This window comes from Notolepis coatsorum, assembly GCF_963971535.1.
Source record: "Notolepis coatsorum genome assembly, chromosome: 13".
In the NCBI taxonomy this organism is placed as follows: Eukaryota; Metazoa; Chordata; class Actinopteri; order Aulopiformes; family Paralepididae; genus Notolepis; species Notolepis coatsorum.
The window spans coordinates 74,911,953-74,984,041 of NC_140177.1; the positions used below are offsets into that span (position 1 = coordinate 74,911,953).

Here is a 72,089-nt window from a genome sequence, read left to right on the forward strand (position 1 = left end):
TTCATCCAGCTAACTGAACTTAACCCTGCCCTCGACCAGGTTCAAACTTTTTGATCTGTTGTCATAGTGATTTAGACAATCGAGCGTCGGGGAATGGAAAGGTCTGGCTTAAGTCAAGCTATGCTGAAAATTATCCGGCTAACTCAGTTAGCCAGGTACGGGGAACGGGGCCCAGATTGCTGTAATTTCATGCACCTGTTATGGAGATTCATTTTTCCTACCTGTTTCACTGTTTGGAACTGATAGACAGAGCAACTGACAACTGCTCTAATTGAACCATTTCATTCACTATCATTCACCTTTGGACAATAAAACCCTGTAAACCGTACCAGCCGCAACTTGGGACATTCTTCTATATTTACATCACAAACTTTGTTACTGAGTAGAGAACTAATTATGGGTGCATCGTGACGCCTGTCAGCACATTCGGGGAGTGACAGTCGGCCACTACAAATATATTATAACAAATGTAAAACGAGGGCGGCTACGTGGCGTAGTGGGCAAGGCGCTCGCCACGAATGCGGAGACGCTGGGCTCGCCTGTTCGAGCCCAGCGCTCCACATTGCTTTCAGTTTAGCTGGTCGTTCATACTAATACACATTGGCCGTATTAGGGGGTGGGAAACTGATGGGTGGGGATCGGGCGTTGTGGACAGCGACTCCTACAGGTCGGTTGGTGCGCCTGCGCAGTAGAATCAGGAAGTGTCGGGGGCAGCGTGAGCCTCCCACGCGTTACTCCTCGCCACTGAGAGATCGAGCTGCGCAGGTGAAAAGATGCGACTGCTGTTACCTCAAGTACCAGAGGGGACTTGTGCTATGTATGACTTAGTCCACATTGCAGCCGGCTTGTGGGAGGCAAGAAACAGCGTTCGTGACAGGGGAGGGTTGAATTGGATGATACGAAATTGGGATGGGAGAAAATATAGAAAATGGGAGAAAAAGTGGATAAAAAGAAATTATTAAAACGAGCACACAGCCTCCTCCCAGCAAAACGCATACATGATTCACACGTACAAAACAAACACATCACCTGGTCTGCAATTCCTTCAGGCTTGTTGTGCCAGGGAATGAGGTTGACGAAGAACACTGCGTCAAAGGCAAGTCCAGAGAGACCCGTCACCAGGACATTCTCACCAGGTAGTGTGGCTCCCCCCACTACTTCAGGGAACGCTCCAGCCAGCTGGCTTTCCACCAAGCGGAATAACGTGTCGCCCACGCGGGTAGAGACAGGGTCATGGCTCACCATAGGAGAAACCAGAGCATCCACCTACATAGAGAGAGAGAGAGAGAGAGAGAGAGAGAGAGAGAGAGAGAGAGAGAGAGAGAGAGAGAGAGAGAGAGAGAGAGAGAGAGAGAGAGAGAGAGAGAGAGAGAGAGTCTATAAAACCAGCACCTCCACTAAAAATCACTATCTTACGAGTAAAACTATTGTTACAATCGGACTATGAAAAAAACCTTGCATCTAAAAAATGTAAAAGAGTAGCTTTTCAGGGACACCCATGTATTTATGAAGTTCTACAGTAGGTTTTGAATGGGTTTCATGATTTCTAGGATGGAACTTGTTTGCGCAACATAGAGGCTCATGTAAACTTTCAAGTAAAGAACATGAAAATTACCAGAATCGGAGACACAAGGTTTTCGCCAGACAGCAACAAAATACTTAACACATTCCCTGCCACGGTTATATCCATCAATGTAGCCTCACTGCCACCACTCTAAGCCTATGGAGATGTTCACCTTCTTTGCAGGGCTATAACTTTTTAAATTGTATTGCTAAATTGACATTACTATGGCCCATTCAACATCGGTTATCTATCGTTCAGGATGTAGGAACGTTATACTTTTTCATTCATAGATTCTTCCAAAAATACCTTCTAGAATATAAGTATGTTTTTATCGTTTTCTGCAGTAATTCATAGAACGTGAGTTATAGGCATAAACGCATACCGGTATATAGATTATCAACTGCCGTTTATTCCCGATACATGCTATATTAAAAAATTCAACTGTATATGATCCTATACGTTATGATTCATCATGCGTGGATGACAGGAGGGAGGGGGGTCGTTTATAATTCCGTGATCGTCAGTAAATGCTTTATGTAGTATGGGTGATATATTGATCAGATCGGTTTGCAGTGAAAAGAATAAACAATTGAGTTGAAAATAACATTAGCGTCCTCTTACCGTGCGTCAATGAGACTGGCGGTGAAAGATCACAGGTATAGGACGTCGATCGCCTAGGTCCATTTCCGGTTTGTATGTCGCAATAAACGCCGAAATCGATTATTAAGTTTATAAAGCGATCGATATGTACTATAGTATCTGTCGGGAGCCTTGCAACAATGTCTGACGGCCGGAGGACTTTCATCAATGCACTCATGGCACTTCCTGTTGTTCGAGTGTAACTCGCCCGACCATCCACCAGGCGGCGGTATTGAGCCGTCGTTTTTTTTAGCCGTAGGGTCCAGCTGCAGCGCCGGAGGTGTATGTGTTAACCCTTTCTCCGCCGATGACGTGTTTACACGTCATTCCTCGCCATGCGTAATCTGCCAATGACGGGTTACGGCGTCTTTGAGATCAATATTTCATATTTTCGTCATGGTATTCACATTTCACCCACGGAGTCTTTGCTGGTGTTGTAGGACTCCGCTCAACTCTGTAACGCTTCAATACCGCCACCTGGTGGCCGATCGGCGAGTTGCCAAAACCGGAAGTGGCCGGAAGTGCTTAGTCCGTCCCCTATTCTGTCCGGCCACTCGCTATCGCTCGCGGGACTCTATCCAGACACCGTGCATATCAATCCGTTGCCATAACTCAATAAACAACATGATTGGACGTGTATTAGTATTATACAAACCGGAACTGGATCACCTAGATCAACATCCCATAATAGCGATCTTTTTGCTCCACGCTCATCACCCAACGGTAAGAGGAGACTGGGGTGAGTTTCAGCGTTTTTATTTACCATTTTCGATACAAACTGCTCTGATCTATATATCACCCATACTACATAAATCATTTAACGTCGGTCATTGAATTATAAACGACCCCCCCCCCCCCCCGGTCAACCGCAGATGATCAGTCAACACGTCTAGGACCGTGTACAGTTGACATTTTTTATCTGCCGTCGATCGGTATCAAACTGCATTTGATGATCTAATATATGCATTTATGGCTATATCTCACGTTCTATGAAATACTGCAGAAAACGATAAAAACATATTTATACTCTAGACCGTATTATTGTATGAATGTGTGAATGAAAAAGTAAAACGTTCCTACATCCTGAACGATAGATAATTGATGTTGAATGGGCCATAGTAATGTCAATTTAGCAATACAATTTAAACAGTTATAGCCCTGCAAAGAAGGTGAACATCTCCATAGACAAATAGAGCTGGCAGAGAGGCTACAAGGATGGATATAAGCTCCGGCAATGAATGGGTTAAGAGTCGACACACAAAACACTCAGCAGACGAATAATCTGAAAGTTCTGGTTTTCAGATTATTATAAAGTTTTGTTTCTCACCTGCTGATTCTCAATGTGTCCCTGGATGATCTCCACCTGGACGCAGTCACCTGCAGGCCCAGCAGCGGCCACTCTGCCTGGGATAGCAGCGCTGGAGCCTCCCTGTAGAACTGTTTTACTCCCCTGTGTCCCTCCTGCCTTAGGTTCCCAGGCCTCCTCGCTTGGGAGATATTGAACCTGAATAAACTGAGCAATCTCATTCAGCTCCCCAACTTCTTTGGCATGGCCGATTAAGTAGATGAGACCGCCTGAACCAAACATGACCATGGCCCTATGTCCTCTCTGGTTAATCTCATCTGCCTTGGACTCTATCTTGGCCCTAAACTCAGGTGGGACAGCAGAGCAGTTTGGGACATCAATCTTTAACTCCTTGAACTCTCCTTGTAGTTCCATCTCTATTTCTTTCAGTTTATCAGCGGAGAGGGCAAACAGACATAGCTCTGTGTGTCCTAACTCAATTTCCACATTGCCATCGGCCCCTAATAAGGCTTCTAGCACTCCAGGAACTCCATATTCCTTCCTCAGGAAGGCCAGGAGGCGAGGGCTCACGTCAGGAACCATCTTCTCAACCACATAGTCCTCCATCTCGGAGATCCACTTTCTAGCCTTCAAAACCTCCCCCACATACCCTTCTAGAACCACCTGACCTACATCGCCCTGCATCACATTTACTCCAGGAGTAAACTCACCCAGACCATGCTTTATCTTATCCCAGAGGAGGCGGAGTTTGGCCTCACCCAGCCAGCGGGTGGTGGTTTGCTTCTGGCTGGTGAATAACCCTTGCTTCTGACTAGCCCCTGATCCTTGACCTTTAACCTGTGAGTCCTCATGGTCCCTCAGCTTGGCCCGGACCTGGGAACACTCCCTGATCCGGTAGTTCTGTAGTTCATATTCCACCCCACTGGATGGCAATGTTGAGACAGGAATTGACGGTTGACTCTGCAGTTGAAGGTAGTAAAAATTAATTGTTTTATTTTTCTGTACGAATGACAAAAGCCATGACGATGTTTTTTCCTGGTTGTACACACACAACAGTATTGAAAGCAAACAGAATCAGAGCAAAGTAATTCAACTGTATTTTCATTGTCTTATGATGTCTTTGTGGAAGACTGCATTTGTATCACTGTATAGATGTCACATGTGTGAATCATGCAGTAGTAGGGGCGGGAATCACCAGTTTCATCACGATACGATACGATATCGATTCTTTGGACAACGATACGATATTTGCCGATATCACAAAGTCTGCCACAATACGATACGATTCGATTCGATTCAGGTGCCTGCGATCGATATGAGACGATATTATGTGCCCATTTAACACAATCAGATCAACTAAAAAAAAGGCTACGGATATATCAATTGACGTTTTTATTTTTGAGCTCTTCCAGACATTTAAATGAAAAACAATCTATTGTTTTTAATACAAATAGACCTCCTGTTCACTGTAAAGTGCCACGTTTTTATATATTGAGCTTTAAACTTTAAGTAAAATGTTTTGGAACTCACAACACGCAAGCTAAAACCCCTTCCTCTCCCAAACCGTTCCTACAATTGTTTTATGTTGCATGATGATCATATCAACATTATCTGTCCATCCTCAGTAAATAATATCAATATAATAATACTCCTGACTTCATCTGGTACTTTCAAACGCACACACACAGAATGCCCCTCCCCCAGTCCCCACACACACACAGACAGAATGCCCCCGCCCCTCCTCCTCCTTCCCCTCTCATCTCTCCGTTTCTCTCTCTCTTTTAGCTTAGTTAGCTTAAGCAGCTAATTTAGGTCTGGCCACGCGACGTGGGCATAAAAGAATGGCGACGATGCAAAGCATGTTAGATACATTTGACCCGTTGCGGGGGAAAAACTGCACAGACTTATATCGGGTCACAAAATAGAGGCTCCCTAGCGCTGCTCTGCTGTACAGCTACGCGGAGTTTCACAACACTGGGGGGGGGTATGACGTCGCCGTCGCCGGATTTTCTAAATAAGAGTATCGCAATATGAATCGATCTTTTTACATTGCATCGATCCTATTTGATTATTGATAATGATAATAGATCGATATATCGATCTGGATCGATGTATCGTCCCACCCCTATGCAGTAGTAGCCAGTAATAATAATCATTTATAATTTAGGACCTGCTCAGAGGTCATCATTCGGCACGCATGCGATGCATGAATGCGATTCGTATCTGCGATTAACCCATCCCGTCGTCCTTCCCCCCCAAGGGCAGCCGGGAGCAGACAGGCGTCAACGTGAGCCGCGCCAGGGGACCAATCCAAGTGCTCCTGTCCGTCTTCGTCAAGGACACCACAGCGTTAGCGATCTATTGTTGTTGTGCATGTTTTTCCATTGGGTTTATCTTATCTGGGGGGGAACCCTTGCGAGCACGGGGAGAACATGCAAACTCCACACAGAAAGGCCTGGGAGATACCCCACCTGGGTAACTGGCATCATGGAAACCTGGTCCCCAAGCGGGAATCGAACCCTGGACCTTCTTGCTGTGAGGCGACAGTGTTAACCACTACACCACCGTGCCGCGTACTGCCACCTCTAATGTTTCCTTTAACATTTACACTAATCTAGTACGGTTTTCTTTGATTGACGCAAGTCATCTTTACACTGAGGTGTGATTAAACATAAAACATTGTGTCTCGTATTTTGTTTCTCTGGTGTAACATTGTTCATATCACTGTTGTTGATGATGATAATGATGAGGATGATGATAATCATTGTCGCTGTCGTCACCACCACCACCATTCATCATCATTATCATAATTGTATTTCTATTAAAAAGGTAATACTCCTCTGATTTCTCCAAACAATACTGCCGCTGCAGCTATCAACATGTCAGTATCTGAGCAAAGCCAGGACACAAGTACAATAAAAAAGTATTTGGGCCAAATTAAACGGACAGTTCTTATCTTTTAAGGATAATTTGGTATAAGTACTCCATGATGTCTTTATAACATTGCCTGGTTAAGAGTTTGGTACTAAGGGTGTACTGTATATTACATAATTTGTCTTTATTATGATCGATGCAAGTCTGCGCTCTCATACTGTATCTGGCTCCTTACAAAATGGCAAATGGTGCATTTATATAGTGTTTTTATCCAAAGCGCTTTACAATTTGTTCCTCACATTTTACCCATTCACTCACATATTCACACACCGATGGTGGAGGCAAGAATACAAGGAGGTGCCAACCTGCTCATCAGGAGCAATTAGGGGTTAAGTGTCTTGCTCAAGGACACTTCGACATGCTGCCCGGGAGGAGTGGGAATCTAACCGGGAACCTCCGGACTACCAGACGACTGCTCTACCTCCCAAGCAACTGATATTAAATGATATAATTGTGTCAGGAACGGACTGGCCATCGGTAAATTCGGGAATGTTCCCGGTGGGCCGGCCGGTCCATCTCCACTTGCGAGGGCAGCCCAACCTCTCGTGTTTAATTTTTTGTTTTTAACAGACATATTATTTATTGGCGATTTCTATATATGATATGTCTATATCAGGGGTATGGTATATGCATTTCTCCTATGACAAAAGCGGCCACTTTTATTATTAAATTCGTAGCGCAGAGAACTTTTATTATAAAACAGGAAACACCTCCACCAATGCCTCCGCCTCACCAGTGCACATCAAAACACCCGCCAAGGGAAGCAGATGAGATTTGGCTTCAGACCAATCAAATTGCATTAAAAGCTAAACGTCATCATAGCCTTCATTCTAGCTAGCTAAACTATGGATGGTGACGGAGATGTACTGATGTAGAGTTTCTGATAGTGAACGATTTCATAAAGTTAACATTTTGAACAACAATTGAAAATTTAAGAAAATGGAAGGCAGACACTGCAATTGTGTATTGTTCAGACGAGAGGGAGTAAGGGACAACGTTCTTTTAATATAGAAAACTACAAACAGAATGTCAAACTGCATGGATCGGCTAAGGATGGGGTGAGTGATTTTATTTATATATTTTTTAAACATAACACACACACACACCTGTGTGCTTTAGCTCGGTTTATTTGATGTTTTCTTCCATGGACTTGAGCATCTTTTGTTCCTACCACGCCAACACTCTAAGAGATAGGAATAAGTGGCAGTGTTTGCAAGGCTATATCTATATTCTATATTATAGTTATGGATACAATACTATGGCCCATTTGACATCAACTATCTATCGTTCAATATGTGAAAAAGAAAAAGAAATTTCATCCATACGTTCGCATGTTATACCGTGGTGAATCTAAGTATAGTTTTAGAGTGATCCTGTCTAATCCCAGAAAACGGCGATATGCAGCAATACGTGAATTTCACTAAAAGCGTTGGCGTTTCTCGCCTGGACACGTTACTATTTCCAAATCAAATGTATATAATTTAGGTATTATGTTTCATCATGAATGCATGAAAGGGGGGGGGGGTCGTTTTTTGACAATACGTTTGTTTAAAGCATTTTGTAAGGCAGTCTGTTCTGTGATTTGAAGAGGTTGTTGCCCAGTAAATACACTTGAGCTCAACCTGAACGTCTGCATTATTTGTCGAACCGAGAGGAGTTACACTACGACTGTCATGTAACGTTTGTTGTTACATGCAATAAGATATGTGGACTCCAGTTTAATGAATCTAAACATAGACGATGTCGTTGAATTTATTTCGCCACTTTGTTTTTGAAATTATCTTTTTATTGATTTTCACTATGGTTCATACAAACAATATCTTGACTTCGCCTTCATTTATCTCCGCCTTCTGCAGTACAAATTGCATCAATTGTTAATAATTCTTACTTAACTTAAAAGTTGCGGTGCAGAGGTACCAGTACATACATGAGGACCCATACAGTCAATAACATCCTATACTCCCCCCCCCCCCCCCCCCCTAGACAAACAAAAACAATATCAAAAAATAATAGATAACAAAATAATATGTTATGGTACATCTCCAATACATCTGCATCTACCATAAAGCAAACAAATAACAAAATAATATGTTGGGGTGCATCTTCCTGATACTCTACTCCCTTTACACAAGGTTCACTTAACAATTATCCCGATTGGTCATTTCTGTATACCTTAAACAAATGAAAATCGTAACGGTGTAATGTATATTATCCATCTTTCCCATTTCTTCCGAAACGTATCCTGTTGCAACCTAAAAGAAAAAGTCATTCTTTCCATCTTAAAAATATCATAAATAATATCAATCCAATCATCCACTGTAGGAATTTCTGTTCTTAACTACTTTCTAGTAATGGCTTTCCTGCTAGCCGCGCTTAATATCTGAAATATATATCTATCCCCATTTTCTGATGGCCTGGCGCCCACTTTGTAACACTTTCTTTTGTAACACTGTCTATGAGCTCTGTTAGTGAAACGATGACGCAATCTGCCTTATAGCATAACAGTCCCATATTGCAACGGGTTGTAGATATAATAACGCATTATCAAAAAAAAAATTATGCAATTTAAATAAACAGGTGAACCAGAGGCAGAGAAAGACAGGGAAAGGTTCGAGGAGGAAGAAGCCTTTGCAGGGACTAATATGGAAAAAAGTGGGTGTGATGAACAACCAGTGCCACTGCAACAGAGTTTAAAAGTAATTGCAGCATACAGTAGATATATAATTCTGTACACACACATATGAAAGAAAAACATTTGAAAATGAGACCCATTGTTTTGCATATTAACTTGACACAAAGGTAAATTAGCGGATTGTGTTTTGTTATTAATGATTTGTTGATTGATTGATTAGCTTGATATGTTATTTCGGACAAATGGGGGCCGCTTGACCTTTTTGTTGCCAGACCGCCCCTGCATTGTGTTACTACTTACTATTAATTTACAAGTGTGTAGCCTGAAGCTTGCACACCCATTGAGTGTCTCACCTGTGCTGGAGGTATCAGCCATGGTCCCGGGCTAATCATCAGGTCAGAGGTTGAGGTGGTCAGCGGTGGGTTTGGAGGCTCCAGCCTCGCTCGCGCAGTGAGCAACAGATGACCAGCGGGTACCTCCAACACATGTTCAGGCTTCTCGAGCACACTCTTCCAATCTGAGCGAGTAAAAGAGGCATAAAGTCAATTTGTAGTAACAATGTAACAGTAACAATGTTGCTGTAACATTAGTCACTGCATTGGCACACAATGAACATAGCGAGCTGTCACCTACCCTGTAGGCCTACTACATATAAATAATGCACCGTGTCAGAAATGTCATATCTGTATATGTTGCGTATGTCATTAATGTCATTATGAATTGAAAATGGGGGACCCTGATGTAAACAAGACGAAAGTCTTTCTCTGGTCTGCATCCCCTTAACAATTGTATGTATTGAGCTGTACTGTACTGTACCCATTCTGCAATCTGAATCTGCATCTGTTAATAAAGTTTTCAATCAATCAATCAAAGACACAACTTCCCAGCCGAGGGTCCAGCTGCAGCGCCGGAGAATCCTCTCAAGGGCCAAGCCTGTGGCAGCCACGAACCTGCGCTGTTTTAAGTGAGCGTGTGTTATTGGATTGATTGAAATTTGTATTAATGTCCAGCCGCCTTGTTTCGAACTGGTTATGCTTAGGCCCTCTTTCGAAGTCGGTTATGCTTAGAGTTTATCTTTAAAGCAGGGCGATAGACCACCAGCCCTGAATCCAAACTCTAAGCATAACCGACTTCGAAAGAGGGCCTAAGCATAACCAGTGGTGCAGTCGTGGTCACACCCGGTTACATGCCGTGTTACCAGATCACTGAGGCAGAAGTACGCGCGATCACGCACGGATGTGTACTCGCGTGTACGCGCACACAAAAATGCGCTGTATCCATTCGTTGTGACTAAGTACCCGGCCACCGTTTTACATAACAAAAAGCGCAGGTAGACTAAGTGTCTGGGTGTTGGCTATCTGAATGCATCTCCCCCTTCATTCTGTGTGACACAGGCAGTGGAGGTGAATACTAATGTGGCTCGGAATTCGTGATGGGGGTCTACCTGCTTATGATATTGAATCAAGCGTCTGTGCTGCGCGCCAGCTTTCCACGCGCACATTCACACAAATAGAGAGCAAGAAGAGCTTGTATGATAGAAAGATTGCACTTGCGTATATGCGCTTGTGTGTGTGTGTGCGTGTGTGTGTGTATAAATCAGTTCTGTGCGCATGCACGTACCCGCGCGCGCGTGCACGTGGCGTGGCGTGTTACCAGTTCCCATATTACGACTGCACCACTGAGCATAACCAGTTCGAAACAAGGCGAACATTAATAAAATGTTCAATCAATCAATCAATCCAATAACACACGCTCACTTAAAACCAGCGATGCGTTGCTCATGGGACGAGATTGCACTCCGGGCAACCTAAGTTTTGTGCGCTGCACGCGACTGATGCGCCAACTCGCAGTACACACCTGGCTACTTTGCACTGGTCGTCAGGTGTTACATTCCATTCGTAGAGGCAATTAGGCATTGTTTTTAGTCTGTCCACTCCTTATGCAAGGGAACATGTATGCGCATGCGCGGGAACGCGTGCACGCGCCTGGGAGCGCGCGTGCATGTGGCGTCGTTAGCGTGCGTGCAGCCTGTGTTGATATGAGCATCGCAACACACAGGCTTACCCAGTGAGCGGATTCTCCGGCGCTGCAGCTGGACCCTATTGTCCCAGCCAGTTACAATTAAACGAAAGTGAAACTTATCTAGGCTACAACATTTCAAGCAATCTTTTGATCAAAGCCTATATGATTTCATATATATTAGCCACCTTGTCAAAATATATAGGCCTAATTAAATGGCATGTTAATAAGCCATTTATAACATAATTTTACTTTGACTTCCCCCTCCGTTGACGTTACATAAACGATTATCTCTGTATGACTAGGGCAGGCCTAGGTTATACTATAACTATAACTTATAGCCATAGCTACCAAATGTATTTTAGCTGAACGTTACCTTTTTCATATCTAAATGCGAGCTTGAAAACTTTTTCGTTCACTTTCTTCAACGATCCGCATTCCCCTCCTCCTGATCTACTGCGAATTTGGAAATGCCGTTTAACCCTCTTCTCCTCGTCAGTGTCCAATCTACGAGGCATTTCCAAAAACACCGGATATTTGTAATCATCGTCCATCGTGCAATATAGTTTGAAATGCTAATTAATTCATTAATCACATCTGACTGTCGATCTATTAAATCGCAGCCAGTGTGTGCAAAAGAAGAGACACGGCACCGCAGAGCTGTCTCTGCGCCTGTACGTCAATACAGTGTAGGCCACGCCCCCAACATCACCACTGTTCATCTTTTACAGCCACAGCAGAACACAGCGATAATGATAAATGAAGACATTTTACATGTTGTGTTTTTCTATTCCTCGCTAGAAACTAAAGAGTAAAGTTTACTCTCTCACGTTGCTATTTATTATGCACATGTTTCTGACTAAGCTACATGCATCAATGACAGCACTTAATCTGTGTAAATATTAGCAGAACTTACATTTTTTTATATTCTTATAGGCTATGATTGAAGCCTATTCCATTTAAATATATTTTATTTCCATTAGGTAAAGGTTCAGAGTCCCCGTTGTCTAATGTCTAATTTGGACACGTAACAGGACAAATTAGTAGCATAGGCTACTGTATTTTACTTGGTGACAGTTATTCTGATGTTATATTGGCTTCACATTGATTTGTTCTATATAATAAGCCTGGTCAATAAAAATGTATAGTTTACTAATTACATTTGTTTTTTTTACTCGTCTATGTTTACAAATCACAAATGAAAAAATATGAGTTCATGAATATTTTTTGTGTCATAGCTTTGTTTTTGTTTTGGTAAATCAAACGGTGGTGGGGTGGTGACTCAAATTGCCTGCACAGCACTAACTGGCAATGCCTCAAACGTAGAAATTGTAGGTGGCCGTATAAAACGCTAGATGGCGGTGCAGGGCAACTTTTTCTACGGGAGAAAGCAGGTGCTAAAATTAACTTGATCTTATAATAGATGTCATGATATCTTTCTAAATAATAATACATTTATTAAAATACAATGAAAATATAGCTTCTCCGATGCATTTTCGGTATTTCAAATAGATGTATTTTGCCATACGCACAGAGAATAAAAAGGTAGTTGTATACATTTATTTTGAAAACAGTATCAGAAGTGATTGAATAGAGACATTATGTAATTGACTGAGGTTTGGTAATATCTGTGGAGTGATTTATGAGACAACTTGCTAAGACAAGCATATGTATCATGTATGTTTTATGTATGACCATTGCCTCAGACAACAATTGGCAGAAGAGTATTTATCTGTTGTACAGTCAGTTAATTGATCAATAACACGTGGTAGACATGTTAACCTGATATTTACTTTTCACACAGGCCACACAGTCAGTGTTAAGAAAAATAACCTTGGAGGAGGCTGTGGGAGAACTTGAGCATGCTGAGCTTGAGCAAAGTTGCAATACAAACAGTAGTTTACATTTAAATGAAGAGTGAATAACCCATCTTTCACCTAAAAATTCTATTGTGAGATAGTGAATGGATGAATGAATGGATGAATGAATGAATTATATTTTATTTTTGTGTCATACCATCCAAATGGCCCATCCCACATGGGATATATGACACACAATTACAACAACATTTAAGACAGTCTTCACGGTGATTCAACATAATAATAATAATAATAATAATAATAATAATAATAATAATAATAATAATAATAATAATAATAATAATAATAATAATAATAATAATAATAATAATAATAATAATAATAATAATAATAATAATAATAATAATAATAATAATAATAATAATAATAATAATAATAATAATAATAATAATAATAATAATAATAAACAGAACCTACAGAATAGGTTAAATAGTAGTTAAAGTAAAATATAAACATATTTACTCTTGTCCTTTACATTAGCAAGAGAGTGGAATTCAACATGGAAAGATGTGGAGTGCTTTATGGAAAAAGCTGTTCAGAGAACTTCTCAGAAAGATTAGGGACTTTACATCATAAAGAAGAAACAAATAAAATAGTATTTAGGCTCGTTAAAGGAACACACCAACATTATGGGAAATTAACTTACCATCTTCTCCAGAGTCAGACGAGTAGATAGATATCAATTTACTATCTGTGCATTTAGTTAGTAGAAATATATTGGAATTGAAATTGATATCTATCTTCTTGTCTGACTCTGGAGAAGACGGTAAGCGCATCCCATAATGTTGACATGCCCCTTTAAGTAAGTAAGTAAGTAAGTATTTATAAAGCACCTTTCATACATGTCATGTAGCTCAAAGTGCTGTACACAATTATAGGCATATATAACGATAAAAGCAATAAAGTCATAGTGATCAGTTAAGATCAATGTTAAAAAAAAAAATAATAATAATAATAATAATAATAATAGTAACGTAAAAATGAAAATAACGTAAAAACAGTCATTTGCTTACCAGTTTGGGAGAACAGGTCCGCACAAACATTTCCGCTCAGTGGCAACCGGAAATGCACTAAACCAATGCACTTGTATGGTAGGTAGCAATGTTTAGGTCTTATAATGCTAGTGTAGTTACGTTTTTATCAGTGGTCATAGTTGGGTCCATAGTGCTTTACCAAGTCCCACGGATCCATCAGTGGCCGTGTATTGTGTGCGTATGTACCCGTTCGCTCATGTGGTCAGTGGCCAGAGTTGGGTCCACAGGACTTATCCAAGTCCCATGGACCCATCAGTGGCCGCGTCTTGTGGTAGAAAGAAAGAAAAAGAAAAACGCATAAAGAAAACAGTCTAAAGTTTGAAAGTTTGGGAGGTCCGCAAAAACACGCCTTCAGCTCAGAAGCTGAGGTGTGTCAAAAACTTTTGAAAAACTGGAGGCGTGTCTCCTATTGTACCCATCCTTCATCTAAGAAGTTTGAAAGTTTGGGAGGTCCGCAGAAACACGCCTTCAGCTCAGAAGCTGAGGCGTGTCAAAAACTTTTGAAAGACTGGAGGCGTGTCTCCTATTGTACCCATTCCTTCATCTAAAAAGTTTGAAAGTTTGGGAGGTCCGCAAAAACACGCCTTCAGCTCAGAAGCTGAGGTGTGTCAAAAACGTTTGAAAAACTGGAGGCGTGTCTCCTATTGTACCCATTCCTTCATCTAAAAAGTTTGAAAGTTTGGGAGGTCCGCAAAAACACTCCTTCAGCTCAGAAGCTGAGGCGTGTCAAAAACTTTTGAAAAACTGGAGGCGTGTCTCCTATGTACCCGTTCCTTCATCTAAAAAGTTGGGTCCACAAGGCTTATCCTAGCCTCATGGATCCATCAGGTTTTTCCAAGCCATAACTATTTGTAAGCTAGACTGTATAGGTACGTTTTTAATTTTCCTTTAAAAATGTGTATAGAGCTGGCGTTTCTGATGTGTGTTGGTAGTGTGTTCCATAGTTTTGGGGCATAGTTGGCAAATGCCATACTTCCTATCCTTTTTTGGTTTCTGGGCGTGTCTAGTAAACCTGTAGTGGATGACCGTAGCGTTCTTGAGGGCAGATAACTAACTAGGGAATTTGCTATGTATTTTGGGCCTTGCTCATTAAGAGCTTTATATGTTAGGAAAAGGACCTTAAAATCAATTCTATGAGTTATTGGAAGCCAGTGCAGAGTGGCCAGGACTGGAGTGATATGTTCTCTTCTCCTTGTATGAGTTAGTAATCGAGCTGCAGAGTTTTGGATAAGCTGAAGCTTCCCAATGGTTGCTTTGGGAAGACCAGTGAACAGTGCATTACAATAGTCAAGCCGACTTGATACAAAAGCATGAATAAGTTTCTCTGCATCCTTTTTATTTACGAAAGGTCTTACTTTCGCTATGTTTCTTAGGTGGAAGAATGACGTTTTCATGGCCTTATTTATATGAGACTTAAAGGTCAGGTCTGAGTCCAAGATGACACCTAGGCTTGTAACCTCAGTCTTTACATAGGATGACAGACTCCCCAGGTTTTTACAAAGCACTTCCCTTTTCGCTTTTGGGCCGATCAATAGGATTTCGGTCTTGCTTTCGTTTAATTTTAGGAAGTTATTGTTCATCCACTTGTTTATTGCTAACAGACAATTTGTAATGGACTGTATGGCTGTAGTGTTATTTGGTTCTGCGGAGATATATAGTTGTGTATCATCAGCATAACTATGGAAGCATACATTGTGGTCTCGAATGATGTCCCCGAGGGGCAGCATATATAGTGAGAAGAGTAATGGACCAAGGCAGCTTCCTTGTGCGACTCCAAAATTGCTGTTATGTTCCTCGGATACATTGTCTCCAAGCTTAACATAGAACCTTCTTCCCTTAATGTATGTTATGAGCCAATTTAGTACATGATCGGAAAAGCCAACCAGTCTTTCTAGACGACTGATCAAGATATTATGGTCAATCGTATCGAACGCTGCACTAAGGTCCAATAGGACAAGAATTGAGACTTTGCCAGCATCGGAGTTTAGCCTGAGGTCGCTAACTATTTTGGTAAGGGCAGTTTCAGTGCTGTGATTTGTTCTGAAACCTGATTGTAGTTCATCCATGATGTTATTATCTTTGAGAAAGGAGTTTATTTGTACTGAGACTATCTTTTCTAATATCTTGCTGATAAATGGAAGGTTCGATATTGGCCTATAGCTTTTTAGTTCGTTTACATCTAAGTTTGTTTTCTTTAGTAGTGGTTTTACTACAGCTGTTTTAAATGCATCTGGAAAAGTGCCTGTTTGAAGAGACATATTTATGATTTCAAGGACATGATTTGAGACACTATCAAACACCCGCTTGAGAAATGCTGTTGGTATAGGATCGAGGCAGGAGGTGGCGGAATTACACTCAGAGACAATCTTACAGAGGTCAGGTAATGTAATACATGTGAATTCCCCCATAGTTATCTCAGGTGGGGTTTCACTCATAGCCAGATCCATATCAGCGGTAATGCTTGCTCTAATCAATGATATTTTTTCATTAAAGAAAACTGCGAACTCTTCACATTTTGTGGCTGATTGCTGCGGTATATGGGGGGGTGGTATGTTAATCAGCCGGTCAATGGTGGAAAAAAGTACCCTCGAGTTACCCATATTTTCTGAGATCATTTTGGAAAAATATTCCTTTCTCGCAAGTTGTATTGCCTTATTGTATGCGCCCATGGCGTCTTTGTATAAATTAAAGTGAGCTGTGAGTTTGAGTTTCCTCCATTTTCGCTCGGCTATCCTACATTTTCTCTTGTTATCTTTAACATTGGTTTTATTTAGCCATGGAGAGATTCTATCAGTTTTTACCTTTTTAACCTTTAGAGGGGCAACAGTATCTAACACGGTTGACAAGGTGTTGTGGAAGTTTTGCACTTGCTGATTTAAGGAGGATTTACTGCATTGGTCGTATGATTTCATCATACTAGAGAATTTTGCTTCAGCTCTAGCGTCCAGAAGCCTTCTGTGAACTAGGAATTCGCTTCTGGTCTTATGTAATATTAGGCTTGTACCATAGAACACACAATAATGGTCAGAAATTGGAATTTGTTTTACTGATATATTCTCAATGTTTAGCCCTGTTGTTATTAGTAGGTCCAGAGTGTTGCCATGTTGGTGGGTGGCCTCGTGAACATGTTGCATCAGTCCAAAACTGTCCAGTAGGTTCAGAAACTCACAACCCCTGGGGTCATCCTTTTTGTTGATATGAATATTTAGATCTCCATTAAGAATGATTCTATCATACCTGGTAATGCAGATCGATATGAGTTCTGAAAATTCCTGTATGAAGAGTGGCGAGTACCTTGGTGGTCGATACAATGTCACACATATTACTGGCATTTCTGTTTTCAATACAATAGCAAGGTATTCAAATGATAAAAATGTTCCCAGGTCAATATCATTGCACACAAATTGAGTGGAGATGATTGCTGCTATTCCTCCTCCCCTCCCACTCTGTCTGTTTGATTGATAGAATTTAAAATTGGAAGGGCAGGTCTCAATCAGTGTTGCTACACCAGTGATATTGTCTAACCATGTCTCTACTAAAAACATACAATGTACACCATGTTTTACTATGAGTTCATAAGTGGTCAAAGTATCAAGCAGGTTTATTGCAGTGGTATTGAATACGGTGGGTTCCGGCTTCCAGCTCATGTTGGGGTTGAGGGAAATTAAGCTGTTAGCAAATTAGGAGATATAGGTAGCAATTAAAATAAGCAAAGCCAAAGGTGTAATATGGAAGAAAGTGATACAGGAAATGCAGGAGTGTTGGGAGAGAAAATACAGAGAAAAGGGGAGGAGGGCATTATTACAAGGTTAAGAATGGGACATAGTGCATTAAATGGAACATTATATTGAATTGGGAAACACCCTACAGGTCTGTGTGATCACTGCCAGGAAGAGGAACGTGTGGAACATGTATTAATAGAGTAGGTGTATCAGAGTTAGAAGAAATGTAATTTATTTAGATGTGAATTCTACCTGAATTGAGAAAAGTATTGTTTTGGAGCCACTTGTGATGTTTTGTTGTGATATGCCCCAGTCAGCAGTTCTGTAATATGTGCAGTGACCAGAAGACTACAATTACTGTGTTTTATTACATGGCGTTTTCACATTCGCCGAAATGCTTGCTTGTGATTGGTCAATAGCGTGCGTCAGAGGTCCGATATTACACAATAATGACCGCTGTGGGACAATAATGACCGCTGTGCGCAGCTGTTCGCAATCAAGCCCATTGACATCAGTGCAATCAGACACTGCCGGCTGCCGGGGACGAGCACTCAGCGGAGCCAGAACCAGTGTTGCGAGTCGATGTAAAATGAATTAGGTATATTGTTAGTAAGTTAGCCATGTAATAAGCGGGATAATGTATAGCTATACTCGATCATTGTCGCAAAATAATTGACCTTCACTGACGTTTAAAACACCTCGCAGAGGCGGCTCGGTATTTTAAACTCTGTGTCGGTCAATTATTTTGCGACAATGACCTCGTAGCTATACATTATCCCTTACTTATTACATGGCGTTTTCACATTCGCCGAAATGCTTGCTTGTGATTGGTCAATAGCCCCAGACAGCGGTGAATTATTTTTCGATAACCACCGGTGATTCTTGTTTTTCGCAGCTGGAGTAATCAAGCCCCACTGACGCACACTGTTTCAGTGCAGCCAATCAGACTGATTGAAAACTTTATTAACAGATTGCAGAATGGGTACAGTACAGTACAGCTCAATACATACAATTGTTAAGGGGATGCAGACCAAAGAAAGACTTTCGTCTTGTTTACATCAGGGTCCCCCATTTTCAATTCATCGTAACATATATGACATACATGACATACAGATAGACAGTACTGCTACATCTATACATTTATGACATACCAGATTTGCAAATACAGTACTGTTTGTGATAAAAAAAGAGTCCAGAAAAAAAAGTATATACATTTGATGTAGAAACTGTACATTGGATTGGGTAGGTGGGGGGGGGGGGGGGCTGTACATTGGAGGTGGTTGGGTGGGTGGGGGGGGGAGGTTGGGTAGGAGTGGGGTGGGTGGGGTACACTGTACAACTGTACAAACAAAACTGTACATTGGAATATTGACAAGACCATACTTGGTAATTTACTGTACATTGGAGGGGGTTGTGTTCGGACATTTGTAGGGGCCAGTTTCGAATTGCAGTCTCCCTTAGGTGTTTTTTGAGAGTGTTTTTTAAAGTGGGTAGTGATTCACATTCCTTTACAGCTTTGGGTAGGGCGTTCCACATTGATGTGGCATAATTGCGAAACGTGTTTAGTCCCTTGTTTGAGCCGAATCTGGGTTTAACATGATTTGTGGAGCTCCCTCTGGTGTTGTGATCGTGGTATTCACTGACCTTTGGGAAGTATTTTGACATGTACATGGGTACCTTGGTCGTGTAGTGTATCTTGTAGACCAGGCCCATTGCAAGTTGCTGTACTCTGTCGTCTACTCTAAGCCATCCTAGGTTGTCAAAGTGGGCAGGGGTGAGGTGGGTTCTAGGAGTAAGGTCAAGCAGTAGTCTGACCAGTTTGTTTTGAGATGTTTGTAATTTTGTTTTTAGCGCCTTTGAGGTGCTTTGGTACCATGAGGTACAAGCATAGTCGTAGTACCCTTGAATGAGTGCTCCTGCCAGAGTCTTCAGGGTATTCCTGTTTACCAGTGAGGAGATCCGGTACAAGAATCGAGTTCGTTGGTTGACTTTTTTTATTACATTGGATGCCATTTTGTCACAGGAAAGATTTGCCTCTAGGAGGGAACCCAGGTAGGTAATATCTTCTTTCCTTGTGACAATATTGTCACCCACTGTAACTGAGAAGCCGTCGGTCTTGCTGAGTTTGTTATTTGAACCGAAGAGAATGGACTCTGTTTTGCCCATGTGTAATGATAGTTTGTTATCAGCGAGCCATATGCAGATTTTGCCTAGTTCTGAGCTGAGGGTTTTTTCAACCTGTAACTTGTTCTTGTCAGAGACCAGCAGGGCTGAGTCGTCCGCAAACAGGAACAAGTTGCAGTCACAAGCTGACGACATGTCATTTGCATAAATTAGGAACAGTAGCGGACCTAGTATGCTTCCTTGTGGAACACCACAGCTTACTGTGAGGGGGGGGGGGATAGGGTACCGTTTACCTCCACCATCTGCTCTCTCCCCTCCAGGTAGGTAGGATTGCATCCAGCTCACTGATAGACTATCAAAACCAATTGCTTTTAGCTTGTCAATCAGAATGGTGTGATTGACAGTGTCGAAGGCCTTTTGTAGGTCCAGCATGACCATGCCGCAGTATTTGCCCGCGTCCACCTCTTGTTTGATGTGGTCGTTTAAATAGAGAAGGCATGTGTCAGTGGAGTGGGACGTTCTGAAGCCAGACACACCTGCCACACCTGCCGGGCTGCCCGCGATAATAATAATCACTTTATTTGGGCTGACAGAGCCACAGAACAACTGCGATTTGTCAAATGAATTAGGTATATTGTTAAGTTAGCTATGTAATAAGCGGGATAATGTATAGCTATACTCGGTCATCATCGCAAAATAATTGACCTTCACTGACGTTTGAAACACCTCGCCGAGGCGGCTCGGTATTTTAAACTCTGTGTCGGTCAATTATTTTGCGACAATGACCTCGTAGCTATACATTATCCCTTACTTACATTATCCCTTAAAGAACACCTACAGGAGACTGCAATTCAAAACTGGCCCCTACAAATGTCCTAACCCAGTTGTACAATAAAGACCAAGCATGGCTTTGTCAGTATTCCAATGTACAGCCCTACCCAACCTCCTCCAATGTACAGTTTCCATGTCAAATGTATGTCAGTATTCCAATGTACAGTAGGCCCTACAGAGAGTGGTGCGCTCAGCCGAGCGTACCACGGGTATTGCACTACCCCCCCTGCAGGTTCTATACAACAAGAGGTGCAAATCCAGAGCCTGCAGGATAATGAAAGACCCTCACCACCCCAATAACAGCCTGTTTCAGCTGCTGAGGTCAGGCAGACGCCTGCGAACCACAGCTACTAGGACAGAGCGGCTGAGGCTCAGCTTATTCCCCCAGGCCATCAGAGCCATGAACAATGAACATTGAGTGCTCAGAACATTGAACTATCCACACACAACTATGTGGGAACTATGTGAGAATGCTGTTCATCGACTACAGCTCAGCATTCAATACCATAGTCCCCTCCAAACTCATAGCCAAGCTCAGGGACCTGGGCTTGAACTATGACCTGTGCCAGTGGGTCCTGGACTTCCTGACGGGCAGACCCCAGGTGGTAAGAGCCGGCAACTGCACCTCCTCATCCATCACGCTCAACATAGGGGCCCCCCAGGGCTGTGTTCTGAGCCCCCTCCTCTACTCCCTGTACACACATGACTGCGTAGCACAGCGGAACAACAACACCATCATCAAATTTGCTGATGACACAGTAGTGGTGGGCCTGATCTCTGCCAACGACGAAAGGGCCTACCTGGAAGAGGTAGAGAACCTGTCACAGTGGTGTCAGGAGAACTGCCTCTCCCTGAACGTCAGCAAAACAAAAGAGATGATTGTGGACTTCAGGAGGTCGGGGGTCAAGGACTACAGCCCCCTCAGCATCGACGGGGCACCAGTTGAGAGAGTGAACAGTTTCAAGTACCTCGGAGCCCACATATCCGAGGACTTGACATGGACCACACACATTGACAGTGTTGTGAAGAAGGCACGACAACGCCTCTACTTCCTCAGGCGCCTAAGGAAGTTCCAAGTCAGTCAGAAGATCCTTAGGAACTTCTACTCATGTACAATAGAGAGCATCCTGACCGGCAACATCACCTCCTGGTTTGGGAATAGCACTGCACAAGACCGTAGCAGACTACAAAGAGTGACACGTTCAGCCGAACGCACAATTAGAGGGGGGCTTCCCACCCTCCAGAACATTTACAACAAGCGGTGCAAGGGGAAGGCTAAGAGAATTATTAAGGACTCGAGCCACCCGAACAACTGCCTCTTTGAACTGCTGCCGTCAGGCAAGCGATACCGGAGTCTTATGGCGAGCACAGAAAGACTCAGAAGGAGCTTCTATCCCCAGGCCATCAGGCTGCTAAACGAACAATAATCGCTAAACGAACAATAATCACTATGCAACAACCATCAAATGCACACAGCACACACACCCACACGCACACACACACTCACTCAAACAAACAACACACTGCAGCACCCACTCTCCACACTTTAGATCACACAAACACACTTACACTTTATATTTATTGATAAAGGATTTGCACTACAACTCGTACACCTACTGTGAATTGTACCTAAACTGCACCTCGTCCATTTATGCCTTGCACTATATAGTATTGTATATTAGTACACTGCACAGTATTGTATATTGTATGGTAACTACGTCTACGAACATTGTACATATGTCTAAACTGAACACTGTGACCTCTTTTTTTTTTTTCTTCTAATTTTACTATGTTTTTATTTCATACTTATCTTGTCATGCACAGTCTCTGGAGCGCAACAGTAAGAAGCATTTTGTACAAAAGTATTCTGTACTTCTGTATGACAACTATTAAAGAAACTTGAACACAAGCACACATGAACACACACACGACACGCACGCTGTGCACGCTCACACACGAGCAGCCACTTAACACTTTAACATGAGCGGGCACACACTCATGTCGCACACACGCACACTTATGGCCAAAGGAAAGGACACTTTAAATTAGAATAACAGGAACAGTGTATTGCACTACCAAAGCTAACTAGCATGTCCCATATGCTCTGTAAATTTCTATGTACAGATACCGAGATGTCACTCCATGTTACCTGTTACCTGTTTACTGCACAATGTTGTTTTTCATTTTGATTCTATTATATGTTGTACCACTGTATTGCACATCGTTGCGGGCAAGACCACCCGCATTTCATTGTATACCTGTATGCCATGACAATTAAAACTCTTGACTTGACTTGACATGCAGTTGAGAGACAATAAATGGTGAAAAGCAGTTCTGAGTCACTTTTCCATCTCTGACTGAGAACCGTTACATGGGTACCAAAGGGAAAGAGGTAATATGATGGAGGAGCTGATAGAAGTGGGAATTTAATATGTGCCATTTAAAAATATATTAAAAATAGCAGAGAACATCAGGGGGAGAAACAATCCTTCAAGGAAACCAGTTTGTGGGATCGGAGTGTTCCGAGCATACAGCAGATGGCGGTAATACAACAATATTACATGCCAACCGCCGTAAAAGTCCAGAAGAAGAAGACACCGTTTGATCTAACGTTAGTATCAACCAGAGGCAGAGCCACTGGTATCAACCATCGTTATGGCCGCCCATGCAAGTGAGCTTGAGATTGCAAAGAAGAATTTAACAGAAGCAATCGGTGATAATGTCAAGCAGTAAGTGTACTACTCTTTGGGATTATTATGCGACTGCAAGATAGGTTACAACATGCTAGTACTGAATGCGCCTGCTGCTTCTACTGTATGTAGTGTTAACGTGCGCTCAAGCTGTCTAACGTTAATGACTTGGTTTACGTTGGTTTATCATCGACACAGCAATCTAACGCAAAGTTGCGTCTATCTTAATATAACGTTAGTCACGCGTGAACAGTTAAGTTAAGCATCGCCTCATATCTGCACAAGACGTAGGTACTCGTCAAAAAGTAAGTTAACTAGCTCACCCCCGTTCGGGACTAGCATGACCGAAATCAAGTCAATTTGATACACTTTCTTAAATCCTTTAACCCCTTTCCATTACTCGAGTGAAACATATTGTTTGCAAATATTTGCAATTAACTATGAAATCTCACATTTGTATTGCTTGTCCAAGTCTAATGCATCTCCTGCGGAATCAAATATGGCCGCACCTCTTCATCGGCGCACAGGCAAGTGAGAAGCGGCCATCTTTGATTCCACTGGTGGAGATGCATGCATTATAATTGGACAAGCCACACAAAGGTGAGCTTTTATGTTTAACTCGGGTAACGACAAATTATAATTTGAGAGCTTGTGTAATTGTGTAATTGGCACATTTCCGTAGGGAAACCTTATCTGATGCCTTTATCCAAAGCGACTTACAAGTTCTGTACAACAAGTCTGCAGGAAGGGTACAACTCTGGCAGCTAAGAGTAACATTGTTCGTCAAACGGTGTCGAACTTGAGTAGGGGTCTTGACGGTGTGTGTAGTTAAGAGACCATTGGCGGAGGTAGCAGTGAGCCGTTTTTCAATGCAGGTGAAGTAGCTCTGTTTTGCTTAGGTTCAGTTTGAGGTGTTCGGTCGTCATCCAGGCTGAAATATCGGACAGGCAGGCAGAGATCCGCTCATAGACTTGGATATCTGAGGGGAGAAAAGAGAGGAAGAGTTGAGTGTCATCGACATAGCAGTGATATTAGAAGGCATGAGATGTGATAATGTTACCCAGAGATTTGGTCTAGAGAGAGAAGAGGAGGGGTCCAAGGACGGAGCCCTGGAGGACACCTGTCTGTAGGGGGAGGGGGGCAGACAGGGTGCCTCTCCATGATACTTGGTAGGAGCGGTTGTCAAGGTAGGATGACAGTCATGCCAGTGCAGAGCCTACAACTGCCATTCCTGCGAGTGATGCAAGGAGGATCTGATGGTTGACTATTATGTGTGGAAGGCTGCTGGTCCAGGAGAAGCAGGACAGAGGAGAGGCCTTTCGCTCAAGATTGCTAAGTGAAGAGCCTCTGTGACTGGTAAGAGGGCTGTCTCTGTGGAGTGACCAGTCTTGAAACCACCAACCTGACTGATTAGGATCTAGGTCGGAGGTAGTTCTGTAATAGATAATCATTGAGCTGGTTGGATACAGCATGTTCAAGTGATTTAGAGAGGAAAGTGAGTGAGGAGAGAGGACATGCTGGTGGCATGCAGTTTGCAGAGGTTTTTAGCAGAGGCCTCAATCTTATGGTGAAAGAAGGAGGCTTTGGCAGTAATGTTTTTTGGAGAATACTAACAAGAGGTTATGATGGGTAGTGATGTCACCAGTGAGGCGGGTCCTCTCAGCCGCTCTCAGGTTCTGTCTTTCTTCCTTCGCTGCATCTGACAGCCATGATGTGGGTGTGGAATGGCTGGCAGACTTCTTGGCGAGAGGACAGAGCTTGTCAAAGGAGGTTGAGAGGGCTGAAAGGACGGTGGAGTTTGCCGTATCTAGGGGGAGAGCAGAGAGTAGAGTTTCACTCAAATGTAGAGCGGACAGGATGTCCGAAGAGCGGGTGGAGGGGGACAGGGAGTGCAGGTTGCGTCTGAATGAGACTGTTGAGTTGCAGTGGGAGGTTTGGGGTTTAGCATAATAATTGGTGAAAAGAATGCATGAAGAATGAAGTGGTCTGATATTATTGAGTGGAGATACTGTGGTGTTAATTAAGCTGGAGTCACAGGTAGGGACCTTCGTTTGTTACGTTGGGATTTGACTCTTAATTAACTCATTCTGCGCCAACCATGCAATATTACGTGTTTGCTCGCCAACCGTTGAGCGCCAAACGCGTAATAATACATTTTTTTTCGATTTTAATATCCTATATATACACTCTCACGGACCTCTGTGTTATCATTGGAACTAGGGATGGGTACCGTTCACATTTGAACCGATCTGTGAATCGATACCGGTACCCAACGGTACCATTTTTCGGTACTTTAGTCTCTAAAAATGTAATCTACCTACCTCAGTTGTAAAAAAAAAAATTCCAAACTTAATATTTAATAAATAAATGTATTATTATTACTTTATTATTATTTACATCTTACTGATGTAAAGTATTTTACAACTGATTAAACAAACAAACAATCTAGCAGCAATGAACTACTCTGCTGCTGATTGAGTATTCTAGCAGTTCTTTTCGCACCATACTCGGTGTGCTTCTCCCCCGCTTTGGAGAAGACCCGTTCTGCGGTGTGTGTGTGGCTTGTTTACCAACGTCACATCCTCTACTCTTCTGTCCTGAGTTGTGCCGGCTTGCACTGTAGCCCTAGGAGCTAACGTTATGTCCGGCGATTAGCTAACGTTAGCTTAAAGGTGACATGTATTATAAATGTCTTTTTTGAGTCTCTAGCATTGTATTATAGTAATAGGAGTTAGTATCAATTAGGGCTGGGCGATATGGCCTCTAAATGATATCGTGATATTTTTTGGCCATATCACGATACACGATATATATCGCAATATTTTGACATTTCCTCTAAAGCACTTAAAAAATGCTTGATTTAACCCTTTGATGCATACAGTCATGCCAATATGATGATTATAATAAGTCCCTGCAAAATATGTTTCCATTATTAAACCATGAAGATGCTTTAAAAAATAATTAAATGAAAATGTACTAAGAGTAGTCTACTAACACACTAATACATTTTTTTATTTACATCTAAGACAATTTATATAAAAACTATTGGGTGCCAAAGACTTTTGCACAGTACTGTATTTTCTATTCACTTTAGCCAAACACACACACATATACACTACTGTGAGAAAATAATAATCACACACAAAGCCTTACAAAGGGATAATGGCTTATATAGCAGACTTAATGATTTTAGAATATTTCAGGTATTACATCAATGCCTACTGAGATAACCTAACATCTCAGGTCCAAAGAGAGAGAAAAAAAGGAAGACAGAGAAGGAGTGGAGTTGAAGGATAGAGAGAGAGAGGGAGAGAGAGAGAGAGAGCGTTTTGAGCGTATAAGCTGCCGTAGGCGATGATGTCACACTCTAATGTAAACAGGAAGTTGAACACACGGAGATTGAAACTGGATGAAAGAAACGAATAACCAATAAATATGAAGTTATCTTTAAACCTTTAAACAAGCGTCATCAATATAACCCACCCCCTTTTCTCACTAATGGAACTAGTGTCGTAACGCTAGCAGCTAAGAGCTAGCAGCTAAGAGCTAACGCTAGTTAGCTTAGCCTATTATGGTTTAACTTATCAGCTAACGTTAGCCCATTGCATGTCATTGAAGCTCCGCGCTGGTCTGTGTAATGAAATTACAATTGCATGTAATTTAAGGTCCGCGCTGGTCTGTCTATAATGAAATGAGAGGAACGATCTGCACTAAAGCAAGTCTCATATCAGCCGCGACGTGACAACATATACTCGATGTTCACAATATAGTAATTTACTACATCTCACATAGAACAAGTCGCCCAGCCCTAGTATCAATGTGTTTTTGTGTCTAAATACCATATTGGCGGATTGCTCTCATTCAGCTCAGACCATTTCCTGCTAGATTTAATTAGGTCATCCTGATTTGAGGCATATGTTGACGTCAGCGGGCGCTGGGTAAGCGGACAGTGATCTGATTGGCTCTGAGGTTGTAGCGCACCAAACGGGGTTTGACAGAGAGAGAGAGAGAGAATCAGATAGACCCTCGCGACAGAGCACACATACACACTGTGCCGCGCGGAGCTGCTCCCGAATTGAGAGAGAGAGAGAGACCACCGTGCAAACACTCCGCGCGCAGGTCCCCCCCCCCCCAGCCTGAAATCCTGAGGCTGAAAAATGATGGTTTTGAGTACTTGATTAGAAATATAAAACAATGCATTTAAAAATAAAAAAAACGTACAGACGTACAATAGACTCTCAGAAATTGTGTAAAGTTGCCCAAATAGTGCTAGGAATAGCAATGCAGGTCCCCTTTAAGAACGTTAAACGGGTTACAAATATGTGAAACTATCGAAGGAGTTCCGACAGCTAAAAAATAAAACCCACGCGGCAGCGCGAGCACATAGCAAAAGAACATTTCGAGAGGAGTGGAAGTTTGGAGATAGACAGTAGTGTTTCAAGAGACTGGCTACAGTAATATGATGCTGGGCTGTAGTGATGAGTTGTTCCGTGTGGCACAAGTATGTAAAAAAGAAAAACAGAAACAACACGTTTGTCATCTGTAGTAAATAAATGAAGCTGGAATCCATTCGTGACCATGAACAGAGCCAGTGTCCCATTGTGTCCCGGATTCAATCGGAGCCTCTCCTCTAAAGACGCTCTGTGGCTAGGCTAACAGCCATGTCAGACAGAGCAGACGTGGAAACTGAGCTACACTTTCTAACAACCTGCCCACTGTACCAAGATATCAGAGACATATACTCCAGGGCAGTACAGTGCGATATATATGTCGCACGTGCGACACTGACGTCTGTCTGTGCGATGAAAGGCTTGACTTCAATAGCACTGGTGCGATGGCCCGCTATCCACTTGGTACTTGTAGTCTTGTGCGATTAAATACAATGTCCCTTCTGCGTAAAACTCCATATATCAAACACCAAATCCCATAATCCCTAGCGAACAATATCCCCGCGAGTTGCGAGCAGTGACTCATATCCATTATCCGCTCGGCTCAGCTCACAACACAGCAGGTGACTGCAGGACTCGTCTCAGCAGCGTTTGGAACGCGGACATTGAAACAGAGCTAGTAGATAGTGTTAAGCGAAATAAGTCTGTGGTGTTTTTTTTTTCTCACAACTGGTCAAATGCATCTAACACGCTTTGCATCATCGCCATTCCTTTATGCCCACATCGCCCGAAATGAACGTTACATTAGCATAAGCTAACAAGCTAATCCTGATCAGAGGCAGAGCCATAGAGACAGTGTGGACTGGGGAAAGGGTGTGTGTGTGTCGAGAGGAGTGGAAGTTTGAAGACAGACTAGATGATGCGGGGGTGGTGAGTTGAAACAGTGTGAATGAATGAAAACTTTATTTAACAGATTGCAGAATGGGTACAATACAGTACGGCTCAATACACACAATTGTTAAGGGGATGCAGACCATAGAAAGACTTTCGTCTTGTTTACATCAGGGTCCCCCATTGTGTGTGTGTGTGTGTGTCCCAACCGACCCCACTTCTATGTTTCAATAAATTATTTGCATTTAAAACTATTAACGCTGACTCATTCCTTCAGTCCACTCAAAATTATGCTAATATTCCTTGTTGTTTATGATATTAATTGAAAATAGCATATGAGAGTATTATAGTAATAATAACACATGGCGATATACTAAAAAGCAATTTATAATTTTTGGCTGGTAAAAAATCTGCCTTTTTTTAAATCTACCAGCCAAATGGCTGGTAAGTCAAAAGGTTAAGTTTGTTCCCTGACTGCAACTAAATAACACAAATACAATAGGCACATTTGTGACTGTTACAAATATAACACGTTTTATACTTGTGCTACAAGATTTTGGCCAGTGCTGCAAAACTATCAACCTCTGTAGCACCAGTGCTATGTGCAAAAAAAGTTAACGTACAGCCCTGTACTCCCCAGTCCCCATGAATTGCAAACACCCAAAGAGATTTTGAAAACATGTATTGTGCCGTTGACATTAACGTGCGGTTTCGTTTTGTGGTCAACAAAACGTGACGTCATCGGACATCTTTTTTTGCGCATTGTACCGAAAGTACGCACCGTTGAATCTCACGTGAATCGATAACTCCGTAGTACCGACGTGTTTCGGTAGGTACCTTTTTTAAAGTACCGAATTCGGTACCCATCCCTAATTGGAACTCATCCGAGAGTCCAATGCCGCCCGAATCCTGCTAGGTGGCAGTATCGCCTACCCTTTGAAACCTTATTTCACACTGTTACATTTTATATGGTCCGGGGGGAGAATTTGGACCCAGACAAGTGAAACGTTTCATCAGAGCACCTTTGAACGCGTCCAGCACACTTTATGCATATTTTGTGCCATTTCATGTCAGGGACACGATGGACATCAATACTGGAAATCGCGATCAGACAATTGGAATATTCATTTTGGGAGACCTCCTAGTAAAGGTAAGGACTATATGACATCAATCCTACTTTGATCCAACAATGATTTCACATCGATCGCAACGATCAACGTATAGTATTCAAAACGTATGCCGTTGCTGACGATCAGAGCATCAGAAAACGACCCCCCCCCCCTTTGAGGCATTCATGATGAAACATAATACCTATTATATACCTTTTGATTTGGAAATAGTAACGTGTCCAGACGAGCAACGCGAACGACTTTAGCTAAATTCACATAGCGCTCCATAACTCAGCTTCCAGGAATTAGCCCGGATCACTCAGAAACTATACAATATTCACCACGGGATAACATGCGAACGTATACATGAAAAATTCACTTAATTAATTAATCCAACCCACTTTATTTATAGAGCACATTTAAAAACAACAAAGTTTATGAAAGTGCTGTACACGTCCCACAACATAAGATAAAAAAAAAAAAAAAAAACGTGACTAACCTTACTGTCATGCACTTTTCCTAATAAACGAACCTACACTGTAACACGCAACACTTTGATAAACATTGTTACTCAGCTGATAGAGTTGTACCCTTCTTGCTGTCTTGTCGTACAGAACTTGTAAGTCGCTTTGGATAAGTGTGTGTGTGTGTGTGTGTGTGTGTGTGTGTGTGTGTGTGTGTGTGTGTGTGTGTGTGTGTGTGTGTGTGTGTGTGTGTGTGTGTGTGTGTGTGTGTGTGTGTGTGTGTGTGTGTGTGTGTGTGTGTGTGTGTGTGTGTGTGTGTGTGTGTGTGTGTGTGTGTGTGTGTGTGTGTGTGTGTGTGTGTGTGTGTGTGTGTGTGTTGAAGGATATCATCCTCAAATACATATACACCTACATGCCTTGTAGAATTCCACACATAAGAAAGAAAGATACTGGGATGAATAAACAAAATGGGAAATAAAATTTAGATAAGGTGCTACTGAGATGTTTTGGTGAGTTCTTTGTTTTTTTGTGGAAGTTGCCCTTCTTAAAAATGCATGAACATTCACTGTACAAGGTCTACATTGCCGGACCATGTAGAATCCGGACCTTGTAGACTGACATAATTCTGTGCATAGTTTAGTCTACACAGGCCATATTTCAAATAATCAAAATCTTACTTCATTCATCTTAAACATTCTTGATTTGGGGGATTGGTAGTTCCCATGAAATCTGAAGTTGTTCAAACGATAACAGCGAATGCGATCCACCTTGAATTAAATCACACAGCCGAGTGAAACCTTGTTGGCTCAGTCACGAAAGGGGCTACTTAATTAATTAATCCAACCCACTTTATTTATAGAGCACATTTAAAAACAACAAAGTTTATGAAAGTGCTGTACACGTCCCACAACATAAGATAAAAAAAAAAAAAAAAAAATTCGAAGCTTCGAATTAAAACCGAAGCTCGGCCCCGAAGCTTCGATTGCCAAAAAAAGCTTCGAAGGTCATCCCTAGTATTGTCTCCATAGCTATAATATAGAATATAGATTATAGCTCTGCAAACATTGTGACGCACAGTGAAAATGCCTATCTTTTAGCGTGGCCCATTGACTACAGAATGAGGATAATAGCTGGCGCTGAATGAGTTAATTGGTTCGAACCTCCGCTTTAATTAAATAAAATCTTTTTTTTTTTAAATTTTTTTAAATTTTTTTTTTTTTTTTTTAGATAAAATATATATCAGAATGTGATTATCAGAATATCAGTACTATAATATGTTGTGTTTACAATCATTCGAAAGTCACGCGCGAACACAATCATTGACCATCTGACTTCCAGCATGAAGCTTTTTTTGTGTGTGATTTTCAGGATCATATCTCACGGTGGAACGTTATTGCCATAAAATAGAACAAAGTTAGTTTCTTTACCTTTCTGGGAACGTTTAGCAAAAAATGTGTTGCAATCTGATGAAAAATAGCGGATGTATTTACATTATAAAAAAGTAACTGTACGCATATACATTTGTATTTTTCTTATGTTAAATGAAGTAGTGGATGTATAGTCCATGTGGGCGTCCTGAGGGGGGGGTGGGGTGGGGAGGGAAGAGCGAGGAAGAGCGAGCCCATGTATTGTTTTTTTTTTTTTTTTTTTTTTAATCTACATTCATTCTGATTTAATTACTGGACTGTCATTATTGTTATTATTATTTCTGTTATTGTCCTGTGATTTTTATCATTGATTATTACTGTTACTGTATTGTTTGTCTTGTTTCATGTTAAAAAAGGGAAAATAAAAAACATTTATTAAAAAAAAATTAAAAATAACTGTACTTACAGTAGATTTCATTCACAATTTTTGCTGCCCTGTCAGGGGCGCCTGGTGGTACTAAATCCAGATTGAACTCTGCCATTGGAAAGGGGAGATTTGGCCCGACCCATAGATGTGTGACATGGCCATAATAAGGTCATTTATAGGCCTTATATTCTATATTCATATTTCAAATTGCATGTGTCCGGATGGCAAAATTCTGTACTATCTACAACCCCCCCCCCCCCCCCCCCCCCGTGCACGTGTTCTCAAGAAGGTGCTGAATGAGCTACATTCCCTGAGATCCATAGATGTCCCTAGATATCAAGAACATGCAAATGTAGAGCATTTTTCCCTATTGTTAGGTTTTAGTGAGTTTTTCCTTACCTTCGCGTGGGGTATGTCTGGGAGTTAGGGATGGGTACCGAATTCGGTACTTTTGAGGTACCGAACCGAAACACGTCGGTACTACCGTACCGAGTATCGAATCAAGTGAGAAACCGAAAAAAAAAAAAAATCCTTTTTTTCTTTTCATGTCAACGTTCACACGCACAATATATGCTTACCTAGGATTTGACTTGATTCAACAACAAAGCAGTCGGAGCAATGACAAGCCGAAAACTGTCGAAATTGTAGTTATTTGAAGTTTGGATTTTTTTTTTTACGCCTGATGTAGGTAAATTAAATTTCTTGAGACTAAAGTACCGAAAAAAGGTACCGTTGGGTACCGGTATCGATTCACAGGTACCGGTACCAGTATCGGTTCAAATGTGAAAGGTACCCATCCCTACTGGGAGTGCTTGCATTCTTTCATTGCATTCTTTCATTTTATTTGCATTTATTTTAAATTTGTTGGACCTTATGGTGTTCTTGTTCTGTTCTTGACTTATTGTTTTCTTCTTGACTTGTTTAAAGAAGACATGTACGGCCCATGGGGACATTAACGTGTGTTGTCGGGCCTTATAAATAAATTTGATTTGATTTGATTTTGACCTTGACCTTGTAGAAGTGGAGCAATCTTCTTTCTGAAAATATGGCTAGGGTTTAGGCATAACAAAAAATATAGTTTGTTTCCTGTTGGTTGTCAGTTAAGGCCATGGGTAGGTAGGGAATTTTTAATTTTTTTTAATTTTATTCTTTCCCACAGCGACTATGAATAGGGAATTTCTTTATTTAATTAACATTTTCACAACAACATGGATGCATGTACTCTGCCAGCATGTTTAATATCCATAATACTAAAGGTTTGACTAAGATTTCTATAAAACTTTATACATTTTTTATTTTTTTTAATTTCTTTTTATATAATCTTTAAAAAAAACTCATAAAATATATTGGGTCGCACCTAAATCGGCAGGGTCGGTCGGCAACCGGAAACAAACCATTATTTTTTTTAGGCCTTAAGGCCTCTGCATGCTACAGAAACTTCAGAGCAACTGCAACACAACATCGGCGTGATTTCAGCGCGGTTGTTTTAGAGGGTCTTGTAGACTGTGTTGCTTGGACGTTGCGTACATGTCCCTCAAATCTAACCTAAACAACCGTTGCGTTGATATTGCATAGCAGTGATTGGTTGGTTAGCGAATGGGGGCGGGCTGTCATAGAATAATATTAGTCCCGCAGAGAATATCATCCTCCATTGTTGTTTCCAGCGTTGACGCTAAATAATTAGCGTCACATAGCTCGCCTTTTTCTGAAAACCCAAGCACATATTGTTCCATAGCATACGCCTTCAGTTGATCATGACAAATCCTCTCTTACCTTGACTATTAAAAAGCCTCCATAATTTAGTAAATAAAGCTGTAGCCAGCCAGCTAGCATTGGGTCTATTCAAAATGCTATCCACATTAGCTACATAGCTAACCAAGTAAATACAATGGTATCCGTCCTGAGGTAACGTTAAATACAACGTTTGCTAGTCGAAATGACTGGACACACACAGGGACAAGTTAAACATCAATCAATTAATTTATTCCAATAGGTAGTTTGAGCTGCATGTGAGCCGAGGTCCTCTCCATTGGAAACTAATGATGTTACGGTAACGTTAGCTCGAAAAGCACAGAAAGTTAAGCTGCTAGCAACAGACACTATAACACTTCCGGTCGGGGGTTTTCAAAATAAAAGAGCGACGTCTAAAATCACCGGAAATACGTTTATTTTGTACATTATCTAATGTTAACACGAACCTAAACTAACTTTAGTTAAACTAACTTTGCGCGTCGATGTTGCAGAAGCATAAAGGCAGAGTGTCTAAAACACTGTTGCTTTGTCGATGTTGTGTTGCAGTTGCTTTGAAGTTTCTGTAGCATGCAGAGGCCTTTAAGAGGTTAAGAGTATGTCCAGCTCATCTGGAAAGTCTTCTAGGCTAGGGGACCTGGAGGGCGATGGAGAATAACACAATGGTGAGATTAACAGATACCGCATGATATTCTAGAGGAGAGCGTGAGATCAGGTAGTGATATTGTGCTTGTAGTCCAGGAGGGAGAAGTCAGAAGACCAGTGCCTCCACCACGTCTGGAGGGTCATGGTCTGTGAGTGAATGTGTATGCTGTAGATAAAGCTGCAGGCACAGGGCTCTACAGTGCGACCATTTCACTTGCATTTGCCCCTAAAAATAGATTTGTGGTGCAAGCCGGAAAAATGATTTTGGAGCACAGTGGGCGAGTAATAGCTTTGTGTAGTGGGCGTGTCAATGCGCAATTGTCATTTCATAATAGACACAGAGGATATTTTCATTGAATCACGGGATGGGAGTGAAAATATACACTCCACGACAATAGGGTAGCACAATGACCAGTAATTGGCATATGACTAAATTGGGGGATGGGAGCATTATGATCAAACGTGTGTGTGTGTGTGGGGGAGGGGGGGGGGGGGTTGCAAATACATTCACTTTGATAGCACAGGGCCTATGAAACTCATGTTTTGCAAACATTCTCAGTAGTAGAACATAATGAAGAAGACTCATCTGAATATATTGTGAGCTTCCTATTTTGGAAAAGGATCATCTGAAGAAGGCTAAAACACTTACTATCGTATTGGATCCTGGTGAGAGGATGCAGCACAGTTTCTCTGTTTAAATGGGGGCCTAGTTTTAAAAGAAATTATTAAAAAATGTGAACCTGTTACAATAAATGAAATGGTGATGTGACATTCAGTGATGCTCTATGGAAAATAAATTGCTTATTATTATTATTGCATTCACCCCAGGATAAGTCGGCTAATATTCTTATTTTTATTTTTAATTTTTTCGTCTGTCTTTGCAGTTACTGGGCAAACCTGAAGCTGTGGTTCAAGCAGAAGATCAGCAAGGAGGAGTTTGACGTTGAGGCTCGCCGGCTCTTGGCACAGGACAATGGTCAGTAGCCACGTCTTCAGTTCTTATGAGAGCGTGTGCCTTTTAATCTTGGATAAATATTGTCATTAATGTCTCTCACTTGTTATTTTTATACTCCTAACAGTTCACGTGCACAATGATTTTCTCCTGGCCATTCTTACACGCTGCCAGATCATTGTATCCACCCCAGGTACGCAGCAGTATATTTCTATCTATATACTTAACTTAAGAGCATTTGTGTTTTTATATGATTAAAGGTATCACAAATTTGGAAAGGATCAGAAGTGCTTTCTTCAATCTAATTTTGACTCCCCGCCATTACCAGATATTGTCCCTGTTTTAACACGTGTTGTTGTGTTCATAGGTGTATAAAGTGTATGTTTTGGTAGATCTCAGCCTACCTTTCACACTGCCATTGATGTTGAAAATATGCTCCATGAAACTTGAAAATCACTAGGCATAGGTAATTTACCCTTGTGCAATCACTGTCATTTATTACTCTACTACAAGTAGGGCTGGGCGATATGACGATATTATATAAATATCGGGTACAGTTCATTAACGATACACTTTTTAAACGTTTCGTGGATATCGTGATGTTTTGCCCTCGCGTTAGAGGCCGCCGCGGCTGAGATGAGACTTACAAGCACAGTGCTAAATGCTTTCCTCTCCCTCTCGCCTCTCCCTCTTGCAGAAAAAAAAAGTCAGTCACACACACACTTGCCCAAATTACTTCATCTACACGCACATACATACACGCACGCAAGCGCACACACCTAGCCAGAGACAGAGAGGCGGTGGCTCGGTGCTAGGGATGCCCCCTGAAACCCAGGAGTAAGCTCCGACGTTAACGGTACTGCTATCGGTAAATTAGTCTATGAGCGGATTAGCTACGGAGCTAACAGTGTACCATCCATCTGCGACGCAACAGTGGCTGCAACAGTGGACACGGAGTAATGTTAACGTTATGTCGAGTTCATACTACACTACACGTATGAACTCGACATAACGTTAACGTTACTCCGTTTCCATGAAGTGTTTAATTAGCAGCAATCTGTTGTTGAAAATGTAACGTAAACCGGAAATGGAATGCGAGGACCGGAAGCCGTCATGAAGTCGGCTTCTGGACCTTGTAGTCATATATATTGTAGTCTTTTAGTCTTATTAACTAAAAGATTTTAACAAAATAAAAAGCAGCAGCACTATTGGATAACTGAGTCATGTTTGCTATGTATTTCTTTCTTTAGGGGAGTAGGACATTTGTTTCACAGTTTTAGCATGATGTTTTATAGATGGCTAGGTTAAACACAGGTTTTTGTTTTTAAGAGGGGGGTTTGATTTGATTTGATTGAAGTTTATTTCAAGTATGCAACACAAACATCAAGTACAGATATAGCCTTAAGCCGTTCAAATAATAAATGTATACATACATGTAAATAAATAAATAGTTACAATATGTAATCTAATCATCTAAATCTAATCTAATATATAATCTAAAAAAACGAAAGGCTAAAATGCTAAATATATAATCTAAGAATCTAATAATCTAAATCTAATATATAATATAAAAATGCTAAATGCATGAGTCTTTTGTCTTTAATGTTCGCTTGCAAACTCAAATACTGTCTTGGTAAGCCTCATAATGAATTGTTTGGGGAAAAAAGGAAAAACATCGTGATGTGTATCGTGTATCGCCGAAAGGTCAGAAAATATCGTGATATCATATTTAGGCCATATCGCCCAGCCCTAACTACAAGCTATTCAAACTACTACAAGCTGTTCAGAAACTGGGAGTTAATAACAAGCGCACCCAACTAGTTGCATAATGAACTAGCAACTTGCAAGTCTCATGGAGTATTCTCCACCCTCTTTCAACATCAATAGCAGTTTGAATGGTGTTTTGTAAGGTAAGCTGATATCGGCTAAAACACACCTACGAACACAAAATATGTTCAAGACGGCAATCTCCGGTAATGAAGAGAAGTCAAAATTAGATTGTTATGGTCCTTTTAAGAACCGCTGGGCTTGCAGTCTATTTATTAAAAGCTGCTACCTTTTATTTTTACATTTCCATTTGAACCCCTTCCTTGGACAAGCATCACATTCCCAGTGGAACCTCTATGTCACGGAGTTGTTATTTTGTGTTCCTCTTGTCATTGTCCTCCAGAGGGTGCTGGGTCTTTACAGTGGACTGGTGTCTCTGCTTCAAAGCCTAGCAAACCCAAAGGCAAGAAGAAATTCTCCTCCAGACAGAAATTTGATGTAAGTTTTCATCATCCTAGTTAGGGCAATGGTTGTAATTTGTGTATGTAGTAGAAGATTATCAATGTTGGTGGGATAGGGAGGGCTTTTAAAAATTCACCTCAAGCTTAGTTAATGATAACTGATAAATTAGTGGTTTTCTATGACATTTTACCATCTTAAGCAAACAATTTATATGAATATAATACTAATACATGTATTTTCCTTTTACATTGATGGCGTCTGATAATCCGAAGTAAGTGGATTTAACGAGTGGTAGCCAATAATAACATTTAGATGTTTTGGACGTCCTGTTTGTACCTTTTTAGCATCGCTTCCAAGCCCAGAACCCCCTGAGTGCAGCCCAACCTTTCAGCCCGCGGGAGGTGGGAGGGGAGGAGGAGGAGCTCCGGCTCAGCGCCCACACCCTGCTGCTGCCCACACGGGGCCAGCTGGAGGCTCGCATGATGGTGACGGCCTTCGAGCTGGGTCTGGATAACGTCACAGATGATGCCGTCAGCACCCTGACCTACGCTGTGGAGGTGTGTGTTGTGGCGGACGGTATAGACCTGTTTGCTGTATACGTCAGACTCTGTGTGCAAGTGCATCACTGGGGCAGAAAGGAATCCTGGTCAGAACCACGGGGCAGACTACAATATTATTTGCATTTGTTAGCCATGCTAGTGATCTAAAACAATCAATCCATGCCAAAGCTAGATATGTAAAAGGTGAAAGACGCATACTCTCAGCCATGCTGATTTGGCAAAATGACATCCAGCCGTTTTTGTTTTGAAACCACTTTTAGTCAGGGCAGTGCCATGGTTTCTCCCCCATTGTACTTCTTTTAGCACAGCAGCTCACGCAGGTAGTGGGCAACTTAGTCACGTGACTCAGTTGGTATTGCTGATTGGCTAGAACACGGTATGTTTGTAAACAGTAGGGATGGGCATTATAAAAAAAAATCCAGATGGATTGATCGCATGATGTACTCGAGTAGTGATCGATTAGTCGCTGTCTTCTCTCCTACAGCAAGTTGTTGACGCACACACGCTTGCAGACGCTGCTCACAGTGCTCTCATTGCCCCTCCCCCTCACAGACCCGTCTTGTCAACATCCTCTCATTCGCTCTGAAGATAGCAAGAGTGCAGCTCCTCTTTCAACATCACTGAAGCATTAAACAAAATTAACGTTAGCTGGCTAGCTACTGATGGCTCATAATATCAACGGCTGATAACATCATTGGTGTTCGTTTTTTCAGCTGTTGGCTAGCTAGCTATCGTTCTTCCGTTGGCTAACGTTAGCTACCTAGCAACTGTAGCTAGCTAATAGAGGCTGTGCTTGGCTGCGTGAATATTAAAGGCAACCAACTTGTGTTCAGCTTTTCGTTCAGCGTTTCTCTGATTGGCCACACGGCCACGTGACCGCCCGCCCCCTTTTGCCGCGAGCGCGGCAGAGGTCCCAAATGAAATGAATGAAGCGCGGAGCATAATGTATAATGTTATTTCGCGTTTGTAACGTCATAACATCAGTGGAGGCTGCTGACTGATTAATAATAAGCTCTCTTTATTTCGCGGAGCATAATGTATAATGTTATTTCGCGTTTGTAACGTCATAACATCAGTGGAGGCTGCTGACTGATTAATAATAAGCTCTCTTTTTACACCCATGGGCCATGTGGAACACCTTTCTAAAAAGTTGAAAGTAAAAATATGTATAGAAACAAATCATGCTTTTCTGCTGCCAGTAAGAAGACCATTGTACAATAATCCACAATTATGTCTGTATTTGATTATGGTGAAATTATGTACATGCATGCCTCTCCCTCCACCTGAACGCCCATCCACGCTGTGTATCATAGAGCACTGGGTTTTATCACTGGAGATACATTTCTCACTCACCAGTGTATTTTATATGAAAATAATTGTAAGTAGGTGAATTCTACACATCTGACAACGCCATCTGACAATATCATAATGATGTGTTTTCTATATTATATCCACAATCATTCATCTAAAAAATTGTATGGGCGTAAATACATGTTAAGATATTCAAAATCGTCACAGCAGTATAGTTTGTTTATACTTCAGAAGTATGATATTTGAACGCGGTCCCCAAAATGAATGGAAGCGAATGAGGTGCCTGACGCCTGACACTTGGGAGGAATGGGGGCGTGTTGCAGCGTATATAATATAATAATAATCTGGTCAGGGGGCGGCTAGGTGGTGTAGTGGGCAAGGCACTCGCCACCAGTGTGGAGACGCTAGGATTCGCGTGTTCGAATCCAGCTCTCCACATTGTTTTTCAGTTTGGCTGGTCGTCCGCAGTAATACACATTGGCCGTATTACGGGGAGGGAAAACTGAAGGGTGGGGATCGAACGTTGTGAACAAGCGACTCCTACAAGTCGGTTGGTGCGCCTGCGCAGTAGAATCAGGAAGTGTCGGGGGCAGCGTGAGCCTCCCACGCGTTACTCCTCGACACTGAGAGATCGAGCTGCGCAGGTGAAAAGATGCGACTGCTGTTACCTCAAGTACCGGAGGGGACTTGTGCTATGTATGACTTAGTCCACATTGCAGCCGGCTTGTGGGAGGCAAGAAACAGCGTTCGTGACAGGGGAGGGTTGAATTGGATGATACGAAATTGGGATGGGAGAAAATATGGAAAAATGGGAGAAAAAGTGGATCAAAAAAAAAATAATAATCTGGTCAGCAGCCTCCACTGATGTAGTGTGATTCAAACCCCCTCAATGTGCAGTTTCTAGTTAATCAGTCAGTTACGCAGCCTCCACTGATGTACAGTGAAGAGTGAATCTGGTAGTTGGTTTATGACGTTACGAGTTAATCAGTCAGCAGCCTCCACTGATGTTATGACGTTACAAACGCGAAATAACATTATACATTATGCTCTGTGAAATAAAGAGAGCTTATTATTAATCAGTCAGCAGCCTCCACTGATGTTATGACGTTACAAAACGCGAAATAACATTATACATTATGCTCCGCGAAATAAAGAGAGCTTATTATTAATCAGTCAGCAGCCTCCACTGATGTTATGACGTTACAAAACGCGAAATAACATTATACATTATGCTCTGCGAAATAAAGAGAGCTTATTATTAATCAGTCAGCAGCCTCCACTGATGTTATGATGTTACAAACGCGAAATAACATTATACATTATGCTCCGCGAAATAACATTATACATTATGCTCCGCGCTTCATTCATTTCATTTGGGACCTCTGTCGCTTGCAGGGACCTCTGCCGCGCTCGCGGCAAAAGGGGTCGGGGGGTCGTGGCCAATCAGAGAAAAGCTGAACACAAGTTGGTTGCCTTTAATATTCACGCCTGCTGGCTGGCTACCCTTTTAAATTTGCAATGGAATGGAGCTAACTAACTGTATATCAATGTGATTGGCTGAGACAGTATTTTGTACAGTTGGCTGGCTGGCTGTTGTGGATTCGGGTAGCCAGCTGATTCGGGTAGCCAGCTAGCTGGCTGGCAGTTCGTAGTGCAGTAGCTGGCTGTTGTTGGCTGAAAGATAGTTTTCTCATAGCCGTGAGTAATCGATTACTCACGCCCACCCCTAGTAAACAGCGAACACGTCTATTGGGTGGGAGTGATTGGGTGGTGGTGGGGGGGAGTTGTTTTGCGGGATGCGAGGTACAGGTGTGTGTGTGTGTGTACATTTGGGTGCATTTGTACAACCCTTTTACTGTTTGTAAACAGTGATTAGGTTTTGGGATGCACACGCAATTTGGTTTTGCAGAGGTCCCCAGGGGATGGTTGAAACCATGCAATGTCTTGACAACCTGTCTGTCCGTGGAAGCAAGCCAGAGCGCGTGAGTGGAGTTGAGTGAAAGGAAACTCTTGTTCACCAAACCCACTTGCGTGCGTGCGAGCTCTCTGCTCCACCACTCCATCCTTGCTTTTGCCCCGCTCTTTACCACTCCCCAGCTTGCAGGAAAAAGGCCGCTCCATATTCCCTCCCGTGTGAGAGCAGACACTGGGTCGATGGCGAGTGGTTTTAGCAACTTCGGAGCACGGATGGGCTGCTTTTGATTTTATTTGATTTTATTAGAATTTTTTTTTAAATACAAGATTCCAGAAAAACGTGAAGGATGCTACACAAAAAGTCAAGACTTATTTCTATTGTGGTCCTTGGTCTCAGACAGACGAGCAATACAAAACATGACCTTAAATAACAATTTGACAAACTACATAGACATGAACATTTTAAATGCAGTACAAACGTAGCCACAGGCAACAATGTATCAGACACCATTTTCATGCATATTAAAAACTAGTTTTTGACATTGTCGAGGAGCCACGATTTAACTTTTTTCTTAAAATTGTGCCGGCTACTGATGCATTTTAGCTGTGAAAGTAGCAAATTCCAATTTGTGGCTCCCCAGAATTTAAAAGAACATTTGCCCATATTAGTTTTGAACCTTGGAATATGCAGGTCAGCAATGCTGGCTCTGGTGTTATGGGTATGCATGTCCCTGTTCCACTGAAAATAATTTGTAAGATAAGAGGGGGCCCTGCCGCCCTATTATTATAAATGTTGTGAACTATGTTGAGCTGAAGTTGAACGGACCTGGCTTCCAGAGGGAGCCAGCCCAGCAACTGGAAGTGTTGTTTGCCCACATGTGCTCTGGAGGCTAGTCCTAGAGTTAATCGGATGAGTTTGTTCTGGGAAACCTGTAACTTATCTTTTAAAACTTGTCAGACCTCCGTACCAAGAACAGATAGCATAGTCGAAGCAACAAGAAACAAGAGAATTTGCCAGAATGCGAAGACTTTCAGGGTCTAGTAAATGTGCTTTCCTGGTCAGAAATTTAGTTCTGCCATTCACCTTGCTCATAGTTTTGCTGTATGAATAATCAATCAATCAACCGCGCAGGTGATTGATTGAAAATTTTATTAACAGATTGCAGAATGGGTACAATACACTACGGCTCAATACACATAATTGTTAAGGGAATGCAGACCAGAGAGACTTTCGTCTTGTTTACATCAGGGTCCCCCATTTTCAATTCATAATGAATTGTAAGTAAGGGTGCAATTAGCACCGTGCAATCCATTCTTTGTGGATCCCGCCCTATGTGTGTCTGCTATGTAGGCTAGCAACATGATGCTGATCACGATGTTCATATTGGAATAACGGAACACTGCAGAGGAGCACTGAGCGTGCATAACGCCCCACCTCTGTCCCTCTCTATTCCAAGGTGAAAGTCAACGGCAGGTGGTGATTTTGAACATTTAAAAGTACTATAATATACCAGTAACTCTTCTATAAATATTTCCCCATAATGTCCTTAACACTTCCAGTGCCACGCCTCTTACTCCTCATTGGTGCCTCATGCCACCCATTAACCCCATGTAAACGGTCAGCTTGTTTGTAGAGCTATAACCATATTATAGCTATGGATACAGTACTATAGTCATTTGACACTGGGTTTCCTCCGGTCAAGATGCAAAAAAGAAAAAAAAATTCCATCCATACGTTCCCGTGTTATACCGTGATGAATATAAGTATGGTTTTAGAGCGGTCTATCGTAATCCATGAAATGCTGAGTTATAGTCCTACATGTCGATTACGGTACATTGTAGATGCTAGCGTTCCTCTCCTGAACCCGCTATTGTTTCGGATTCAAGTCCACATTATCTGTATTATGTACCATCATGAATGCATTACAGGGGGGGGGTCGTTTCTGATTATTCTAGCGTCAGTAACGCCATTCGCATTGAACACTAGAAACGGTTACCAGCCCGATCGCTATGAAAGCATTGCAGGATATACAATGCTTGTATATCTAATTTTATGTTGTTATGTTTATGTGTTTGTTTAAAAAATAATAAAAAATAATAATAAAAAAAAAAAAAGCATTGCAGGATCAAGCTAGAATTGACGTCAAATCGCTCTTACCTTTGGCCAAAATCCAAAAAGAATATTTCAATTTCTTGATCGCCATCTGGTAGATCCAATCCCCATTTGCTCTACGTTATAAATGAGCATAACATACGGCAGTGTTTCCCACAGGATTTCAGAGACTATGGGGGTGAACCTCCGACCCTCTAGGGGAGGGCTAGATCTATGATGAACTTTGTGCTCAAAACACAAAATCGACTAGACTAGTGCTTCCCAATCCTTTCCTCGATGCACCCCAGCCGTTCAATGTATTTGTTAAATTCCACCACCAGCACACCTGATTCAACTTAACTAGCCCTTTATTAGTTGAATCAAGGTGTGCTGGTGGTGGAATTTAACAAATACATGGAACGGCTGGGGTGTCTCGAGGAGAGGTTTGGGAACCACTGGACTAGAGCAGACATTTGAGCCATCAAATAAATGAAGCAAAAGTGGTTACCTGTGTTGAACTGGTTTATTTTTTAGAAAATAAAAAAATATAGTGGATTACTATTACGACTACTACCACTGCCAATACTACTGATGCATCCCTATTGGCAAACTTTCTATTTAAAAAATATATTTTATTGATTCATTATACAACTGTGGCCGCCACAGTCTAGGTAATAATGGGAAACCCTGTACGGATCAAGCATAGTTGACGGGCTTCGATGTAACCGGCTGAACTGTGCGCTTCGCCAAGAACAAAAAATGAAATCCGAGACATGGGGTCATTCCACAGCCCAGTTAAGTTCAAGTTTCAAGTTTCTTTATTAGTTATCATACAAAAGTACAGAATACTTTTATATACAATGCTTCTTTCTGTTTTGCTCCAGAGATTGTGCTAGATAAAAATAAATACCGTACTTTTCGCACTATAAGCCGCACCTGACTATAAGCCGCAGCAGCTAAATTGAATGATGTGTACATATATAAGCCGCACTGGACTATAAGCCGCAGGTGTTTTAATGTTTAATTACCATATGTAAGGGTTCGTGCACAGAGGGGATTGTCACAATACTGTCGGACAAATAACAAGAATTAACTCATTTACAAGTTGTATTAAGTTTAGCAAATAAGGGAACAGATAAATAACATTTCAATGCAGTAAAAAAAGCAATATTTTCGGGTTTGGTCCACATATAAGCCGCACCGTTATATAAGCCGCAGGGTCGAAAAATGGGGGAAAAAGCCGCGGCTTATAGTCCGAAAAGTACGGTAAGTACAATAAGTATAAAATAGAAGTCAAGTACGTAGACAAAGGTGTTCAATATACATATATACAATGCAGAGTAGAAAAGTAACTTGAGTTACAATATACAGTACAATGCAGAAATGGGATGAGGTACAATTTACAGTAAGGTGTAATGAGGTATGACTATGAGTTGTAGTGCAATAAATAAATAAAACCAATAAATATAAAGTGTGTTAAGTGTCTAAAGTGGGTGCTGCAGTGAGTTGTTTGTTTAAAGTGAGTGTGTGCGTGTGGATGTGTGTGCTGTGAGTGTATTTGATGGTTTGTTACATAGTGTTATTGTCATTTAGCATCCTGGTGGTAGCTCGATACCGCCGCCTGGTAGGATGCGGCCGGTACTGCACCTTCGGATTCCCACTATGCATTTTTCAGCCAACACACAGCATCCAGAGATTAAATGGGGTATTAAAATCGGGAAAAAAGGGAAAAACGACCCAGAAACGAGAATCTTCGTTTATGGCACTGAACGGTCGGGGCACAGCAACGAGAATCTTCGTTTTTGGAAATGAATGTGTTAATAATGAATGGGCTTTGGCAAGGCAACATAATGAGTAGAACGGAGCACATTTTTGCACTTTGAGCAACAGATTAAAATGCGCTCCTCACTCGGGTCAGGAATGTCATTCTGGTTTTTCCAATTTCCGTCATTGTGAGTTTTGTGAGTCTTGCCTACAAGATGACATTGACCAAAAAAAAGGATATATTTGTTTCTTTCATGTCCTATTTCATAGTAGAATATATTAGATTATTCACCAAAATCAAAAGTCTCAAGTCAGATGACTGAGGAATGGACCACAGAATCTTCAGGTTTTTAATGGTATCACTGACCAGAGCAAACGATTGAGTATTTATGAAATCTACACCATTGCTTACTTGATATAATTACTGCTTGAAGGGTCAGGAGATTGTGCAAACACTGATTCTACTGTTGGTCATTACAGCACCATTTGAAAGATGTCCTGACTGCTGTTGTCACTCGGAGGAAGTCTTACCGGCTACGCGATGGGCACTTCCCCTACGCCTTTGGCAGTGATGTCACACCGCAGCCCTATTTGAAGAACAGCCTGGCTGCCTACCACAGTGTTACCGAATGGTAAAGGCCTTCAGCAGCAATTACTTATTACATTATCTCAATAATCACTCCTCTTCTCTGGTGGGTAATAACTGCATAAATACTCCTGTCCATAAGGTATTTTTTTTCTGGGCTTTTTTCAATTGTTCCCAATGAGGAGTGAGCGTATGCGGCAGCCTAGAGGGTACGCACTGTGGCCGGCTTGTTTTGTCAGAGCTCTGCCTTTTTTGTGCCGCCGCTCCGAGCGTTTCTTGTTGAAAACCTCTGAACTTTTCTGAAAGTCGCCGGTGTCGTCACTGTCTCCATTTCAGACAACCAATCAGGGTTTCCGTTAGAACAAATTGTTGCCGGTCTCCGTGACCTGCAAGATTTCAATCTACCGGACAAATGAGATTAATTCCGGTCATAGTTTATTGAGCTTTAAAACAATTGATAGGCAGGCTATATAAAGAATGTCATCCTCAAGGCATGTAGATTTATAATATTATTACTTAAAACTAGGCTACTTTTGCATATACAGTCATTAATATATTCCAAATAAAATAAGTCCCTCGATACTCCGTGCTGCTGCTGACTTGAAATAAAATAGACCGCGTATGTGGGCAGTCGGTCCGACACTAAACAGCAGTCTGTTATAATCACATTTTTATGAGCTAACGAATTCCGTTATATTGGACATTTGTATTAATTATATCAAGCGAAGAACTGAGAAAGCAGAGAGACGGCAACATTATCGTGGTTTGCGTGACGACTCTCTCCACCTCGCAACGACTTATTTGCAAAGAGTATGGCGCTGCAGAGCAGCAGATTCAGCCGTTATTGGCTCTTTACTGGGGACCGCACAGCAGCACCCCCCACCCAACATTGGCTGAAAATGGCTGAATTGGAGTACTGCTGGAATACTGCATTGTGCTGCTGTTGCTATGGCTCTGCATCTGCAGCTTCACAAAAGTTCGCACACCCAGCACTAAGCTCTCGCTGACAACGTCGTTGTCATTATTAGAAGCAACGAGGAAACAAATGTAATGATCGTTTCGTTCATCGCATAGGCTATTTAATTTTAGCCTATTTTAACACAATTCAAATAATCAAATTGTGCTTAGACTCAGGGAATTATTTTCACCGGACATTAAGACCGGAGAGATTAAATATGTCGGACTTCAACAGATTTTGCCGGTCAAATACCGGTAATTACCGGCTAACGGAAACGCTGCAACCAATCATATCCGACGAATTGCTCTACGGCCGTCGGATTCCGCTGTGACAGCAGGAACGTCACCAAACTCTTCCACAAGCGTCCTCCGGCTGGTGGTCATCGTGACAAAACACCAATACAGTAAAAGAGCTAATAAAAAGTTAAACTGGATTGCGATGCCAGGCATTCAAAATAACAAATATACAATAAAACTCAAAGGCAGTTCTAGGCGGTAAAATAACCGCAAGCGCTAAATCCCAGCGCTCCCCAGCGCCCTGCCAGCGCAGTAACAAGCTTATGGACCCAAGCCCTAATACAGTTCAAACTATTAACTGTCGTTTTTTTTTATCATACATTTTTTTTTATTTATGATAAAAACACATTATTATTTTTTTTTAGTAATGGGCACATACAAAGATTGTTGTACATTTGGTAGCCTATACCAGTGATTAAGGTCGCATTCACACCAGCGCTGTTTGGTCAGAGTTCGTTTCCTCAGATAGTCCGCTTGGTTTGGGGTAGTGTGAAAGCTCATTCAAACTCTGGTGCGGACCAAAAAAGCGAACTGTGGTCCGACTGAAAACGTAGGTCTCGGTTCGCTTCCAAGTGAACCCTGGTGCGTACTTTTGTGGTGTGAATGCTCATCGGACCAAACGCAAGACCAAATATAGGAAGTGACCCGATAAAACTTCTTGAGTAGAAGGAAACAAAACAAACACTGCGGCGTGCACTGCAAAACAAGCATGCGTGGAACATGTCTCGTGGACAGACGTGGGCGAATGAGGAGGTAAAAGCCCTGATAGAAATATGGTCAGACGAGCTAATTAAACGGCTGCTTGTGGCCACTCACAAAAACAACGAGGTGTACAAGTTGTTTAGCGAGAGAATGATGGCAATGAGCTTCAATCGAACAATCGACCAATGTCACATCAAAGTTAAAAAACTCAGCATTTCAGCAATATATGAGAATAATGTGTGTGCGCTGGGCTGCTCCGGGGAATAATGTGGTGTGTATGTGTGTGCGCTGGGCTGGGCTGCTTCACAGAATAATGTGGTGTGTGCGCTGGGCTGGGCTGCTTCGCAGAATAATGTGGTGTGTATGTGTGTGTGCTGGGCTGGGCTGCTTCGCAGAATAATGTGCTGTGTGTGCGCTGCGCTGCTTCGCAGAATAATGTGGTATGTGTGTGCGCTGCGCTGCTTCGCAGAATAATGTGGTGTGTGCGCTGCGCTGCTTCGCAGAATAATGTGGTGTATGTGTGTGCACTGGGTTGCTTCGCAGAATAATGTGTGAAAGCAAACCGAACCAAATGAAGAATGCAACAATGTTGCAACTTCACCCCCCCCCCCCCCCCCCCCCCGAATCGCACAGAGTCCACCAAACTATATGTGAAAGCGACCTAAGTATAGCTCAGGGAAACCCATGAATTTCCAGGGGGTGCCCAGGAAAGTGAATGTTTTACTGTAGCTGTCGATTCATTTATCATTTAATTTTGCACAGTGCAATGTTGTTCTGCACAACTGTCAAGCTTTTGGCACGGGAGCCTCTTGCCTATCTATTTTGGACTTCTCTGCCAAATGCCGATCTATTTGGGGGTTCCAGGCATTAGACGTTTTCGCAACCCTCGGCTAGTGGTGGAGAGTCGACTCCGACAGTCTCAGGGGGTCGTGCGCACGTTCTGTGCCCCCAAATCTGTGTTTTTTAATATAGACGTGCAGCGGGCGTACTCAAAAGCGAGAGCAATTGTGCAACAGTGACTCGCGTGTCATGTGAGGAGAAACAACCAATCACAGCCTCGTTGATCTTTATTTCCTTCTACAAATATGGACAAGTTGATCATATTAGTGCAGAACTACTACCAGTACCTAGCGCTTATAACTGAGCTAATGTATGTGATAATTGATCAATCGTCTGTAAAGCAGTTTGGTTTTGTTTGCTTAAACATCCGTCTGTCTTGGCACCCTCCAACACACCTTTCGCTTTCTAGACATTAAAAGACACTGTAATTCTTGAGTCAAAATATGATTTGACCACATTAATCTTTTACGTCAATGCAAATCAATGGCACACCAGGTAAATATTATTGTTCCCAGAGGCTAGATATCACAATAACAAGGCTTGTGACAAGTGGAAGCCCTTTCGTAATGTATCAATGATTAAGTTGGCAGAAGCTCTGCCACTAAAATAGCCAACGTGTGGCAGAAGCTCTGCCACTAAAATAGCCAACGTGTGCCTCCCATGCATGGTAGGCAGGGACTACAGATGAAAACTAGCTCATTAGCTAATTCTGGCACATTTACATTGATGTGGAAACTGAATATGTTGAGTATGTGCACTGTCCCTGGGTAAAAATAATAATAAATTAATATAAATAAATATCTGGGAAGTTGAGGAGTCAATTCTGTTGGACTTTTTTTTTGGAATGAGTAGGAGTCAACTCTAGAAATCCCTGAGTCATGCATCACTACCCTCAGCCTATACTTAACTTATCCCCCCTCATGCTTCTCCTCTCCTCCAGCCCCCCTCCAAGTGCTTCCCTCCCTGCTGGCCCGCCCCCCCAGGTCTCACCCGATGAGGCTGAACAGCAAGCTGCCCTCCTATTGGCTTGTTCTGGCGACAGTCTCCCGGCGCCCCTCCCTCCAATCAGCATGTTTGATCTACAGGAGGCCTTACAGGTGAGGATCTGTGTACAGATGAGACTTTTATACAAGTGAGTAGTTCAAAGTGACTGCCAACATTTCCTCAGTGGGGCAGTGAGAGAGGATAAGAAAAGCTGTCCCTGACCTCCGCAAGTACTGTGGAGATGACACTGTAAGTAAGGCACTCTATCCACAACTACAGTGTGTGAGAGAGAGAGAGAGAGAGAGAGGGGGGGGGGTGATGATTCTGACAACAATGCTCTCGCCCTTGGAATACTCCTTGCCTGGATCCAGACCCGTAATCACTAGCCCCTCCCATTTTGGGATTCTTTTAGAATAATTAAGTGAAATGAAATGCAATCCAGTCTCGAGTCTTGAGTGTCAGGCAAATACTCGATTCCTTAATTCTAAATACAAACATTTTCTCTTTCAGTATATCTGCTGCTATTTATCCATTAAACCCTTTGCACCTCCATTCATTCTCCTAACACAGGTCCACCACGGTGTCATGCCCTCTCACACCATGTACGCCCTGAACATGGAGCGCATCTTGTCGCGCCTCTGGCACCCCAGCCACGAAGAACTGGAGCAGGACCGCGTGCACAGACAGCGCCTGGCAGGGAAGGACGGCCTGCTTGTCAGCTGATAAGACGCACTCCTAGGGAAGCATGTACAGACAGACAGATGATAGGTAGGGTGATAGGGCAGTTGAACACGGTGTTTGTTAGGAACTGTGAGAGACTCTTTGGTGGGGGTCCTTCTTACATGAGCCTCACTTGAGAAGGACTGAATAGCTGACACGCTGAGGGCGCACTGTACTCATGCTGTAATCCAGTGGGCTAGAGCCTCATTTCACTTCAGGATATTGGATGTGCACATTGCGCAGACAAACTGGGAAAAAGACACCCAGGGTAAAAAATACAATAATGGCACCAGAAGACTGATTTTACAATAAAAGGTAAAATCTTAAATCTTAAAGATTAAAAAAACGGCGTGACACTGAAGATATTGAGTGGGGGGTGGGGGGAAGACATGCACTTGGATCATGTAAGGGATAATGTATAGCTACGAGGTCATTGTCGCAAAATAATTGACCGACACGGAGTTTAAAACACCGAGCCGCTTCGGCGAGGTGTTTTAAACGTCAGTGAAGGTCAATTATTTTGCGACAATGACCGAGTATAGCTATACGTTATCCCGCTTATTACATGGCTAACTTACTAACAATATACCTAATTCATTTTACATCGACTCGCAACACTGGTTCTGGCTGCGTTCTGGCTGCGTTCTGGCTGCGTTCTGGCTCCGCTCGTCGCTCCGCCCCCTGTCATCGCCGGCAGCAGAACACCGGCAGTGTCTAATTGCACTGAAACAGTGTGTGTCAGTGGGGCTTGATTGCGAACAGCTGCGCACAGCGGTCATTATTGTCCCACAGTGGTCATTATTGAAAAATAATGACCGCTGTCGGGGGGCTATTGACCAATCACAAGCAAGCATTTCGGCGAATGTGAAAACGCCATGTAATAATGGACATTAATTAGGGGTGTAAAGGTACACGTATCCATACCAAACCGTTTCAGTGTGTACCATACCGTACCGAACGGCTGTGTACCGAACAAATACAACGGCATGTTAACCACTAACGACCGGCCACCGGGGGCTGTTTTTTTTTCACAATCTAATATAATAATAATATATATATATTTGTTTACAAGTCAATTATTAATTTCAATATAGAATATTCGTTGACAGCCCTACAAGTACAATTAGTTACTGCACACTACATCACCCCTGAGTGGAACATGGAAAGCCAAACTTTCCCCCACTGTACCGAAAACCCGTACCGAACCTTGACTTCAAAACCGAGGTACGTACCGTACCATGGTTTTTGTGTACCGTTACACCCCTAACATTAATATTAAAACTGTCTCAAAGGAAGTTCATGACAAAATGTCTGGTTCAAGGCTAGTAATGTTAGACCAGTGAGGGTATACCTACACTGTTGGACCATGATGGTATGATGGACCTGCAAGTGATTTATTTTGTGTAGCACTTGGGATACGTGTTCACTAAGTAAATGCAGAATCTAGTGCAGGTGAACCATACAAATGTATATATGAGTTTGCACCTTTTTTTTTCTCTACAATGAAAATGTGATTTATTTTTCAGACAATGACTGTAGAAATAAAATAAAATACATCTTTACATTGTTAAAATATATTTATTTTATTTGTGAGCTAGTTTGTCTTGACTTAAAGGTGCTGTAAGTGGTATTTCTTTGTTAAATAGCTCAACATTCCAACAGCCATCACTGATTATAGAGTGGTCAGTAACATGGGTCTTCCAGCCCCCCCGCGCAATAATGTCCTGGTATTCCGTTCCCACTTTATCCAATCAGGAGAGATATTTTTATTTATTTCAAGAAATCTTGCCAGGCCTGGCAAATTATTGTACTAGTTTCAAGCACATATTTGCTTAAAATTATTTGTTGTCAGACCAGTGTGTGTCATTCATTGGATAACGGGGGAACATTATACCAGAACATTTATTAGTTTACTGTAGAGCAGAATGACTGGGGACCCATGTTATTGACCAAACACGTTTTAGTGATGGCTGTCCGAATATAGAGCTCTTATTTTCTGAATGTGTATAGCACCTTATCTGCTGGATTTAAAAACATGTTTTCAAAGAGATGTCAATGCACTGGCCTGTTTTATAGGCTACCTCTAGGCTCTAGCAAACACTGGTGGTGTAGTTTTGCCAACACTTGAGGGGGCACGGTATTTTAGGCACACCCACCCAGACCACGCCTCTTGAGAGCGGTCTTACCATATTTGGTTTGCCTGCTGCTCATTTCCGACATCGTGCTGTCCAATCGTCTGTTGCGCAGTCGTAGACACTACATTGGAGTGACTCGATGTCCCGCCCGTCCGTCCAACTCCTCACACAACAAACACCGAATGTACTGTACTCGGTTCTTTTATCTTAATGCTCGACACAGTCGTGATTGGGACAAGTAGTAAACACCATGTATATTTTCAACGTTTTATTTGTTATATGTACAATTCTTAAGTGCTCAAAAGACAGGCGTAAAAATAGTATTACAAAGTATCAATTCAGGTCTAACCGACGTTACACCCATATCACAACATTTTATCCATGTAAATGTTAAAAATAAGGCCGTTTTCTGTCAGTTAAAGCTGCACACCTGTGAGTCAATGTCCTTGTGTAAAGGTGTGACGCAATGTGTTTTTCTTTTTTAAGATTGTGTTACACTGTAGTACAAACCGTCGCTGGTGAGAACGCAGTGCTAGACTCGACCCTACCTACATAAACTGCTACTGGGCACTGGGGGTCTCGCGCGGCAGGGGCGCACTGTGTGTGTCATGTGGCCTTGGCCACTTGATAACACAAAGTTTCTATGTCGCCATTCTGTCGGTGCGAGACTGTCTCACGCCTCTTGGCGCTGTGTTTGGTCCCCAACACATTCGGAAATGTCTTTCCATCCCGCACTGTCTGTCCCGCTCCTCGGCTGACCATCAGTACGCCTGGAGCTGCTGCGTCAATATGAGCTGGCAGCCACTGTTCACGTGGTCCATGACCTTCTGCTTGAGCAGGGCCAACTCGTCCCGCAGGACGTTGGCGGAGGAAACCAACTCAGTGTGCTGCGTCTTAAGGTTCTTCACCCGATCCTCGAGCCGCGAGATCCTCTCCAGCTTCCTTTTCCGGCACTTGGACGCGGCCACCCGGTTCCTCATGCGCTTCCTCTCCGCCTTGATGCGCTCCTGTGACTCCATGTCGATGGGAGACAGCGGCGGACTGTCGCCGGACATCATCTCGGGGACCGTCTGGGGCTCCTCTTTGAAGGCGTGTAGCCGCGGGTGGTGCGCTCCCAGCCGGGGGGCGACGCGGCTCTGGTGGGACGGAACCACCGGCGTGTTGTTGTAACCTGTAGTGGAGGAGTGCCTCTCGCCGGTAGGTGCCGACGCGGAGCCAACGGCCCGATTGAAAGAAGTGCCCAAGTTTGTATATTCCGGCGGATCCGCTCGCACCGTGCAGCTGTAGGGCACGACGGGCTCGGACACCGTGGACACGGGTGCCATGTCGTCGTTATTACCCGGTGCGTTTGTCTGCGCGTCGGAGCCGACACTGGGCATGTGCTGCTGATAGTGGAGCTCCGCGAGTGCCCTGACGAAGCCCTCGGCGAAGCCCTCCTGCTCGTCCGTGATGTTCTTGGGGCAGATGAAGTGCGTCGGGGTGGGGGTCGTCAGCCCGGTGCAGGACTGGATGATGAGCCTCTCCAGCTCGGGCGAGGCCAGCTTCAGTAGGCCCACGTCGGGAGACGTCAGGATGTCAATGGCTTTATTGCGCAGCTGTGGTTTGAAATGTTTAGGGTCGTTTAAGTTTAGCGTCATAGTCTGTTTGAGAGTTTTCGGGTTGAATACAAACCCTCCCATTCCGTCGTGGTGCTGGTGAGGATTTGAGGCATGATTCACGGATTCGTCATAGAACGTCGCTTCCATCGTGGTATGCATAAATTGCAATTTTTATCTCGAGTAAGGATTTCGTACAAATGTCCAAACATAAAAATGTTTCCAAAAAGGTAGACAATTTCGAGTGTCTCTGGTGGTAATCCCGTTACCGCACTCAATTGTCTAGGGTAGCGTCCGCCTATTGTTGAACTTCAACTCACTGGACAACTTTCTCTGTCCTGCGTGGAAAGTTTTCTTCTTGAGAATAAAGAGTGACCATCAATACAAACGTGTTCCCCAGTCGATGGGCGTCAATGTTTCATTAGAATTGTCCTTTTGAATAAGGCTTTTCTTCTCATAAAGTAGACACTCTGCCTGGCCTGTTACAATAAGCTACTTTCTATCACTTCCAACGTGGAGACGAACTTTATCCACTTCTAAGCTGCAGCTATACTGAAAATAACAATGATGTCATTTCTACAGCCTCTGATTGGCTTGAGATGATTTAATGGGCGGTACATTTTGTAATGACATGCTCGTTGCTCTGACAACCAGCCATATCCCCGCCTCCCGCGGTGGGTTATGGGATTAGGTAATGCAGAAACTGGAGCGATGTACTCTGGGATTACGTAGTGCTTTTGAATATTTAGTTACCCGCTCAATTATTTTACCCGTCCTAAATCTCAAACCAGGCTGTCCAAATGGTCTGTTTAGATTAGCCTTGATTCAAGGTTAAATCTATCTATTTATTTGTTTATTTCTCTCTCTCTCTCTCTCTCTCTCTCTCTCTCTCTCTCTCTCTCTCTCTCTCTCTCTCTCTCTCTCTCTCTCTCTCTCTCTCTCCCCTCTTTCTGTGTCAGTGGGTTAGTGAGTGAAAGGGAAATCATGCCATCATCATCATACTAACTGACAATAAAATGCCTTATACTATTAGGCAAAACAAGCTGTTAGTGTTATACTATAATTAATTGCACATATATACAATAATTGGTCCCTCCCTGTATTCCCACAAGTAAACATGTTTTGGAAGATTGCAATTTTCTGGTTAACAAACATATTGTGTTTTTATAGTGTACATTTAGGTTAATTTGTGCACCCCTTTTATTTTATTTTGAGCTTTAACCTCTGTAAATTTAATAATCGCTCCACATTGATATAGTCTAATTTCAAAATGTTTATTCTATTCATACATATCTTTGTATGTGTGTGGGGGGGGGGGGGGGGGTTCTGTTTAATACTGACATTATACCTAGTTCAATGACAGGTCTGTGTATGAGGTGCCCACTTGATAACCCAAATAAAATACACACACACACACGCATACAATCCAGGGTTGGTTTCTACATAAGCAGCACCACTCTCTCAAACAATTACACCAGATCCTATTGTATTGGTAACTGTGCTGTAGGCTATGTGTTGGTCTGTGGAGCCTCGGATCCCTTAGAGCTCAGTGTGAAGCTGTGCTACTGGCTCAATGCTCTGTACAGCCATTGTCTTCCCTATACTCCTAGTCCGGCCTGTCTGGCCTGCCGCCTTGTATTATTCAACGCATTCTCTTCGACCCTACTATAAATAAGTTAACAGACCACAGGAGCTCCAGACAGACTGGGGGGAGTGCTGCCTGCCTGAGGTCAACTCTGAGATTCCATGCCTGAAGTCAGTGAAACACACACACACACACACACACACGCATCCTTGGCATATGTAAAAGCACAAATACCTTAATAGGATCATTTTCTAATGAAAGTGAAAGTGCCACATTCAAAATTCTATCAAAGTAAAAAAGTGCAAAAGTAAATTATGTTTTGATTGTAAAAGTACAGATTCCGTGTGACGTTCTCGTATTTCAGTGCTTGTACGGTTGTGCCGGCTCATGATTGCCTCCTCTTTAAAGTTAATATGCTTGAAGGTGAAAGACGGTGAAGGATTCACATGAGGACACGGACAGTTTAATGCCCCAGTGAATCGTCCCTGTCTTGCTCCTGAGAGGCACCAGACTGTCTATTTATTACAGTAGTCTCCAGTTACAAACGCATATTTTAGTGAAACATGAATGGTGCCACTGGGTGTTTCTACCACTGGGTGTTGTTTGTACCAACGACCACCAGCGATTTGCAATTAAAACGGCTGTCCTGGCATAATTATTATACATATTTATTGATTGATTGATTGAAAACTTTATTAACAGATTGCAGAATGGGTACAATACAGTACAGCTCAATACTAACAACTGCTAAGAGGATGCAGACCAGAGAAAGACTTTCGTCTTGTTTACATAAGGGTCCTCCATTTTCAATTCATCAAGGCATTTATGACATACAACTTACAAGACATACAAATATACGGTGCCGTGTAAGAAGAAGAGATCATAAAAAATATATACATCCGAAGGGGAAGAAACTGTACATTGGAGGGGGGTGGGTGGGGAACAGGGATTTTGACATTTACCGGGGCCAGTTTCTAATTGCAGCCACCCGTAGGTGCTCTTCGAGAGCGGTTTTGAAGGAGGGTAGGGATTCACATTCCTTTACGGCTGTGGGTAGGGCGTTCCACATTATTGTGGCATAATTGCGAAACCTGTTTAGTCCCTTGTTTGAGCTGAATCTGTCTAGCTGGTTAAGGACTGGGTTGAGTTCTGTCCTTGGAAGCATTTGCAATTGAAAAGTCACTATAGGTCTGAGGCAGTGACATCAAGGTGTGAGTTACAATCTGGAGAATACTGTATGTTATTGATTCATCCTTACTGCTGTGTCCGCCCCCGCAACAGATCCTTCATGTGAATGTAACAACTCAAATAGTTTTTATTAAAAATATTTAAAAATTTGCTGCAAACATGCATGATCTCTAGAGAAAGAACCCTATAGGTTTTGGTTTCCTCTAGCGCCACCATCAGGCTAAACCTTCTATTTTCAATCCAATCCAACTTTATTTATATAGCACGTTTAAAAACGACAATCAATACAGTAAAAAACACAGAGTAAAGCACACAGAACTACAAACGGATTACAGCAGCAGACTGTACATTTTTTTAAATGCTAGGAAGAACAGATGTGTTTTTAGATGGGATTTAAACATTGAGAGCGTTGGGGCCACAGCCTAATGTAGGGAGGCAACTCATTCCAGAGTTTGGGGGCTATAACCGCAAACGCATGGTCCCCCCTGTTCTTTAGCCTGGATCTGGGGACAATAAGGACGGACTGGTCAGCAGACCTCAGAGACTGTAATGGGGTGTAGGGGTGCAGGATCTCGGCGAGGTAGGGTGGGGACAGACCATTCATTGCTTTATAAGCAAACAACAGGATCTTTAAATGTATCCTAGACTGCACAGGCAGCCAATGAAGGAAGGCGAGGACAGGAGTGATGTGCTCCCGTTTGCGTGTCCCTCTCAACAGCCGAGCAGCAGCGGTTTGGACCAGCTGAAGACGCAACAGCGAGGCCTGGCCAACGTAAAGCGTGTTACAATGTGCATATCTCCATTAGTCATACTGTCACAGAATCTGCTGTGAATCGACCCCTATAGTTGATTTTGGTGACCCCATAACCCTTCCTCTAGTGCCAAAATCAGACATAATGTTCAGTTTTCAAATGAGTGCATCTCCTGTCACCTTAGTTGTAGAGTCACTAAATGTGTCAGTCCTGACCCCCTAGAGCAGCGGTTCTCAACAGGGGTGCCGCAGAGAGCTGCCAGGGGTGCCTTGAGATTTAAAAAATAAAATAAAAAAAAAATTAATTATTTTTGGATTACAGAAAATTATCACGAAAGTGCTATCTGTTGCAGCTGCACTGTTTTCCATGAAAATACCATATTTGGATAAGTTTGACCATTTCTCAAAATCTGAAAATCATTATTTAATAAAACACAGAAAAGGATCACCAAGTTACTCTGGATAAAAAAAAACTTTACAGACAACATTGAGACAAAGCTTCCTGACACATCTCCATCCAAACTCTTGGAAGAACTCATTGAAATCTCATCTGATACCACCTGGAGAGCTGGTTTCAGAGTGTGGTGCTGAGTACCAAGTATCTCATGATGCAGCAGTTAAGGTGTTGATACCATTCAGCACCACATATCTGTGTGAAGCTGGCTTTTCATCCATGACAGCTCTGAAAACAAAATATAGGGCCAAGTTGAGCCTTGAGGATGACATGCGTGTGTTGCCTTGTCAAAGATCTCCCCACGTATTGACCGTATTATTAGCCAGCAGCAGCAGACTTCGCATTGAGCTAGAAATGTCCACTGAGTGAACGAGTGCTTATTTTCTGTATTTATTTATATTTTTTGAGAAATGGTAACTTGGTGATCCTTTTCTGTATTTAAAAAAAATACACGATTTTCTGTTTTTGAGAAATGGTCAAACTTATCCAAATCAATATTTGATTTACTACTACAAGCAGTGTAATGTCAACAGTACTACGCCATTTAGACCTGAAACACCTGTTAATAATGCATTATATAGGCATATACACACAAATGTGTTTCCCGGTTTCTTAAATAAACATTATTTTGAAAGCAAGCACTTTTGTCATCATTGTAGCAAAAAAGACAGGACTGGAAAAGTCTTTATCGTATGTAGGGGTGCCCTGGAATATTTTATTGAACACAGGGGTGCCTTGGCAGCAGAAAGGTTGAGATCCCCTGCCCTAGAGAATAAACCCCTTGATTTTGGTCACCCCATTACCTTTCCTCTAGCACCACCATCAGGCCAAACTGAGAACAAGATATCTCAAAAAGTAAATAATATAAAAACATAATATGCTGTGCACATTCATAACCCCAAGATAAATAAATCTATTGATTTAGGTGGAATCCAGGATTTATAGCCGGAGTCTGCTGACTTGACTCTTGTTACTGTCATCTATCCAGTAAACTGTTGCATGTGAAAGTGATTGCAAAAAGGGGAGATTGTTAGGCCTTGACCGAGGTCTGCACTCTACTGAGTGCATTCTTCTAGTTTCCTATGGAACAGCACACCCCAGTGTTCCAGGCACGCTTCCCGCACAATGTGAAGTGCCTCACTTCTTTTTGCACACATCAAAGGAGAAGGCAAGCAGTATAGTAGATAAGCAGTATGCCCAAACCGGGAAGCTGCCCCAGTCTTCTGCTGTTTGGGCACTGAGCAGCTCCATTGGAACAGTTAAGGGTTAAGTGTTCTGGTCAAGAGCACTTCAGCGGTATAGGTGTTACTCACTTCCCCAGTCCATTATTCTCCTGCCAATCTGGGGATCTAACCGGCAACCTTCTGGCCACAAGCCCGCTCCTCTAACCTCTGGGCCACTGCTGGCTGAGTGTGTGAATAAAGCCATAGGAAACAATGTAAAAACTGTGTGGTGGCACTTTGGAAATGAAGCATCATAGTGAAAGCAGGCTGGGGCAGAAACCATTTGGAGGTATTTGACACTGTAAAGTAGAATTCCAGGGTTTGGAAATATTTTGGGAAACTTTCATCTCCTTTGTCTTGGTAGCGATTCAAACACCAAATGGCCAATACTAGTGTATTAATCACACAAACAAGAGTGGACCATTCTCCCTCACTGCCCCCCCCCCCCCCCCCCCCACACACACACACAGTGCATACAGCTGGTATTTTCTTTAACCAACAACCAGATCATATCAGTCTATTGTGATGCACGTTTCTTCTCAAACGTGTGCTGTTTGACCTTTTCCTTCAGTTATCCCTCTACAACAGATCAAAAACTGGAAGGAAATCAAAACGGCCTCTCCTGGATGATTACATGAGATGATGAGAAGTATTCAGAACATCTCTCTTTTTTTCTCTCTCTCTGTACACCTGTGTTTATAATAGTCAAGCATGGTATTTTCCCATCAAACTACCACTGACCCCTGGCTGTTCTTCCTGTTTCTGTGTGCTGGTTTCCCCTCACGCTGGCCCGGTGGGTCACCTTTAGATAACACCACTTTCCTACGCTGCAGCCCCGGCCAGCTGTTTCCACTGCATACAGTTTTCTAATCAAGAGTTGGCTCTGCCTGCATTGCAACAGGCCTCTCTTTGTTGTACAGGGGTGGGACCGAGGCCCATGAAAACACACCACACACCCTTCCATCAGAGCAAAACAAGTATTGCATGTGTTGATCTATCAACAGAATGAAGTTTAGATTACTTTCAGCATGGGCCAGAGGAGGGAAAGAGAGAGTGTAGTGTGTGTGTGTGTGTGTGTGTGTGTGTGTGTGCATGCGCATGCATGCGTGTATGTATGCTTGCGTATGAGACTGAGTGCTTGTGTGTGTATGCTTGCTTATTAGTGCTTGTGTGTGTGCATGTGCGTGTTGTTTGCTTGTGTATGAATGCGAGTGTGTGAATGCGACTGAACTGCTGTTCAGTTTTTCTCGCAACTCAACCTCTATTCCTCCCCTACTATTCCTCCCCTACTATTCCTCCTCTACTATTTCACCTCCACTATTCCTCCCCTACTATTCCACCTCCACTATTCCACCCCTATCTGCTCCCGGCTGCCCTTAGGGGGAAGGACGACGGCATGGGTCAAGTGCAGAGACTCAATCACATCTGCGACCCAACACAAATTGCATGTGTGTGTGTTCCTGTGTGTATGCAGCCCATTGCATGTGTGTGTCACTGCATGCTGAATAAAGACTTCTTCAAAGTCCACTTATCTACTATTCCACCTCCACGATTCCTCCCCTACTATTCCACCTCCACTATTCCTCCTCTACTATTCCTCCCCTACTATTCCGCCCCAACTATTCCACCTCCACTATTCCTCCCCTACTATTCCTCCCCTACCATTCCACCTCCACTATTCCACCTCCACTATTCCTCCCCTACTATTCCACCTGCACTATTCCTCCTCTACTATTCCACCTCCACTATTCCTCCCCTACTATTCCTCCTCTACTATTCCTCCTCTACTATTCCTCCCCTACTATACCTCCCGTACTATTCTTCCTCTACTATTCCTCCCCTACTATACCTCCCCTACTATTCCACCTCCACTATTCCTCCCCCACTATTCCTCCTACTATTCCTCCCCTACTATACCTCTTCTACTATTCCACCTCCACTATTCCTCCCCTACTATACCTCCCCTACTATTCCACCTCCACTATTCCTCCTCTACTATCCCTCCTATACTATTCCTCCCCTACTATTCCTCCCCTACTATTCCACCTCCACTATTCCACCCCCACTATTCCTCCTCTACTATTCCACCTCCACTATTCCTCCCCTACTATTCCTCCCCTACTATTCCACCTCCTACTATTCCTCCCCTACTATACCTCTTCTACTATTCCACCTCCACTATTCCTCCCCTACTATACCTCCCCTACTATTCCACCTCCACTATTCCTCCTCTACTATCCCTCCTCTACTATTCCTCCCCTACTATTCCTCCCCTACTATTCCACCTCCACTATTCCACCCCCACTATTCCTCCTCTACTATTCCACCTCCACTATTCCTCCCCTACTATTCCTCCCCTACTATTCCACCTCCACTATTCCTCCCCTACTATTCCTCCTCTACTATTCCTCCCCTACTATTCCACCTCCACTATTCCTCCCCTACTATTCCACCTCCACTATTCCTCCCCTACTATTCCACCTCCACTATTCCTCCCCTACTATTCCACCTCCACTATTCCTCCTCTACTATTCCACCTCCACTATTCCTCCCCTACTATTCCTCCCCTACTATTCCACCTCCACTATTCCTCCCCTACTATTCCACCTCTACTATTCCTCCCATACTATTCCACCTCCACTATTCCTCCTCTACTATTCCACCTCCACTATTCCTCCTCTACTATTCCTCCCATACTATTCCACCTCCACTATTCCTCCCCTACTATTCCTCCCCTACTATTCCACCTCCACTATCCCTCCTCTACTATTCCTCCCCTACTATTCCACCTCCACTATTCCTCCCCTACTATTCCACCTCCACTATTCCTCCCCTACTATTCCACCTCCACTATCCCTCCTCTACTATTCCTCCCCTACTATTCCACCTCCACTATCCCTCCTCTACTATTCCTCTCCTACTATTCCACCTCCACTATTCCTCCCCTACTATTCCACCTCCACTATCCCTCCTCTACTATTCCTCCCCTACTATTCCACCTCCACTATTCCCCCCCTACTATTCCTCCTCTACTATTCCTCCTCTACTATTCTTCCCCTACTATTCCTCCCCTACTATTCCACCTCCACTATTCCTCCCCTACTATTCCTCCCCTACTATTCCTCCCCTACTATTCCTCCCCTACTATTCCACCTCCACTATTCCTCCCCTACTATTCCTCCTCCACTATTCCTCCCCTACTATTCCTCCCCTACTATTCCTCCCCTACTATTCCTCCCCTACTATTCCTCCCCTACTATTCCTCCCCTGTCCCAAACACACAAGGCACAGCCGGTGCTGCCTCCCTCCTCAGACAACCCGCTTCACGGCTAAGAAAAGAACATATTCCAGTTGTGACCAGGCTCAGGCTGGAGGCAGATTAGATAGTCGGAGATGTTCGTTTTCTTTTTGTTTGCTTTTGGTAAGATCAAAAGTCACTGCCTTCTATTCAATGGATAGTGTTATGCTTGACCCTTTTCTCCTTCCAAAGTGCCACAAAGACAAGGTTACCAAAGCTTAAACCCACCTGGGGTCTAAACAGGTTTAGAGATTCCAGCCAGGCTTTTAAAGGGGACATATTATGGAAAATGGGGTTTGCCTTTTGTATTTGGCAGTCTGAAATGTTATTTAGACGCTGATGGGGAAAAAAAACGACATATACTATACTAAATCTATTATATCCTGAGGACTTCTTACCTCACCTGTATAACAATGATGACTGGACCACTACTTTAGTTTACCATTTATTATCCGACTACCGCTCAGGTACATACTTGTGCAACCACTTCCGGGTACCCACAACACCACGCTGGGAACTATGGCAAGTATTTAAGGACAATACACCACATTTACTCCCCTCTTACAATATAGGTCCTATTTAACAATAACTTATAACTTTTACAGTTTCCCAAAATAAAACCAATACTTATGGTCTGAAGAATAAATAAACAACCTAGCCATAGTGTTTTAGTGTATACCACAAAGTGCTCTTGTAACAACAAAAACAGATACGCAGAATATTACAGTCTGACTATATCTGCTATTTACAGACTAACCTAATAAACAACCAATAATATTATTTAACAAACAATCATGGGGTGAGGGTGGACTACCTTTTTAGATTAACAAGCTGTTCATAATTATTGCTTGTTGTGATGACAATGGGGACCTAATCAATACATTGGCTTTAATTAATCAATTAGCTGTGCCTTTTGGAGCTAGGGACACTGTCTACCTAATGTACTGCCCAGATTGTAAATACAATGTAGACTGTTTTCTTTGCAAAATAACCAACATGTTCCACAGATTCAAGGAAGTCATATGAAATTGTTGAAAAGATACATAATGTATCCCCTGGCTTTAAAGGATGGAACACCCCAGATAGGCACCATTATATGTTATGGCTCGGTCACACACACGAGTGCAAACATTTCTTCACCATCAATTCATGTCAATAAAGGAGCATCCAAAACAAGTTACATGTTCGTTGCTGCAAATGTGTTTTGCGTTGTTTGCTTGGGCAAAAGTTAAAATTTGTAAAATTTGTACCCACTAATTTGCATGACTCGCCAATGCTCAGCCAATCTGGGATCAGCTAAGAAGCATTTCAGCTTTTGACCATATTCACACGGTGGCAATTTTGCTCTTATGTCATGATCAGGTTGGGATTTCTTTCTACCCTGTTCCAGTAGAAATAAATCCCAAACTGAGCATGACATAAGAGCAACTTAAGGGCAACTCACGTTCACCAATTCACTTACACATTCACACACCGAAGGCAGAGGCAACCGTGCAAGGTGCCAACCTGCTTGTTGGGAGCAGTTAGGGGTTAAATGTTTTGCTCAAGGACACTTCGACACGCTGCCGGGAGGAGCTGGACCCGGAATCAAACCGGCAACCTTCCGATTACCAGACGACTGCTTTACCTCCTGAGCAACTGTCGCTGACTACTCTACAGATAGCAATCTGGTTTTAGATAATTGTATTCAACCAATTCTTGTCTACTCTAGAAATTGTCACTATATGTACCCATATCCCAGTGAAATCAGCATGGCTATTTACCTCTGCTAAATCACATTCAATAAATGTGCTATTAGCGTTTTGTGATACAATTATTGATGTTTGTAAACTAAATAAACCATTTGAATGAAGACATGAGTGTAATAAATCATGTTTTTCTTCAATAAATATAAATGAAACAAGGTGGAGGCAGACAGTGAAGGCACAGATAATCTTTTTGTTAAATCTTTTTTCACAGTAAATTTCGCTGAGTACATTTTACTCAAACTGAGTACATTTTACTCAAACTGAGTACAATTTTACTCACTTGGGCTCAAATGGACTCAGTTTGAGTAAAATTTACTCTGCGAAATTTACTGTTTTCACCAATAATGTCCACACTTTCAGGTGTGTGTAAAAATGTATAAGAATGACTATTCTGATCATAGATTATCAGCTCAGCTACAGTATAGACAGTGAAAGAAGAGTAAAATAATAAAGACCAAACACTATACAAAATTTATACAACGGCATGCAAATTTCTCGATTCTGATTGGCTGAAACAGCCCATTTACACGTATGTATAGGGACCATTCTACGGTCCTGGTTCCAGGACCCGCCCACAACCGAATCACATCACTCCGCCAGGATCACTCCGTCGGCAAAAACAAGATGGCGGACAATAATCTTTAACAAATGGATATGTTGATAGCGTCATAACGACTAAATATAAAGCGATTCTGTCAAGGCGAATGTCTTAGTCCTTTAAACAATGTTGGATGATGTAATTGATGGGTCATGAGTCATTTTAGAACAAAAGAAAAATCGCGGATTGATTGATTGATTATTTGCAATTTTATTTTAAATGTCTACTTCCTTCCCACTGACTGCAGCGTTCACTCTCACACTGTCCGACGCTGGCGTACCCGCAACACACACACACACACACACACACACACACACACACACACACACACACACACACACACACACACACACTAAGGCTGAGCTCGAACGTTCGAACGTTCGTTCGTTAAGCTGACATTCAGACTTTAATTAATGGGTTCGAACGTTCGGTGAAAAAAAATAAAGCAGGCGCAACGACGGTGAGGCGATGTGAAGCGGCGCGTCCCCCGAGTCGCTCGGCTCAACCAGTATGGTCTCTGCCGGGCTGTTGCTGGATACTCAACCAGAGCTCTAGTCTCAACCAATGCAATAGAACAATTTTGATTGAATGACAGGCGATTCTGCCAATTACGTCACACCGCTTGCACCCGCCTCTGCTGTTACCACCAATCGGCAAGCGTTTATTATTTTTTTTACCTCCGGCAATGCCGCCATTGATCTGCTTGCGAGAAGCATTAACGTAGCGTTACCTCCCCGCCGAGGAAGTAAAAGTCATAACAAGGTTTCCATAGGTGAACCTGCGGAAGGATCATTAATGAATACCAGCCTTTTTCGGCCACGGAGCGCGAGCTTCATGGCGGGAGGTGGTTGCGTTGGAAACAACTCTGGCCGAGGCGGCAGGCGTGTTGGGAGCCCGGCGGGACCCCCGCGCCGGTGTCTCTCTGTCTCTCTGCCGTCCCCCGTTCCGAGGTAGACGGTGGAAGGAGCCGAGGCGCGAGCCTCTCTCCTTCCCGTCGACCAAGAGTGAATACCTGTTATTGAACGTGTAACACTAACTATAACGTTAATGCCACAAAACGAATGCCTTTGTTTATCTAGCCCCTTACGTGACTGCGGTGTGCAAGGGCTATTGTTTATCATAAGTAGGAACTTTGATGCAAAAAAAAAAAATTATATATATAAAAAAAAAATGTAATAAACATTTTTTTTATTAAAAAAATTACAAAAAACGAACGTTCGAACGTTCGTTCGATAAACCCTGGCGAACGTTCGAACCCTAAAAACAGGGTTCGGCTCAGCCTTAACACACACACACACACACGCACACACACACACACACACATACACACACACACACACGCACACACACACACACACACACTCCTGTCTGCAACAGCGGGGGAGTCAGACTGAGAGAGAAGCAGCGCTGTTTTAAGTGAGCATGGTCTATTGAATTGATTGATTGGTTGATTGCTAATTTTATTACTGTACGTTTAGGCTAAAAAAATAAATAAAAAAATAGGGCGAAGAAAACTTTTCTTTTCTTATAGGGCAAAGAAAACCTTTTAATTTGTTTTACCTACTTTCTATAGAAGCATCTAAGAATGAAGTTCTATAGAAAGTAGGTCTGCATCCCCTTAACAATTGTGTGTATTGAGCCGTACTGTATTGTCCCCATTCTGCATCTGGTAATACAATTTTCAATCAATCAATCAATCAATCATTCCAATAACCACTAACTTCATAATTAAAAACTAAAGAAAAGTTGGATGTGTTAGTTGGTTGGATGTCTTAGTTGAAAGGCAGTTGGATGTGTTAGTTGGTTGGATGTCTTAGTTGAAAGGCAGTTGGATGTGTTAGTTGGTTGGATGCCTTAGTTGAAAGGCAGTTGGATGTGTTAGTTCCAATAACACACAGTTGGATGTGTTAGTTGGTTGGATGCACTTCAAGCTGCTTCCAATAACACACAGTTGGATGTGTTAGTTGGTTGGATGCACTTCCGAGCTGCTTCCACATGGAGGCAACTTGTCTTTTTTGTAGTTGTGGGAACTACTTTTTCTGGCGGATGGTTTTTTCAATAAATCTTCGATTAATGTGTGTTTATTGTATAGCAATAAGGTTGGATGAATGTGGCAGTTTTTTTTTTTTTTTTTTTTTTTTTAATCTTTTTTCCCCTCCATTTTCCTCAGATTTTCTCCCATCCCAATGTTAGTCGTATGCCAATTCCCAGTCCCTTCCTGGTCGCTGCGCACTTACCCCCCACAGTCAGATCATCTGGGAGAGTGGAGGCTACCACGTGCTTCCTCCGACACACGTCCAGCCAATCACCGCTTCTTTTCACCTGGCAGCGCAGATTCTCATCGAGAGGGCGTAGCGTGTGGGAGGACCACACTATCCCCCTCAAGTCCTATCCGCGCTTAGCAGGCGCCCCGACCGAACTGTAGGAGTCGCTGTTTACAACGACCCGGACCCACCCCGCCAGCTTCTCCCACCCTCTAATACAGCCAATTAGTGCAGACGGCCAGCCAAGCTGGTGACAACCCCGGAGCTGTGAGCTGGATTCGAACAGGCGAATCCAGCTCACAGCTCCGGGGTTGGTGACGAACGCAATCTCCGCTCGGCCACCTAACCGCCTGGAATGTGGCAGTTGTATAAAAGCATTACACCACTTGCAGTCGTGATTTGTGAACAATAAATGCATGCCTAGGGGGGTCTAACAAACCGGAATAATGCGGAAGCGGTTTCCCTGTCCCTGACTCTCCCTCTCTCTATCTCTCCAACCTGCATTTTACACACAATCTCGAGGAGCCGCTCACACAGCGCGCACGGAGCGATCTATCCTCTCTCTCTCCCTCTCTCTCTCCACCTGCATTTTACACACAATCGCGAGGAGCCGCTCACACAGCGCGCACGGAGCGATCTATCCTCTCTCTCTCCCTCTCTCTCTCCACCTGCATTTTACACACAATCTCGAGGAGCCGCTCACACAGCGCACATGCGCACGGAGCGATCTATCCTCTCTCTCTCTCCCTCTCTCTCTCCACCTGCATTTTACACACAATCTCGAGGAGCCGCTCACACAGCGCACATGCGAACGGAGCGATCTATCCTCTCTCTCTCTCCCTCTCTCTCTCCACCTGCATTTTACACACAATCGCGAGGAGCCGCTCACACAGCGCGCACGGAGCGATCTATCCTCTCTCTCTCCCTCTCTCTCTCCACCTGCATTTTACACACAATCTCGAGGAGCCGCTCACACAGCGCACATGCGCACGGAGCGATCTATCCTCTCTCTCTCTCCCTCTCTCTCTCCACCTGCATTTTACACACAATCACGAGGAGCCGCTCACACAGCGCACATGCGCACGGAGCGATCTATCCTCTCTCTTTCTCCCTCTCTCTCTCCACCTGCATTTTACACACAATCGCGAGGAGCCGCTCACACAGCGCGCACGGAGCGATCTATCCTCTCTCTCTCCCTCTCTCTCTCCACCTGCATTTTACACACAATCGCGAGGAGCCGCTCACACAGCGCACATGCGCACGGAGCGATCTATCCTCTCTCTCTCCCTCTCTCTCTCCACCTGCATTTTACACACAATCTCGAGGAGCCGCTCACACAGCGCACATGCGCACGGAGCGATCTATCCTCTCTCTCTCTCCCTCTCTTTCTCCACCTGCATTTTACACACAATCGTGAGGAGTCGCTCACACAGCACACACGTGCGCACAGAGCGATCTATCCTCTCTCTCTCCCTCTCTCTCTCCACCTGCATTTTACACACAATCGTGAGGAGCCGCTCACACAGCGCACACGCGCGCACAGAGCGATCTATCCTCTCTCTCTCGATCGTTCTCTCTCTCGTATGTATCACGCTGTGTGGGTGACTGTCACTCAAAGCGCTTATGGGCGGAGCCCAGCCCAAAACAGCTTGAAATCTTAAAGTGGAAAAATGCTGCTTTAGAGTACTTGATTAGAAATAATAAACAATGAATTTCTTTGAAAAACACCTTACAGATGTGTTCCATAGACTCACAGGAATTGTTTAAAATTGCCCAAATAGTGAAAGGAATAGCAAAACATGGGACCAACACTTTCAGAGCCCAAGCTTAATCTTGATTTACCGCTTGAATGCCCACCATCCACTTCAATGTTAGCGTTAATAACGCCTAATCTATGTTTTAAATGATGGCTATGTGTCTAATCTGCCCATCGCTTATCAATGACTCGTTTTCCAGTCAACATTGTCGAAGCGGATTGTTTTTTTATCGGTTAATTTTCGTTTTATAGCATTTTGAAAAGCCCTCGTTTTCAAGGAAAATATAAATATTCCATGATAATCGCCCTTTTCTGGAATATTTTAGAATACACAAAAACGTTGTCATTTTTCGGCCTATTTATGAATCGTTTTCAAATAAGCGCTAGATTATCGATAGTATATGTGTACGTATGCACGCTATATAGGCGATCTGAAAAATCGATTCTCTGATTTCCTCAAAGCGATCGCCCACACACACACACACACACACACACACACACACACACACACACACACACACACACACACACACACACACACATACACACACACACACACACACACACTCACACACACACACACACACACACACACACACACACACACACACACACACACACACACACACACACACACACACACACACTTTGTCTTCTTCTCTGTCTCCCTCCAGGGTGGCCGTAGGCGCTGCAGATTCTACGTCCTCTCCTAATCCCGATTTAACAGGGGTCCCGATATTTATTAGGACCAAGCGGAGGTTTTTAGCAAGACCCGTGCTAAAGCACTTCCTCCTAATAGGCCATATGATTGCACTATTGATCTTCTACCCGGTACCTCTCCACCTCTGGGTCGTTTGTTCTCGCTCTCTCGTCCTGAGACGCTTTCCATGAATTGGTATATTGAGGAGGCATTGGCCGCTGGTCACATTCGTCCTTCCACCTCACCTGCGGGTGCTGTTTTTTTTTTAGCTAAAAAGGATGGTGGCCAGTGTCCTTGCATAGATTATCATGGTTTAAACGACATTTCTATTAAGAACCGTTACCCCTTGCCTCTCATGGACACTGCCTTTGAGTCACTACAGGGGGCGCAAGTTTATTCCAAACTTGACTTACGTAATGCCTATAACTCAGTGGAGGTTTCTCTATGACAACACGTGAAACACAAATTCACTCATAATTCATAATTATTATTAATTTACACATATATATATATATATATTTTTTTTTATTATTATTATTATTTTTTATTAGAAATGTTTTCATCTGTAAGAAAAAAAGCCAGTGAATTTTTTTTCTTCAAAAATGGCCAAAATTGACAGCTCTGAGCAGGCCTGCACTGCAGTAATTACTGCAGTAAATATTCGTGCAGATGGCTGCACAGGTTGACCCAGGATTAAATAAATAATAAATAATAGGCTATTAACCTCATCTAAGCACGGTCTGTGCATTTAAACTCTTGCCATTGAATGGGGGATTGAATGATTGACAGCCTTGCAATCCAATACACGGAGGTTGAATGATTGACAACCTTCAAATCCAATCAGAGTTGCTGCATTGCACAGTCAAAACGGGTCCAGCTGCAGTTCCGTAGGTTAGGTTTAGCTGGTGCCAATCTCAAGTTTCTCAAGTTTCTTTATTAGTTGTCAATCATATAGTACAGAATACTTTTATACAAAATGTAACAGAAAGAAGCAATTTGTATAAAAGTATTCTGTACTTCTGTATGATAACTAATAAAGAAACTTGAGAAACTTGAGATTGGCCCCAGCTAAACCTAACCTACGGAACTGCAGCTGGACTGTTTTGACTGTGTAGGTATAGGCAGCATTGAAAGAGCTCGCTTTAGTTTAGTAAGCTGTACAGCTGTAACAACACAGTAGGGCAGGCTAAATTAAACTTTGCGCCAACATTAAGACCGAAGTATAAACCAGCAACTGAGCAACATGAAGAAGTGGACTTATGCATCTCAGAAAAAAGTAAGTTGTAGTGTTTATAAAACGAAAGCCTGCTTAGCCTGGACGCTAACGTTAGCCAGCCGAATTGTTTAGAGAACAATATGTGTCCGTAACAGTAGTGTTACAAAGGGTCAGATTAAACCGAATATATATATTTATTACTTGAGATATATTGTATAGTATTTGTATATCGTCTGATATCCCTTGTATATTCTTTGTACATATACACGGAATATCCCTTTACCTAGTACAGGCCAGACCATAATATTCGTTCTCCTATTGGACAGCGACCCCCTAGGCGCCACGGCCATACCCCCCAATGTCTAGTTCAAAGTCACCGCTAAGACATGTCTGTACATGCCCGGTTTTGCGCAGTAATATGAGACAGAAATAAGGCTGGTACTAGATTATTCACCTTACGTATAAATACGTTGCAGGTGGATACAGCAGTTAGTTAACCAATAAGTTGAAGCCTCACACCACGATACAACGTGCTGTGAAGTGGGCCCGTTTTGCCCCGAAATAGAGCCTTGACAGAGTGTGTCAGAGTTTAACGCTGTATCGTCGAGTTCGACCTATTCTATTATTAAGTAATAGTCTATTATGTATAGTGTATCGTGCGGCTACCGTTCTACAGTGACCAGCATTACCAACGTTTCATCGTACCGAGCTAGTGTGCTTATCCAGGCTGGGCGGCCTAACCTTGTGCCGTCATCCGAGGAGCCCTAGACGAGAACCGTGTGGATATGTACACTGGATAACCTACACCGACGACTACAGAGCCCCTTTCGGCTGGATTATATTGCTTTGGTCCTGTGGATGTTGGAGCAGAGAATCGTCTACCCCCACTACCGTGTGGGATTTACCCTGTGAGGAGCACCGTCGAGCCCGCCTCTAGGACTCTGAGGCTGGCTAGCTTTCCCCCATGCGGCACTGCACACCGGAGAATAGCTGTTGCTTGTCTACGGATCAAGGGATTATTGCTCTCCTGTACCTGGAGTCTCCTTATTCCTCGTTGATCCAGACTTTTGCTACCGACAAATCCTCTCCCCTGCTGGCTTACAACCGGAGGGAACCCCCTAGTCTCTCCAGCTGACCTACTAGTGTACCATATATAATTCTTATGCTACAGGTGGTATTAATTATCCCCTTCGTAATATGCTCATGGACTTACGCTCTTGACCTATTCATGCACATTCTTCGCCTTACAAGCGCA

At 42.8% G+C, this 72,089-nt stretch overlaps 2 protein-coding genes across 2 annotated transcripts; one reads left to right on the forward strand and one right to left on the reverse strand.

Moving 5' to 3' along the window:
- The first annotated feature begins 23,284 nt into the window (after nucleotides 1-23,284).
- tada1 (transcriptional adaptor 1) lies at nucleotides 23,285-52,305 on the forward strand. Its single transcript, XM_084326860.1, has 8 exons — nucleotides 23,285-23,414; nucleotides 35,300-35,391; nucleotides 35,495-35,560; nucleotides 37,538-37,632; nucleotides 37,941-38,153; nucleotides 45,718-45,869; nucleotides 49,560-49,716; nucleotides 50,174-52,305. Exons 1-8 carry the CDS (start codon nucleotides 23,341-23,343, stop codon nucleotides 50,324-50,326), a joined length of 1,002 nt encoding a protein of 333 aa, XP_084182986.1. The 5' UTR covers nucleotides 23,285-23,340; the 3' UTR covers nucleotides 50,327-52,305.
- A 2-nt stretch (nucleotides 52,306-52,307) lies between these two features.
- On the reverse strand, nucleotides 52,308-54,569 carry LOC311238698 (transcription factor Jun-like). The gene has a single exon (XM_084326861.1). It carries the CDS (start codon nucleotides 54,213-54,215, stop codon nucleotides 53,220-53,222), a length of 996 nt encoding a protein of 331 aa, XP_084182987.1. The 5' UTR covers nucleotides 54,216-54,569; the 3' UTR covers nucleotides 52,308-53,219.
- Between the last annotated feature and the right edge of the window lie 17,520 nt (nucleotides 54,570-72,089).

Coding starts and splice junctions, on each gene's coding strand:
- LOC311238698 (XM_084326861.1), bottom strand. CDS start 54,215: ATGCATACCACGATGGAAGCGACGTTCTATGACGAATCCGTGAATCAT.
- tada1 (XM_084326860.1), top strand. CDS start 23,341: ATGGCCGCCCATGCAAGTGAGCTTGAGATTGCAAAGAAGAATTTAACA. Junction 23,415..35,299: donor ATCGGTGATAATGTCAAGCA/GTAAGTGTACTA, acceptor CTGTCTTTGCAG/TTACTGGGCAAACCTGAAGC. Junction 49,717..50,173: donor ATCTACAGGAGGCCTTACAG/GTGAGGATCTGT, acceptor CTCCTAACACAG/GTCCACCACGGTGTCATGCC.